Source organism: Thamnophis elegans, chromosome 7, assembly GCF_009769535.1.
Source record: "Thamnophis elegans isolate rThaEle1 chromosome 7, rThaEle1.pri, whole genome shotgun sequence".
Classification (NCBI taxonomy): Eukaryota; Metazoa; Chordata; class Lepidosauria; order Squamata; family Colubridae; genus Thamnophis; species Thamnophis elegans.
Window position 1 is genome coordinate 78008573 of NC_045547.1, and position 60390 is coordinate 78068962.

At 44.1% G+C, this 60390-nt stretch overlaps 3 protein-coding genes across 3 annotated transcripts; 1 reads left to right on the top strand and 2 right to left on the bottom strand.

The window, feature by feature from the left end:
* Positions 1–1267: 1267 nt before the first annotated feature.
* Positions 1268–12826, top strand: ARMC10 (armadillo repeat containing 10). Its single transcript, XM_032222193.1, has 6 exons — positions 1268–1571; positions 4202–4353; positions 6763–6897; positions 7863–8039; positions 10144–10215; positions 12523–12826. Exons 1-6 carry the CDS (start codon positions 1346–1348, stop codon positions 12778–12780), a joined length of 1020 nt encoding a protein of 339 aa, XP_032078084.1. The 5' UTR covers positions 1268–1345; the 3' UTR covers positions 12781–12826.
* Positions 12827–17593: 4767 nt separating this feature from the next.
* On the bottom strand, positions 17594–24656 carry NAPEPLD (N-acyl phosphatidylethanolamine phospholipase D). The gene is made up of 4 exons (XM_032220751.1): positions 23991–24656; positions 22069–22715; positions 19578–19692; positions 17594–18421 (listed from the first exon to the last, which is right to left on the bottom strand). Exons 1-4 carry the CDS (start codon positions 24423–24425, stop codon positions 18293–18295), a joined length of 1326 nt encoding a protein of 441 aa, XP_032076642.1. The 5' UTR covers positions 24426–24656; the 3' UTR covers positions 17594–18292.
* A 6016-nt stretch (positions 24657–30672) lies between these two features.
* On the bottom strand, positions 30673–54690 carry LOC116511380 (N-acyl-phosphatidylethanolamine-hydrolyzing phospholipase D-like). Its single transcript, XM_032221354.1, has 5 exons — positions 53983–54690; positions 45612–45903; positions 42622–43268; positions 37655–37769; positions 30673–32249 (listed from the first exon to the last, which is right to left on the bottom strand). Exons 1-5 carry the CDS (start codon positions 54330–54332, stop codon positions 32121–32123), a joined length of 1533 nt encoding a protein of 510 aa, XP_032077245.1. The 5' UTR covers positions 54333–54690; the 3' UTR covers positions 30673–32120.
* Between the last annotated feature and the right edge of the window lie 5700 nt (positions 54691–60390).

Sequence of the window (60390 nt, forward strand, 5' to 3'; positions counted from 1 at the left end):
CAACCTAACCCTAAACCTAACCCTAACCCTTAACCTAACGCTAAACCTAATGCTAAACCTAACGCTAAACGTAACCCTAACGCTCTAAACCTAACCCTAACCCTTAACCTAACCCTAACCCTAACCCTTATCTTTATGTGAATTGGCTTGCTTTAATTTTATTTTTATGTCAATTTTTAATTTTTTTCGTCGCGCTGTGATGACGTCAAATGCGCGCTTTCGTCGAGCGTGCTTTTGTGGACCGCGGTTTTGACGGGTCACGGATTGCCAGGGAGGGCAGACCATTTTTATCTAGGCTTTCTCCTCCAGGACACTAACCCGGTTACCACCTACGCAGTGGCAAAGTTCTGTGCTGCCGCAATGTCCATAAGAAAAAAAATTGGCTACAGAAGTATAGTTGTCATCTTGTACCAATTATCTGGACATACCTCTAACAATCTTTGGACCATTATGTTATTATCCACTTTTAATGTCAATACTTTTTAATTATATTTTAATGTTAGTTTTTTTTTAACATAGGGTAGAAACTAATGTGTATTGCTGGTCTTTGACCCTAATAAAGATTTTACTTACTCACTTACTTACTTACTCCTTCCTTCCAACACTGATGCTGTTACCTAGTTTGGTAAGGAAAGGTCAGCAAGGCAACAAGCCAGCTGAGAGAGAGAGAGAGCACCAAGGACCTTCTCTCAAATTCAGGGTTCAAGGTCTTACAGGACAAAGTGGGGGGTCCTAAGACCGCACTGAACACCCCCCCCCAACCGCCTTCTTTACCTCGTAGATATCCGGGATGTAATACTTCTGGAAGTAGACCCTCAACGCGGGGTCCCCATTCTGAAGAACGGGCATGGTCAGTCCAAGGGCTCCCTGTAACACTGCCCACCCACTGGCCGGAATAGCTGGGAAGGCAGGCGACCACCGCCCCCGCTCCCAACGGCCGCTCCGACTCTCCGCTGCGCCTACGCCCCCGGAACACGCGTCTCTCTCCTGCGCACGTGTGAATGCGTGCAAACTATTCCACGCCTCCGGATTGGAACCAGAGAGGTTCTTTAATTTAGGCAAAGTGGGGTGAACCCCTGATCTTTAGCCGGGGGTGGGTGGGTTTTGTTTCATCCATGGGGAAGGGTCTCAAAAAAAAAATTCCCCTTCCTCCGCGGTGGGCAAAACACTCGGGCAGCCCCAGCGCGGATCGTCACTCGGGATCCACCCAGGGGGATCCCCGGGATCCACCTCCCGGGAGGCGGAGACCGCCTGACCCGCGTTCAGCGGAAGGAGTCGCTTCCCCACGTGCTCTAAGCCTTCCCGTCCTTTTTCTTTCCGGAAAAGACGCGCGTCCTGCTTTGCCATGAAGGAAGCGGGCGGTTGGACGTTGCGGGGAGGGTTGGTGGGCTTGGCGGCGGCGGCGGGGGTCGCCTACGGCCTTTACCGGGCGGCTTCCCGGAGGAGCGGAGGAGCCTCCCCGGGGCCGAGGGATTTGGAAGGAGAGCCGGGTCTCCACGGTGGGGGAGAAGCCTCGGGGTCTGCCGGGTTGCCTAGCCCCCTCCCGGCACCTTTGGGGGGCTTCCCGCAAGGTCAGATTTCCCCTTCCTTATTTTCTTCCACGTGTTTCTTCTCCCCCCCCTTCAAAGAACACGTGTTTTACCTTTGTATTCTTCGGGGGGGGGGGGGCGCTCAGCTGCACAGAGAGTCCTCGACTTATGACCATAATGGAGCCCAACTTTTCTGGGGCTCAGTTGGTTAACAGTCCTGTTGTTTGTTTGTTTACTTACTTGTTTGTTTTATTTGTTTTCCCGTGTACAAGATGAACAGGGATAAGAATACACGTGAATAAGAACAGAGGGAATGGGGACAGTAGGACAGGGAGGGTAGGCAGGCTGGTGTGATTTTTTTTTTATTAAAGTTTTTTCTATTTTTCCATTTTCATAACATAATCACATGTATACCATTACATAGCCAACATCATATTGTATTATTAAATGTTTGCATCAATTCATCTTACCATCAGCTCCCCAAAACCAATTATTGGCTCTTCTGCTCTCCATCCACCCTATTTGTATTCTGTCCATCCCTTTCTTCTCCCTCTCTCCTCTCCCTCCCTACCTCCTTTCTTCCCTCTGTCGTCCTTCTCTTCTCTACTTCCCCTTCCTCTCTCCTTCTCCCTCTCTCCTCCCCCTCCCTACCTCCTTTTTTCCCTCTGTCATCCTTCTCTTCTCTACTTCCCCTTCCTCTCTCATTCTTCCTCTCTCCTCCCTCTCCCTACCTCCTTTCTTCCCTCTGTCATCCTTCTCTTCTCTACTTCCCCTTCCTCTCTCCTTCTCCCTCTCTCCTCCCCCCTTCTCCCTCCTTTCTTACCTCTGTCGTCCTTCTTTTCTCTACTTCCCCTTCCTCTCTCCTTCTCTGTCTCTCCTTTCCCTCCCTACCTCCTTTCTTCCCTCTGTCATCCTTCTCTTCTCTACTTCCCCTTCCTCTCTCCTTCTTCCTCTCTCCTCCCCCTCCCCACCTCGTTTCTTCCTTCTGTCGTCCTTCTCCTTCCTCTCTCCTTCTCCCTCTCTCCTCCCCTACCTCCTTTCTTCCCTCTCTCATCCTTCTCTTCTCTACTTCCCCTTCCTCTCTCCTTCTCCGTCTCTCCTCCCCCTCCCTACCTCCTTTCTTCCCTCTGTCATCCTTCTCTTCTCTACTTCCCCTTCCTCTCTCCTTCTCCCTCTCTCCCCTCCTTCCCTACCTCCTTTCTTCCCTCTCTCATCCTTCTCTACTTCCCTTTCCTCTCTCCTTCTTCCTCTCTCCCTCCCCCCCTACCTCCTTTCTTCCCTCTGTCCTCCTTCTCTTCTCTACTTCCCCTTCCTCTCTCCTTCTCCTCTCTCTCCTTTCCACTCCTCCTTTCTCTCCTCCTCTTCCCCCCTCCGTCCCTCTCTCCTATCCCTCTCTTCTTCCCTTACCTCTCCCCTCTACTTCCCACTCTTCATCTCATTTACTTGGTGTATTTCAGCTTCTGAGCAAGCTCCTTTTTATGTTGATGGTATTTATAATTCCTCTTCAATATACATATTTAATTTTTCTCCTCCTTTTTAGTAGAAAAAAAGTGGCATAACAGAAAAGTATACATATATAGTCATTGTGCTTTTAATTCCCCCCCCCAACCTAATTTTGGTCGAGCTGTAGACCTGGTTATAATTATACAATTGTATATAATTGTATATAATTATACAGTTACAGCTATTCTCATCATTATCTTTATAGAGTTGCACATCCTTTCGTGCCCCCAATTTGTGATTCTGTCTTTTTATCACAATAGTTTTCCATTGCACGCTGGTGTGCTCATGCACACTTTACATTAACAATTGCAGTGATTCGCTTAACAACTGCAGTAAACAACTGGACACAAGGACAGTTTTTGCCGAATGCCATCGCTCTGCTAAACAACTAATTCTCACAACACTGTCAAACTATTTACTAAGACTGTATTGCTATTATTATTCTCATCCTTCCTATTACTGATCTCCCATTTCTGACTATAACCATGTTGCTATATCTTTACAACTTACATTATTTTTATTGTTTCCTGGTATGATTTGATTGCTTATTAGTATCCTATGGCTATCACTAAGTGTTGTATACTATGATACTTGATGAATGCATTTTATTTTTCTTTATGTACACTGAGAGCTTATGCACCAGAGACAAATTCCTTGTGTGTCCAATCACACTTGGCCAAGAAATATTTTTTTTCATTCTCTAAGATAATTATCTAAGATAATCAATTATCTAATTATCTAATCCAATTCAAGCATGAATTAGATAACCGATATAAGTATAAACATGATTATGAATACATGAAATGAATAAGAATACAAGGGAATATTAGGACAGGGATGGTAGACATGTTGGTGCGCTTATGCACGCCCCTTAAAGACCTCTTAGGAATGGGGTGAGGTCATACATGTGGTTATTTGTATGAAAAATAAAAAAAACTTTTTTAAAAAAGCAATTGGGTGAGGTCACAGTAGACAGTCTTAAGGTTAAAGTTTTGGGGGTTTAAGGAATTCTATTCTATTCTATGTCATAAAATGGGGCACAACTCACTTAATCCAGGTCTCACAGCCACAGCAATTGGGGGCTCAATGGTCGTAAATGGAGGATTATTTGCATTTCTGGGGAAAAAACAAAACAATCATTCGGTGTAATGTTTATTTTCTAACATTAGGGGGCAGTGATGGTTCAAAATCCTCCCATGGCGTTCTTGAAGCCCATCACATTAAGAGTCTTCTTCATCTGCTGGAGTCTACAGAGGATTCTTTGGTTCAAGAACAGATCTTGGTTACCTTGAGCAACAGCGCGGCTTTCTCCGTAAATCAAGTAAGGGCTGTTCTTTGTTTCCATGCCACCATAGAAAAAGAAGCCAATGTTGTAATACAGGGGTCTCCAAACAGGGCCACTTTAAGACTTTGTGGACTTCAACTCCCAGAATTCCTCAAGTCAGCCTTTGTGGACTTCAACTCCCAGAATTCCTCAAGTCAGCCTTTGTGGACTTCAACTCCCAGAATTCCTCAAGACAGCCTTTGTGGACTTCAACTCCCAGAATTCCTCAAGTCAGCCTTTGTGGACTTCAACTCCCAGAATTCCTCAAGTCAGCCTTTGTGGACTTCAACTCCCAGAATTCCTCAAGTCAGCTTTTGTGGACTTCAACTCCCAGAATTCCTCAAGTCAGCCTTTGTGGACTTCAACTTCCAGAATTCCTCAAGTCAGCCTTTGTGGACTTCAACTCCCAGAATTCATCAAGTCAGACTTTGTGGACTTCATCTCCCAGAATTCCTCAAGTCAGCCTTTGTGGAATTCAACTCCCAGAATTCCTCAAGTCAGCCTTTGTGGACTTCAACTCCCAGAATTCCTCAAGACAGCCTTTGTGGACTTCAACTCCCAGAATTCCTCAAGTCAGCCTTTGTGGAATTCAACTCTCAGAATTCCTCAAGACAGCCTTTGTGGACTTCAACTCCCAGAATTCCTCAAGTCAGCCTTTGTGGACTTCAACTCCCAGAATTCATCAAGTCAGACTTTGTGGACTTCATCTCCCAGAATTCCTCAAGTCAGCCTTTGTGGACTTCAACTCCCAGAATTCCTCAAGTCAGCTTTTGTGGATTTCAACTCCCAGAATTCATCAAGTCAGCCTTTGTGGACTTCAACTCCCAGAATTCCTCAAGTCAGCCTTTGTGGACTTCAACTCCCAGAATTCCTCAAGTCAGCCTTTGTGGACTTCAACTCCCAGAATTCCTCAAGTCAGCTTTTGTGGATTTCAACTCCCAGAATTCATCAAGTCAGCCTTTGTGGACTTCAACTCCCAGAATTCCTCAAGTCAGCCTTTGTGGACTTCAACTCCCAGAATTCCTCAAGTCAGCCTTTGTGGACTTCAACTCCCAGAATTCCTCAAGTCAGCCTTTGTGGACTTCAACTCCCAGAATTCCTCAGCCAGGCTGGCTGGGGAATTCTGGGGCTTGAAGTCCACAAAGTCTTAAAAGTTGCAAAGTTTCGGAGACCCCTGTTATAACAGAACAAAAAATAATAGATATAATTTTTTTTTAAAAAAATGTTCCTCTTTAATCAATTCCTAAAAATGAATGGGATTTAAGACCATATCCAATCATTTTAATAAATTTTTTTTTTAAAAAAAGGAGAAGCAATGCAAACGTCACAGTAGGCTGAAAATACTCAGTTAAAAACTGGAGTCGTGGTTTTTGAAAAGAATAGTAGTTTTTTGATACGGTGGTACCTTAAGTGCTCAACTGCTTTGAAACTCATTGAATTTGGTACTCAGCGCATTTTGATCTGAAAATGTCCCGATACTCAGCGTTTGTTTGGTACTTAACTCACAAGCTAGAATTTGTCAATGTCCCCTGCCTTGTGACTCACTATGTTATACTTATGGGAAAAATTTGTTTGGTACTCATTGTGCCTCCCCCAACAAATTACCGTAATGAGAAGTATCAAGGTACAAATTCATGACGTACAGCAAATTGTTTCTGTACAATATTTCTTCTGTTTCACCTGCTAAGGAGATGCTAGCCACATGTTCCACCTCAATGCAGGTGTATAAATGGGTTAATTATTCTGATTCTTTTTCATTTTGACTCTCATGTGTTTGTGCATGTTCAAGTGGGAAATGGGTGTTATTGGCTTAAGGCTCTCTTGGTTTTCTAAGCCTTCCCCAGTTGCAAAAGATGTCAACAAAATTATTTGGTGACATCCTACTATCAGCAGCCATGATTCTTCAGTCCCAAAGTCAAAACACATTGATTTTTCTGTTGTAGAAGGAATGAATTTATATGTGACAGCATTACTAGGAATCAAGAAATAAGAGCCTATCGCAGCAGCGGGGAAAATACTGTAAATAATTTTCAGCATTAACAGAAAGCAATTTCACAATCGATAGTACAACTCACAGTCCGGTAGCTCGAATCCTCCCTTGTTTTTACTGTCTTGCAACATTTTTAATTAATTATCGGAATTACTTGAAAATAGGGTATCCATTTTAGTTTGTGAATATCTTTTTCCAGGTGACCGTATGATCATGGCTGTGTGATTTACCTCCTTTGCATTATTAATTTTTAAACTTTATTTTCCAATAAATCGGCTATTAAGAACAATTGGGTTTTTTTTTTTATAGATGATAGATAATTTGGGCGAATTCCCCTCCATGAAATGAGTTTTTTTGGACTTAAGATGGAATTAAGATGGTTATATGTGATATTTTCCTATTTGTTTAATTTGTAGAATATCATTCGAAATTTAGGTGGCCTCTCTCTGATTGGACAAATGCTTTCCGTTCCCGTCACCGATGTTAAACAGAAAGCACTTAATGCCCTCAATAACTTGAGTATGAATACTAAAAATCAGGAGGAACTGAAGGTGAGTTTAAAATAACACTGTATAATGAAAACGGATATGAACAAAGTTTCTGAAGAACTTAATGCAGCGGGAGTGCTGGTTTTATTCATAGGTATGATATAGATCAGTTGAATATTATATAGCATAGTCATTTTTTAAAAATAAATTATTTAAATTACTTAATTATTTAAAAGTAAAGTGCCTTTCAGGTTACAACACTTAGGAGCAGGAGTGGTTTTCACTTACTTTCCCTACCGGTTCTCAAATGTGTGTGCGCGCATGTGCTCTATTCGCTCGTACACGCCCCATCCGTGCATGCACCTGGCCTTCCGTCCCTAAACGGGACAAAATAGAACAAGGTCGGGTGGGTTAGCCCACCTGCGATTTCCGCTATCGGTTCACTACTCCCGTGATGGCGAACCATCATGCGGGCATGCGAGCCGTTGCCCAGCTCAGCTGCACCGCGCATGTGCACGCACCTCCCACCGGCTAGCTGATTTTCAGGTCTCTGTAGCGCTTGGGGGAGAAGTGCGTCCATGTGCTAAGCCCAAAATGGGCTGGGAGGAGTGGCTTCTCCCCCGTGCCCCATTTTTGGGCCCAGGAGGCTTCAGGGAGGCCCTCTAGGCCCAAAACGGGACACAAAAGGGGGGGTCGTGTGCACATGCGCGGGGGGCGTGTCACACGCGCATTGCATTATGAGTGCAGATGCACGCAAGCTTTCGGCACGTGAGGACAAAAAGGTTAGCCATCACTGGACTACTCCTTTGAGTTGTTCTGTGCTCTGGCTGGCGTCGGCTTTGAGGTTGTCCGTCCGCCATGTTCTTTGGCGGCCTGGTTTCCACTTACCACGAACTCTTCCCAACACAATTGCTCTTTCCCGTGAACTGCTCCCACATTGACAGTACCCAAAGTAAATGAGATCTCTGTGGCTTTGTAGTAACGTATTGGCAAAAGTGTTTTTTGTGTTTATGTTTTATCCCTCTTAGAACTACATTACCAAAGTGTGCGAGGAAGTTGACGCCTCTCCTGTAAACTCCGAATTGCAGTTAGCCGGCCTTCGGTTTTTAACCAACATATCCGTGACAAATGACTATCATTCCATGATGACTAGCTTCGTACCCAATTTTCTGCACTTGCTGTTTGACGGAAATGAAAGGACTCAGGTACAATAGTCCCCTGTTTTATCATTAAATAGAAGAAGGAAACATTCAGTATTTAGCCTTTTAGGTTAATACTTTAATCTAATAACTACCGTATTTTTCGGAGTATAAGACGCACCTTTTTCCCTCAAAAAAGAGGGTGAAAATCTGGGTGCGTCTTATACACTGAATACAGCATTTTTTTGCCTCCCGGATCCCTGCCCCTTCACCAAAATGGCCATGCAGAGCCTTTAGGAGGCTTTCAGAGGGCTCCTGGGGGCTGGGGAGGGCAGCATTGAGTGAAAAACAGGCGGTTTTTTTGCTCGTTTTTGCGCCCTACCACCACAGGAACACTCTATAAGCCTCCTAAAGGCTATCCATGCCCTTTTTTGACAAAATGAAGAGCCCGTTTTCACAAAATGGGCCATTTTTTGCTCATTTTTGACACCCCCCCCCCCGGAGTACTCTACAAGCCTTCTAAAGGCTATTCATTCCCTTTTTTTAAAAACGGGCCCGTTTTCGCAAAAAATGGGTCATTTTTGGGAGGTTTGCAGAGTGCAAAAACTTTTTTTTTTAATTTGCCTCTTCGAAACCTTGCTGCGTCTTATACTCCAGTGCGTCTTATACTCTGAAAAATACGGTAACTAAATTATCTTAACCTAATTAATTGCTCTGAAACTAAATATAGGTAGTTGCTTTACTTACAGTCCCAACTGAGCCCCAAATTTCTGTTGCTAAGCGAGATGTTTTAGTAAGTATGCAATTCTTAAAATTAGTAACCTTGTTGTTAAGTGAATCTGGTTTCCCCATTGACTTTGCTTGTCAGAAGGTCGCAAAAGGGGACCACCAGGACACTGCGACAGTGCAATCAACATTTGGTCACATGACTATGGGGATGCTGTGGTCATAAATGTGAAAAATGGCCATAAGTCACTTTTTTCAGTAACTTTGAACGGACACTAAGTGAATTATTTGTAAGACAAGGTTTTTTTTCCAAAATAAGTGTCAAAAATGAGAGTGGAGTTTTAACTATTTGACTTTTCCAAACGTAAATAAAATCTTCGTCAAATATAAACTGGCAAATATAAATGTAAAGATGAATATAGGTCGTCCTTGACTTACGACCTACAATTGTACGGCCTAATTTTTTTTTTCTGGCTGAGCAGGACAGTTGTTAAGCGAGTTTTGCTCCATTTTACGACCTTTCTTGCTGCAGTTGTTAAGTGAATCGCTGCAGTTGTTAAGTTGCACTGCAGACGTCATAAATACGAATCAGATGCACGAAAGTCATCTGATGACTTTCAGTCATCGCATCACTGCGAGGTGGCACAGTGGTTAGGGTGCAGTACTGCAGGCCACTTCAGCTGACTGTTATCTGCAGTTTCAGCGGTTCAAATCTCACCGGCTCAAGGTTGACTCAGCCTTCCATCCTTCCGAGGTGGGTGAAATGAGGACCCAGACTGTGGGGGCGATATGCTGACTCTGTAAACCGCTTAGGGAGGGCTGAAAGCCCTATGAAGCGGTATATAAGTCTAACCGCTATTGCTATTGCTAAGTCTTTTTGTAACCAACTAATACACACTTTCTGCAGCATGTAAAGAAGGATTGTGATTGTTTTAAATAAAATAAAATAAATAAATAAATAAATACGAATCAGTGGCCAAGCATCTGAATTTTGATCCCATGAGCATCAGGATACTGCAAATGGTTGTAAGTGTGAAAAAGCGATATGGTAACTTTGACCGGTCATTAAGTGGACTGTTGTAAGTCAAGGCCCAGGCAAGCCATGTTCTAAACTATCTATTACCTTTAAATCCTACCTGGCCAGGTAAATGTACTTCTATCTCATATTAATTTGTTAGACGAAGCAATAGCAATAGCAGTTAGACCTATATACCGCTTCATAAGGCTTTCAGCTCTCTCTAAGCGGTTTACAGAGTCAGCATATCGCCCCCACAGTCTGGGTCCTCATTTTACCCACCTTGGAAGGATGGAAGGCTGAGTCAACCTTGAGCTGGTGAGATTTGAGCAGCCGAACTGCAGAACTGCAGTCAGCTGAAGTAGCCTGCAGTGCTGCATTTAACCACTGTGCCACCTCGGCTCAGAAGAACCCTTTTCAATGTTACAGGTTCAAGTCCTGAAAGTACTTGTGAACTTATCGGCAAACCCAGCAATGGCGGATCAGCTACTTAATTCACAGGTAAAGCAGCTTTTATCCTTTGCTCCTCCTTGTTTGGCTGTTTCCTTCACTCGTTCATTTATTTCATTTCTTATATTGTGAATTCCTTCTAATTTTGAGGGGAAACGTTTGTCCCTTCATTGCATAGCCACTGAAACCTGTGTGCACCTATATCGTTGAAAGCTTTATTGATGGTGCTTGTCGATTTTAAAGGCATAAACTTTTTAAAAAAGCAATAATATTTGTTTACAAATAATTGCTGAAGTTATTTAAGCGACATTAGCATTTTGGGTTTGAAATGGAACAGAGGTTATCCAGGAAACTGCATTCTATCTATAGAATCTATCTTATCTATCTATCTATCTATCTATCTATCTATCTATCTATCTATCTATCTATCTATCTATCTGTCATCTATCTATCTCTATCTATCTATCATCTATCTATCATCTATCTATCTATGTATATCTATCTATCATCTATCTATCATCTGTCTATCATCCATCCATCTATCTATCTATCTATCTATCTATCTATCTATCTATCTATCTATCTATCTATCTATCTATCTATCTATATCATCTATCTATCTATCATCTATCTCTATCTATCATCTATCTATCTATCTATCTATCTATCTATCTATCTATCTATCTATCTATATCATCTATCTATCTATCATCTATCTCTATCTATCATCTATCTATCTATCTATCTATCTATCTATCTATCTATCTATCTATCTATCTATCTATCTATCTATCTGTCATCTATCTATCTCTATCTATCTATCATCTATCTATCATCTATCTATCTATGTATATCTATCTATCATCTATCTATCATCTGTCTATCATCTATCTATCTATCTATCTATCTATCTATCTATCTATCTATCTATCTATCTATCTATATCATCTATCTATCTATCATCTATCTCTATCTATCATCTATCTATCTATCTATCTATCTATCTATCTATCTATCTATCTATCTATCTATCTATATCATCTATCTATCTATCATCTATCTCTATCTATCATCTATCTATCTATCTATCTATCTATCTATCTATCTATCTATCTATCTATCTATCTATCTATCTATCTATCTATCTATCTATCTATCTATCTATTGTATAAACCAATGGATTTTTCAGAAATTATGTTCCCTGATATGATTCAACATATACATTAGTGGCCAAAATTGTGGAAACCTTTTGGGAACAGTGTATTTTTGAGGTTTGATGGCTAATAACCACTTTTTTTTGGGGGGGGGGGGGAGTTTCATGATAATTATATTCCACTGCTGGAATAGTCTGGGAATAGCCCAGACCTTAAGCCAACTGAAAATCTATAGAGCCAACTAAAGAAACCTGTTAGTCAGAAGCGACCCAGCAATAAAACCCAGTTAACAGAAGCAATAATTCAATCTTGGTTCACATTAGAACAGCTGCAGAACTAAAACACTTGGTTCACTCCATGGGAAGATGTTGTAAGGCCGTAATTCATGCTAAAGGTTACCCAACTAAGTATTAACTGACACGGTGATACCGTATTTTTCGGAGTATAAGATGCACCAGAGTATAAGACTCACCAATATTTTGAAGAGGCAAATAAAAAAAATATTTTTGCACTCTGCAGACCTCCCAAAAACAGCCGGTTTTTGGTGAAAACGGGCCCGTTTTTTGTCAAAAAAAAGGCATAGATAGCCTTTAGGAGGCTTATAGAGTGCTCCTAGGGGGCAAAATTGAGCAAAAAATGGCCCACTCATTTCTGCCCTCCACAGCCCCCAGGAGCACTCTGCAAGGCTCCTAAAGGTTATGCACGGCCATTTTGGTGAAGGGGGCGGGGTTTCGGGAGGCCAAAAATGCTGTACTCAGTGTATAAAATGCACCAAGATTTTCAGCCTCTTTTTTGAGGGAAAAAGGTGCGTCTTATACTCCGAAAAATACGATAACATAGTTAATGTTATAAATAACAAACTTATTTGTATATCTCATTTCACTTTTCTTCTTTATAACTGCTATTCTAATAAAAAATCTTTCATAAAAGTTATTGCATTACATTCTTGATTAAATTATCTTTCCATTAATATATAATTGTATGGTACTACTCCCAAAAAAGTGGTGTTATATACACTTTTCCCAAAAGGTTTCCATAATTTTGGCCACTGCTGTAACCTGCTATTAAGTCATTGGGATCGTTCAAAGCAATGCATTACTCTTTGTTAAATAAGTAAATTCACGTGAATCAATAAATTCACGCTGTTTCTTTAAACTTAAACTAAAAATGAACACGGTTTACATTTTTTTCCATGTCTTTCCAGGCGCCTCTTCTCCTATCTCTGTTTGACAGCTGCATAAACAAAGATATTTTGCTCAGAGTTCTTGTGTTCGCCACGAACTTGACAAAGTCCATGAGACACATCAAGGATTCTGCTAGCCAGAATCGGTACAATGAAGAGTCAATATTTTCTACTCTTTCCGACAATTCTCTCTATACTCAAAAACTGGCATCTCTGTTGCATCATTACGATGCAGAGGTTAAAGAGCAAGTTGCAAAACTAATAATGCAGCAGTGCTGAGCTCAAGACATCCGTCTCAAATCATTCCATCTTCAAAATCCTGAATGGCATAAAAGATATATCAGTGACGACCTCCGGTCGCTATTTTATTGGCCTGCGTAAAATTTCCTGGAGGGACACGGTGGCTCAGTGGTTAAGATGCTGAGCTTGTCGATCAGAAAGGCCAGCAGTTCTGCCGTTCAAATCCCTAGCGCCGCGTAACGGAGGGAGCTCCCGTTACTTTTCCCAGCTTCTGCCAACCTCTAGCAGTTCGAAAGCACGTAAAAAATGCAAGTAGAAAAATAGGAACCACCTTTGGTGGGAAGGTAACAGCGTTCTGTGCACCTTCTGCATTTAGTCATGCCAGCCACATGACCACGAAGACGTTTTTGGACAGCACTGGCTCTTCGGCTTTGAAACGGAGATGAGCACCGCCCCCTAGAGTTGGGAACGACTAGCACGTACACTATGTGTGAGGGGAACCTTTACTTTTACCTAAAGTTTCCTCATTTTTAACTAGAGAACTATTAGCAATCCTGGACATTCCCTTCTGCCTCTATGATATTGCCCCCATCTCTGGAAATAAAGAGAAGGTCCATGGACTCTGAAATAATTTGAAACTTCAGGACAATGTCTGGAGGTTTGTTCTCCAAGCTTGTGGTTTGGTTTCCGAATGTTTCATTACCAGATTAGGTAACATTTTTAGCAAAATTTGGGGAATTATTTCTATATCTTCCTCTAGCCACTGCTGTGGCCCGCCAGCAGAGGTAGTGGCAAACTCAGACAGAGAGGAGGTTGGGGAGGAACCTGGGCCAGTCCTGGAATCTGGGGAAGGCTCTGATGAGGGAGGCAGAGATGGGGCCAGAGCCGTATGCCAGTTATCAGCTGCCTTTAGAGTCGGAGATTAGTGGGGCAGAAGAACAGCTGGAGCCTGTTCCCGATGTGCGCATGCACAGAGCTGCAAGTAGAAGGGAACAGTTAAGGAACAAGGGCCGATTCGGGAGTAAAGCACAGGTGAATGGTGAATGGCCCCTCCCAGAGGGAATAAAGAGGAGCGAAGGGAGTGGAGTTTGCAGGAGACAATTAGTCCGCTTAATTAACGTGAAGATTTGTTCGTGACTCTCAGAGACTCCTTGCTAAGTATTTTCTTGTATAGCGCTGCGTTTGGAAGATATCGGCCTGGCAGCTCTCCAAGGTCTGTGGTTGTAAATTCACCCTTGAAAGACTTTGCTGGATTTGAATAAGAGGGATTCGTATTAGCTTAATAAAAAAAGGGGTTTGGTCGGGACAAGGAGTCTGCCTCAGGATTTTATGAAGCCTAAATCAGGACAGTCACATCTACCCAACCCATGAGAGCGGAGAGGCAGGGAATGTGAGGGGTCGCTTCTCCAAGGAGGACCATTCTGTGGATCTTCTCCGTGGTGACTTTCTCTCTCCTCTGTCGAACGTCGTCCCTGCAAAAATAAGATTGGCCCTCACTTTTGACACCAAGACCTGGGTTTTGCCAATAGGCCTGAGTGGGATGGAGCCCATCAAATAGTTCATTTGATTGTTGTCACCAGGCTGAGGGGTGAGATTATTACTTTATCGTTTTTGCAATGGGTTTTTAGCCTTGAAAGTTGCAAATAGCCTTGGTAAAAGCACACTTGGAAAACTGCATCCTGTTTTGGTCGCAGCGATGTAAAAAAAAGATGTTGAGACTCTGGAAAGAGTGCAGAGAAGAGCAACCAAGATGATTAGGGGACTGGAGGCTAAAACATGAACTGGGTATGTCTAGTTTAATGAAAAGAAGGACTAGGGGAGACATGATAGCAGTGGTCCAATATCTCAGGGGTTGCCACAAAGAAGAGGGAGTCAAGCTATTCTCCAAAGCACCTGAAGGCAGGACAAGAAGCAACAGATGGAAACTATAATTTTTTGGTGCCGAAAAGATTCGCCATCACTGGTATAGGGTTTCCTGCCTAAGCAGGGGGGTTGACTAGAAGACCTCCAAGGTCCCTTTCAGCTCTCTCATTCTGTCCGTTCAAGTCATCCGGAATCACTTAAAAGTAAGTTGAGTAAGTACATTTGTTTATTTTGAAATAAATATGTAGCCTGAACTTCTAAAGCGTATGGCAAGTTGGAAAGATGGAGGGAATAAAACCCCAGTTGTTATTCCACGATATCAACAGGAATGGCGTTATAAGAACTCCAAGAAGAGACTACAGTATGTTCTTGATTCGAATCACATATCCCTCTTGGCTGTCCTCCCAAATTTCATGCTTCAAGAGAAGAATGAATGGATCATTCAGTTATTTAGGCTTGCAGGGAGGGGGATGGTAATTTCCATGAGATGTGAAATGCTTGCCCTATGCCAAAATACTTTCATTTTTTTACTTGCAAATGTACCGTATTTTTCAGAGTATAAGACGCACCAAGATTTTGAAGAGGCAAATTTTTTTAAAGAAAAAAGTTTTTGCACTCTGCAGACCTTCCAAAAATGGCCCGTTTTTCACAAAAAATGCCCCCCCCTTTTTTAAAGGGGCATGATAGCATTTAGGCTTCTAGAGTGCTCCTGGGGGGTGCCCCCCCAAATGAGCAAAAAACTGCCAATTTTTTGTGAAAATGGGTCCGTTTTTTGTCAAAAAGGCATGCATAGCCTTTAGGAGGCTTATGGAGTGCTCCTGGAAGTTGGGGAGGGGAAATTCACCACAAAACGGCCCATTTTTCGTTCATTTCTGCCCTCCCCAGCACCCAGGAGCACTCTGAAAGCCTCCTAAAGGCTATGCACAGCCATTTTGGTGAAGGGGGCGGAGTTTCGGGAGGCAAAAAATGCTGTATTCCGTGTATAAGACGCACCCAGATTTTCAGCCTCTTTTTTGATGGAAAACGGTGCGTCTTATACTCCGAAAAATACAATATGTCCTTTTTGTTCAGGGGCTCCTAATGATATGCCATATAAGATGCTCCGAAGTATAAGACGCACCTAGCTTTTGGGAAGGAAAACAAGGGGGGGGGAAATCTGCCTCTCCCTCCCAGTAATTCGCCTCCTTGCAGCAAACAGCAAACAGCACAGACGATATACACTGTGGTGTATTTCTGTTCATGTCTGCTTGACTCATAGAAATAGCAAAGAATTGGAGAAATGTACATTATGGCAGTATATTAATGCCAGAAAGCTTTCTTAAATGTAGTCACACTAACTCCTCCCAATTATTTAAATAGGTCTACTCCAAACACGACTAAGTCAGGATCTAACTCAGCTGCCTTATCTTAATACTGCAAGACTAAGCTTCTACAGATGCTGTTAAAATTGATGTGGCTTTCTGGAAGTATACATTATTCTCTGCTGTTTAAAAGAAGATATAGTAGCACTGGGCCTCTTCAGATCAAGCATTGAAAAAGCTTCATTTTGTTGAGTTGTCTAGAACAATAATAAAGCAGTCTTTAAAAAATAATAATTTGAACATTCTATAGGCATTTATAGTTATTGACTTACCTCCTTGCAGCAAACAGCAAACAGCCTGTTTCAGTTCAGCCTGATTAGCGCAAGGAAAAAAATGCCTACTTGCAGCAAACAGTAAACAGCCCGTTTCAATTTCAGCACGGGCCTCTTGATGATCAGCTGGTTCAGGCTGCAGGGATTGCAGCCTGAAACAGCTGATGTTCGGGAGGCTGATCCAACCGACAATCAGCTGCTTGTGCTAATCAGGCCGTGTTGAAGCTGAAACTGGCTGTTTGCTGCCAGGAGGGAAATTGCTGGGAGGCAGAGGCCAAAGGGTGGGGGTGGGCAGGTCTACATTTGGTGTATAAGACGCACCCAAATTCTCACCCTCTTTTAGGGGGGAAAGGTGGGTCTTATACTCTGAAAAATATGGTACCCACTCCTGTTTTCCACTCCATAACAACCCTTCTTCGGAGTAGTTTGTGACGGTCTCAAACTCACTCAATAAACTTCATAAAGCATTAAATTATACGGTTGGAAGGGACTTTGGAGGTCTTCTAGTCCAGCCCCTGCTAAAGCAGGAAATTGTGCATCATTTCAGACAAATGGGTCAATAGGTTCTTGAAAATCTCCAGTTATGGAGCACCCACAACTTCTGAAAGGCAAACCTTTCCGTGGATTAATTGTTCTCACCGTTAGGAAATTTCTCCTTGGTTCTAGGTTGGATCTCACTTGAATGATCTTCCACCCATTACAGGTTGTCTTTGAGTTACGACCACAATTTACTCATAAGAGTAAATGGTCAAAAGCCACTTTTTTCAGAGCTGTCATAACTTCGGCCACTAGCCAAATTTTTGTGCTACCTGTAGTGGCTTCAAACTTGTATTTTCCCTATAGTAACCTGTTCTGACCCCCCTCGTCCCACACCAACGCACACTCCGAGCCAAAGATAAGTTACGGCATTTAATTAACAGACAGACAGGTCCTTGGCAGCAAACTGGCACAGACAAGCTTGGGTAGCAATCCAGCACAGATGAGCCATGGCAGCAATCCAGCCTGCCAAGTTCACAATAATGATCTCCAACATTCGTTCCTGCATTGACTTCTGCAAGAGGGGCGTGTGCACTAGCTGTCTTTTTATAGTCTGGAGAGGAGCCTAATGACCACCAGCTGAGTGCAATTACCTCCTGTAACTGCGCAACTGTTCCTGATGCCTATTAGCTCTTCGGTGCCGAGCATCCAGGAACAACTCACTGCTGGTATCCGGCTCACTCTCCCTTGTCTCCTCCCCACTGGTCCAAGGCTCAGGTGCCTCCTGATGGCCAACCAGCCTCTCTGCGCCCTGCTCGGAGTCGGAACCCTGTCCAGGGTCCTCCACATCCTCCAGAGCTGACTCAGAGGGCCCCTCGCTGTCGGAGGCAGCTCCAATGGCTCCTGCTGGGCCACAACAGTAACCACTCTCTCAGGTGACAGCCTGAAAAAAACAAAGATTATGATAAATTGGCCCCACCATTTTTCATCCCCAACAGAGAATTAAAAACTCAGAGCTCGGTTTCTAGTCCAACACCTTAAGTACTTTCCCAAAACAATCTAGTTATGAACAACGACAACATGATAATACTTTGGGGCAAGAATTTATTGGCAAAGGAGCAGGTTCACACAAGGATATTTGGTCACGTTTTTAATGCAGAGCAAATGCATCAATCATCAGTAATTTCAGCTTTGTAAGGAATCTGTGCGTCATATTCTTAAAAATTACTGGTTTTGGACATCACAAGCACCATAAGGAAAGAAGCACCAACAAAATGGAGCAGAGTAAAGATTTTTGGAAGCAACGGGTGCTTTCTTAACATTTCTTACGTGCCAGTCATATCCTCAAAACAATAGAAGGCTATTGTTCCAGAGCAAACTTAAACAATTGTACAAAGGTTTATTTCATAGAAGAATCCTTGTTTACTTAAAGTTATTTGTAGCTTGATTAATGCTCTCCATGGTTAATTCATTCATCAAAAATCATGTTGCAAAGTCGATAGGCAAGGGTTTTTTTTTTTTAAGAGGTAGTTACAATTAAACGCGTTAGGTATGGTTAATAAGACGTTTTTTCTGCTTCTATTCAATTCCGTCATCGTTAATCTTTAAATCTCGTGATTCTCCCTGGTTCAAAACAAAGAAATCTTCCGTTTGCAAGCCGTATCTCTCAAGCGCTTCCTTCAGTTTGACAGGTGGGTCTAAGTAGTACTGGGAAGAAAAACAGGAAATGCCAGATTAGACATAAATTAAGTTCTGTGTCGGGTACAGTAGCTATGAACTTGAAATTAAATGTCTCTGGAGATTTTCAGTCATCCAGGTCATGATTGCCCCAAAGGTGCTTTTTCAAGACACAACTGCATTTTCTGGATTTTCTTTGAAGATGCTTCGCTTCCCATCCAAGCAGCTTCTTCAGCTCTGACTGGATGGTGGGGAAGGTTCAACGACAAATGTGCGCACGACAAAAGCGCGGCGAAAAAAGCACGGCGAGAAAACCGCCATGTTGAAATCGCGCCCACAACAGCGCACCAACAGCGCGCCGACAAAAGCGCACCATCAACCATCTGGAGAACCAGTGGCGGAAATTTTGAGTACTTTTGAGAAATACCACCTCTGATTGGTCCCTCCCCCATCTATTCTCTGCCTCTTGAGTCCCAACTGATCGGGAGGGAATGGAGATTTTACAGTATCCTTCCCCTGGAATGGGGTGAGAATCAATGGTGGGATTCAAATTTTTTTACTGCCGGTTCTATGGGCATGGCTTGGTGGGCGTGGAATGGCTTGGTGGGTGTGGCTTGGCAGACATGGCAGAGGAAGGATACTGTAATAACCCTAAACATAACCCTAAACCTAACCCCTGAACCTAACCCTAACTCTAACCCTTACCTTAACCCTAATCGCGCTTTTGTCGGTGTGCTGTTGTCGGCACGCTGTTGTGGGCGCGATTTTGACGTCACGGTTTTCTCACTACAATTTTGTCGGTGCGCTTTTGTCGTGCGCGCATTTGTCGGGTCACGGGTGGGGAAAGGAATACTTTGCAGGCAGCTGGTCATTTGCATCCTTTGAGAGAGTCGTCGAGGCCACTTGGAGGTTTATCTGTCTCCTCAGGGTCTCCTGAGTTGTGCAAATGGATGTGGAGCCTTCTTGGAACTGCTGAAAGGATTGTGCTGTGAAGCCTCGGGAGGGCGAAAAACCGCCCAGCGCACAAACCGGAAGTTCGGGGAACTTCCTGAAGCCTGGGTAGGGCGAAAAACAGCCCAACGGAACCCACCGGGAGTTTGGGAATGACAAAAGGATTAGCCATCACTGTTCTATATCCTTCCACTTTAAAGTTCTGCAAGCAGCACAACTTGTGAGTTATACATACCTCGTTGGCTAAAGCAAAAGTTCCCCAATGAATCCCGATGGACTTCTTGGCTCGTACATCAATGTGGATTCTCACTGCTTCTTCAGGGTTCACATGCTGGCATTTGATAAACCACCTACTCTCCACCCAAAACAAAATAAAAAAAAAATACATAATTTCCTTGACAATTTTGTTTTTCTAAACTGTATTTTTTTCCACAATCGGTGCTTGAATTACAACGTTTATTTTCTGGCCAACATAAATCTCCCAGGTATCCCTTTTCATTTTGCATTTTCCTGGCTACTTCCACACGGCTAAGAATAGTTGCCTATTCATGTGTTAAGACGCCTCTCAGCTACCTGTAAATTTTTGCAAAACACCCCATAGATTACACCTAGTTCCTTTCTCTTGTCTTGCTCTCACCACTCCCTTGTTCGTTGTTAAGTAGCCGTACCCTCTTGCCTCTCTTTGTAATTCAGCCTTGCCGCTACTCAGCACCCCCAAAATGGGTCTGGGACTGTTTGAGCTCAGATTCAGCATTTTCAATGTGTCTGCAGAAGGAAGCAGCTTTTGATTGTGGGTTTTCATTGTAAGCACTTGGACGCTTTCCTATACACTAGATAGTAACTGGCTGTAAAAAGCAGGCTAAGCTGGAAAGTGGAGTTAAACAAGTCATCAGTTTGGAGTCTTTGCGTTGCCACAAAAGACTCAAGTCTAGCTCTTCCCCCCCCCCCTGTGAATTCCATTGGCCCTTATTTAGAACCAATTTAGTTTTGACTGTTAGTGGATCAGATTCCTTTGTACAAGGAATCCTCGAGTTATGATCACAATTGAGCCCAACATTTCTGTTGCTAAGTGAATCATTTGTACATTTGGACCAGTGGTGGGTTTCAAAAATTGTTCGAACCTAGTCTGTGGGTGTGGCCTCCTTTGTGGGAGTGGCTTGCCACCCATGTGACCGGATGGGAGTGGCTTGCCACTCATGTGACCGGATATGAAGATGCCGACGACACATGTCAGAACCACCTTAAATTACCTCACACACAGCCCTGGCATGCATAAGAATACGATGTAAACTTGTTTTTTAAAAGGCATCTTTGGTTTGCGTTAAAGCAACTTCAACACACGCAATGTTCTGATTGCACCACAAATGCAGTAGTCATCCTTACCTTTCACAGAGGCACTGAGTTTTATAAATATGAGCATGATAGTGTAGAATAATCATATCCAAGGACCAGTGGTGGGTTTCAAAAAATTTTGGAACCTCTTCTGTAGGTGTGGCCTGCTTTTGTGGGTCCACTGGTGGAACCTCCTCTAACCAGTTCGGTAGATTTGATGAACCAGTTCTACCGAATAGGTGCGAACTGGTTGGAACCCACCTCTGATTTGGACTATATGCATCTAAAAACGTATCAGTAGGCCGATAGTGCCAAAGGTGCTTTTTCAGGAGGAAACTGGACTTTCTTGTTTTTTCTTTGGAGACATTTCACTTCTCATTCAAGGAGCTTCTTCAGCTCTGGCAGGATGGTGGGGACTGGAAGGATTTATATTCCTTGCAGAATATAATTCCCCTTCCAAATATTTTCATTTCCCACTACTCAGGTGACTTTGAGGACACAGATAAACCTCCAAGTGGCCTCAACAACTCTCCAAAAGGATGCAAATGACCAGCTGCCTGCAAGGAATATAAATTCCTTCCATTCCCCACCATCCAGTCAGAGCTGAAAAAGGAAAACAATAGATACAAACTGAAGGTAAATCGCTCCAAACTTGATTGCAGAAAATACGACTTCAGCAACAGAGAGTGGTCAACGTCTGGAATTTTCTACCTGACTCGTTAGCGTGACCCAACAAATGCACGCACGACAAAAGCGTGCCGACAAAACCGTGGCGCTAAAATTGCGATGTCATCAACGCGCCGACAACAGAGCGCCGACAGAAGCGCGATTTAAGTTCAGGTAAGGGTTAGGGTTAGGGTTAGGTTTACAGTGCGCTTCTGTCGGTGTGCTGTTGTCGCGCTTCAGCGCTCATTTGTCGGCGCGGTTTAGAACTCGCGGTTTTGTCACCACGGTTTAGTTGGGCGCGCTTTTGTCGTTCGCCCTTTTGTCGGTGATTACATCCTCAAACCCCCACCGCTTCAATCTTAACTGTCTAGCATGGACCTCACCACGTTCCTAAGAGGTCCATAATGCGGGCGTGCATAAGCGCAGCAACTTGCCTTCCGTCCCTGTATTACCGTCCCCATTTATTTGTACTCATTTCCTTTGCTCCTGTCCACATTCATTCTTACACCTGTTATCTTGTACATGTGATGAACTAAATACATAAACAAACAAATAAAACTAAAGAGTTTTGAAGGAGAAGCAAAACATCTTCAAAGAGAAAAAAAGAGAGAGAAGTCCAGTTGCCTCCTGAAAAAGCACCTTTGGGACAACTGTGACCTAGAGGACTGAGAATCTCTACCGACTTTCAGTAGGCTGATATGTCGGCCTCCACACTTCAGCTATCGCACCTTGGTTCGTAGGCTCCGATGGGAATGGCTGCAAGATCAAATGGTCCAAACCGTTTCCCTATTTCCTCAAAGGCAACGCAATAGCCGGTATCTCCAGCGAAAAAGAACCGGTTCCGGGGACCCACAACCGACCAGCTTCCCCAAAGAACTTTGTTGTCGTCCAGGGCGGTCCGTTTGCACCAATGCTGAGCAGGAGTGAAAATGAAGGTGACGGCGTCGCGACCAGGAATGCAGTTTTCTCCCCACCAGTCCAACTCGATGACGTTCTCGCAGCCGTATTTCCGCATCCAGTCTAAAAGGCCCAGCGGCACGAACCACCTCAACTCGCTGCCAAAACGGGCGTTTAAACTCACGACGGTGGGATAATCCAGGTGGTCGTAATGGTTGTGGCTGATCAACACGGCGTCTATTTTGGGCAGTTCGCTGACGGTGCACGGGGGACCTCGGAAACGCTTAGGGCCCAGAAACTGCACCGGGGAAGCCCGCTGGCTGAAAATGGGGTCGGTAATAAACGTGACGTCATCCATTTCTACCAACACCGAGGCATGTCCAAGCCAAGTTACGCGCATACCATCTCCGGTCTTTCCAAACAATTCAGAGTTTTGGACAAAATAAGGTGTCAACACTGGGAGATTTGTGTCAAGGATCTAGCAACAGAAAAACCGAAAAGACAAAGTCAGAAAACATGTCCTATTTCCAAAGGACAAATATTATACGTCTTCAATCAATCAGAATAGAGCTGGAAGGACCTTGGAGGTCTTCTAGTCCAACCCCTTGCTCAAGCAAGAGACATTATTCCAGGGCTGTCAAACTCCCGGCCCGCATGCGTCACGCGCTGGGCATTCCCATGCTTCAATACACAGATAAAGCAGCAGAACCATCTTCTAGAAGAAGGGAAATTCTGGTTACAAACCTCCACTGCCTTCTGGCTCTATCCACTACTGGAAAAGGCTTCGGGAGTCAACCTCCAGGTAAAATCCGGAGCCGGAGTCCCGGAAGCAATTTGTGACTGTGTACAACCACGTTCTAGTAACTCCTGCGACGCAGCTGGAACCAATCGTATCGGCTCTGCCGTTCCATTGGACTATTTTAGCGACATGGAGAGGGGGGTTCTACTGCTTGGGTAACAGTCTATCCTCCCTATTAATCTACCCAGGCCCCGTGCTAGAGAGGACGCTCCAGCTTTGACTTCTTCCCAGAGCACGATACCATCGTCTTTTGAGACTGATGGATGCCAACGCAATGCAATGTATAGGTCAGCCTCTCCTACATCCTGATGTCTTTTGAGCTCTGAGCAGACTTCCCAGGAGCGTACACGTTGCAGTATGGATAGGTCAGGCCATGAACGAAGATTCTTATGGCTGGTGTTGCTTTTGGTGAGTGAACTTATTGTATATATGAATTTTCCGTTTGCTGGGCTCTTTTTTGCAAACGACTCTGCAGAAGCGTGACGCCACCGCCGCTGTTCTTGAAAATAGGGTCATCGCGGGAATTGTCGATGATTTCATCGGGGAAGATGGCTGATGCCTGAAAGTATGAGCATGATAGTGTAGAATAATCATATCCAAGGACCAGTGGTGGGTTTCAAAAATTTTTGGAACCTCTTCTGTAGGTGTGGCCTGCTTTCCGGGTCCACTGGTGAAACTTCTTCTAACCGGTTCGGTAGATTTGACGAACCGGTTCTACCAAATAGGTGCGAACTGGTAGGAACCCACCTCTGATATTTGCTAAGTACATCAACATGGGATGCTGTATTAGGATTGTTTGTCACATCCCCACTTAAATAGCTATGTCTGCTTCACCCATGAGATTATTTTTAGGTGTGCTGTTATGGTTGATAATTAAAGTCTACGTCCTCATCCATTTACCTGCACACGGTGTTCTTTGGAAATTGAGGCACAATCAACCGTGAATGCTCTTACCTGTTTGGAACAAGGGACTTGGCTGTTGTCTTTTTCTATGAAGATCCACTTCAAGAAATTTGTGAAGGTGGCGGGTTCCCAGGTTGGCCAAGGATTCATGAATCTGCCATCTTTATCTTTCTTGGACTTCGTTACATCTTCCTCCAGTCGGCCATCCAAGTGGAAGCTTTTGCTCCCCCGGGAACCTTGATGAGGAGTCTGACGTTTCCTTCCTTCTTCTTTCGAGTTGGAATTGCAAGGCTGCTCTTCGTCCATAGCATTTGGTGACGAACTAGGGAGGGAAACAAGAAATAAGTTATTTCTCTTTCTCATTCGCGACGCTGAAAGGAAGGAGGAAGGAGAACCCAGGCATATCCTAAAGACCTTCTCCCTGCTATCTGCGAAACCTTCCTCCAGGTTTCCACGCCAAGAATGTTTGAGAGCAGGTCTTAGCATGAAGAAGACATTATAATTCTTTTAACGAATTCATGACGAGAAGCGTGTTTTGGATTTTAAACAAGATCAATGTGTCCTGTTGCTGCGTTCCAGGAGGATAAGCTAAAGCTTTGGCTGAATCATAAGCTGTTTGTGAAGTTCACAATTTTATAACCAGCCGATCGAAATACAGAAGCTCCGTAGAGACACGCAGGAACCCATCTGGCGATCCAATGGATTTTTATTGGCAATAATAAGTAGAGAGTTAGGGGGGGGGGGTTGGGGGAAAAGTCCTAGAGGGAGGGAAAGGGAAATTAAGTTTCGGAAGAAATTGTCCTGTAAAATCAATTTCCTTCCACTCAGCGTTCCTTAAAAAAATGACAAAATATTCTCTTTCACATTTTAGGGAAGAGAAACTAAGTCATGATAAAACTATAACGTAGAGCTATTTTTGTATGTTAAAAGTACTACAGCATGGTGGGTTCCGGATCCCGTTCCAACTGGTACGGTTGGAACGGGCCCGGTGGCGTCCACATGGATGTGCGCAGTGCGCGTATGCGTCTTAGCACCTCCACGAGCCCCTGTGATGCTCCAGCTGCTCAGCGGAGCGTCGCACAGGCACTGTACACGCCGTGCACGGAAGCTCTGAAGACTTAAAAGACCGGTAAGGAGCTTGGGCGGGCGAGTGGGCCCTCTGGAGCACCGTACCGGAACGGTATCCGGTGCTCTGGGCAGGCTCCGGTACGCCTGTACTGGGGTGTACCGCCTGCAACCCACCACTGTACTACAGGTAACTCACGATGTACAACTGTTCCTTTCGTGACGGCTCAAAGTTACAACGCCACTGAAAAAAATGAGCTATGAACATTTTTCACACTTATGACCGTTTCGGCACCTCCTGCTTAAAATTCAAACATAATGGCGGCCGACTCATATTTATGACGGTTTCAGTGTCCGGTGTGTGTGTCACGTGATCCCCTTTTGTGACCTCCCGACAAGCAAAGTCAAATGGGGGTAGCTAGATTCACCTAGCAATCGTGTCAGTAGCTTAACAACTGCAGTGATTCACTTAACAACTGTGGCAAGAAAGGTTGTAAAATGGTAAGCCAAATTCATTTAACAAATGTCTCACTGAACAATAGAAAGTTCAGGCTCCATTGTGAGTCATACGCCGAGGACTACCTATATGTATCCAAAGGATAATAATTTATTTGTCTGAAGTGGTATAGGGTATCCTGCCTAAGCAGGGGGTTGGACTAGAAGACCTCCAAGGTCCCTTCCAAATCTGTTCTTCTATTCTATTTGCAGACCGCATTATCTATAAATTTACGCACGATAGCCACGAATGATTGCTGTCGCCAGGGAGATGGGGGCGTAATTGTTTTTATTGTTGTACATTGTTTTATTATTGTATATTGTTTTATTATTATAATTTTTTTCTAAGCTGCCCAGAGTCACTGAGAATGAGGGGGGCAGCCATTTAAATATTCTAAATAATTTAAAAAAATATAATGAGGAATATTTCTGGCTCGGCAAGGATCTTGTACCCATCCCTGCTGCCTTTACCTTTTCGAACTCAGAGATGCCATTGGATTCCAGAGTTTAAAAAAAAAATCAGGCTCAGCCAATTTTGCACATCTTGGAACGAGTAAATATTTTCCAGGTGCTGGACTCTGTGCAGCTGGGAGAAACCTTTGATTAAAATGAACTCTTCTTCTTCTGTCGACATCACAACAAACGCAGCTCTGGTTTGAAGGTCGCTGAATGAACCGTTGTAAGTCAAGGAATAGCTATAGCTGTAGCACAGGGTTGAAAAGAAGGACTCTCCCGTGATCTCTGAGCTTGGTGGTTTCCTTGCAGATGTTTCATTACCCAAACTAGGTAAATAAAGTAGAGAGAAAATCCCACTTCTTTCTAGCACTGATGATGTTATCTAGTTGAGTAATGAAACGTCACCAAGACAACACGGAAGCTTAGAGAGCACCAAGGACCCCACAGTTCTCTGGCTCACCCTGGCTGAGGAATTCTGGGAGTTGAAGTCCACAAAGTCTTAAAGTTGCCTTATTTGGAGACCCCCAACTTGGTACTCAACGCATTTCGATGTGAAAATGACGTCCCGATACTCATTGTTTGCTTGGTACTCTACGCACAAGCTGGAATTGACCAATGTCACCTGCCTTGAGATTCATACATTATTCTTATTATATAATGTAATAATTATTACATTATAATAATAGATGGAATTTTTTTTAAAAAATGGTCCTCTTTAATCAATTCCTAGAAATGAATGGGATTTAAGGCCAAATCCAATCATTGTAATAACTTCATAAAAAAGGGAGAAGTAATGCAATCTTTATTTTTATTTTAAATTTAGTTTGTCAAACGTGTACAAGATGGTTCACTGACAAAAGGGCGAACAACAAAACCGCGCCCGAATAAACTGCGGTGACAAAACCGCGTGTTCTAAAACTCTCTGACGAATGAGCGCTGAATTGCGCCGACAACAGCACGGCAACAGAAGTGCGCTGTAAAACTAAACCTAACCCTAACCCTAAACCTAACCCTAAACGTAACGCTAAACGTAACGCTAAACCTAACCCTAACCCTAAATGTAACGCTAAACCTAACCCTAACCCTAACACTAAACCTAACCCTAAACCTAACTCTAAACTTAACGCTAAACCTAACGCTAACCCTAAACCTAACCCTAAACCTAATCCTAAACCTAACCCTTACCTTAAGTTAAAGCGCCCTTCTGTCTCTGCGCTGTTGTCTCTGCGCTGTTGTCGCCGTGCTGATGACGTCGCGGTTTTAGCAACGTGGTTTAGTCGGGCGCGGTTTTGTCGTTCGCCCTTGTCGGGTCACGGTACAAGATAACAAGTATAAGTATAAACGTGGACATGAACAATGGAAATGAGTACAAATAAATGGGGACGGCAGGATAAGGATGGAAGGCACGTTGGTGAGCTTATGCACGCGCCCCATGCCCCCCGTTTACGGATCTCTTAGGAATTGGGTGAGGTCCACAGTAGACAGTTTAAGGTTGAAGCTGTGAGGGTTTGAGGATGTAACAACGTAGTCACAACATGGTGGACTGAGAATATTCATTGAAAAATGAAGTTGTGGTTTTTGGAAAGGATAGATTTATGATACCGTGGTACCTTAAGTGCCCAAGCGCTTTGAAATTCATCAAATTTGGTGCTCAACGCAGTTTGAGGTGAAAATGTTGTCCCGATACTCATTGTTTGTTTGATACTCAACGCACGAGGTAGAATTTATCAATGTCACCTGCCTTGTGATTCACTGCATTATTCTTATGGGAAAAATTAGTTTGGTACTCCTTGTACCTTCCGCAACAATTTACCGTAATGAAAAATATCAAGGTGCAAATTAATGAGGTACAGCAAATTGTTTGTGCACAATATTTCTGCTGTATCGCCTGCTAAGGAGATGCTAGCCACATGTTCCACCGCAATGCAGGTGTATAAATGGGTTAATTATTCTGATTCTTTTTCATTATGGCTCTCACATGTTTGTGGATGTTCAGGTGGGAAAAGGATATTGTTGGCTTAAGACTCTCTTGGTTTTTTAAGCCTTCCCCAGTTGCAAAAGATGCTAAAAAAATTATTTGGTGACATCCTACTATCAGCAGCCATGACTCTTTAGTCCCAAAGTCAAAACACATTGATCTTTCTGTTGTAGAAGGAATGAAATTATATGTGACAGCATTACTAGAAATCAAGAAAAAAGAGCCTATCACAGCAGTGGGGGGAAAATATACTGTAAATAATTTTTGGCATTAACAGAAAGGAACAGCAAGCAATTTCACGATTATAGGATGGCTTGAGATATTAAATACTTGTGGGCATTTTGTAAACATCTCTTTCAAAGTGACCATATGATTTTGACTCTGCGTTTTGGTTCCTTTGCATTATTAATCTTTAAACTTTATCTTCCAATAACCCAGCTATTAAGAACAGCTATTTTTTTTATATATAAATGACAGAAGTGTAGTTGATTTGGACACATTCCCCTCCATGAAATTAGGTGGTTTTTTTGGACTTTAGGAATGAAGATGATTAGATATGATATTTTCCTATTTGTTTAATTTGTAGGATATCATTTGAAACTTAGGTGGCTTCTTAGGTGGAAAAATGCTTTCTGTTCCCATTACCGATGTTAAACAGAAAGCACTTAATGCACTCAATAACCTGAGTATGAATACTATAGGGTGTCAGGGTTACAAATAGCATCCAAAATTAAATCAGGCAAAAGTATTGCTCTAAGTTCCATTTTATTAAGAGAGTCGTGTTGGCACATCTGTGAAAACCCGAATATGAGCTTCCTGATTTTCCCCAACCAGTTAAGAGTTCAAGATCTTGCCCCCACACCCACAAGCCCATCACATGGTCCAATCTTCCACTGCCATGCTGGCAGTTCCACCCATCCAGTTCCGGTCAGGTGCAGAGACAAAGGATGTCCTTGGATTCTAGAAAGGAATTTTATTTTGACATCACTTTCTACTCCTTACTATTCCCCCTCCCAATTCCCCACTAATGAAACAGCATAGTAGAATAGAACAGTGTTTCTCAACCTTGGCAACTTGAAGATGACTGGACTTCAACTCCCAGAATTCCCCAGCCAGCGAATGCTGGGGAATTCTGGGAGTTGAAGTCCAGACATCTTCAAGTTGCCAAGGTTGAGAAACACTGGAATAGAATATTAGTGTGGCAGGCTAAAGACCCCTGCAGGCTTGACACAGGGATTAGAACACTTATTACTCAGGCCATGGTGACAACAAAATGATGTGTGTGAATGAAGGCAAGAGAGGAAACAACAGATGAATGAAGGAGAGAAGCAGTGGTAGGATTGAAATAATTTAACAACCGGTTCTCTGCCCTAATGCTTTCTTCCAATAACCAGTTCACCAAGCTGCTCAGAATGTTAACAACCGGTTCTCCCGACGTGGTGCGAACTGGCTGAATCCCACCACTGGAGAGAAGTAACCTAGAACTAAAGAGAAATTTCCTGACAAGTCAGAACAATTCACCAGAGGAACGACTTGCCTCCAGAAGTTGTGGGTGCGCCATCACTGGAGACTTTGAAGAAGAGACTGCGCCGCCATTTGTGTGAAATGATATAGGGTCCTCTTCTTGAGCAGGGGGTTGGACTAGATATCCCTGCAATTGTTTTTCATGTGTTTTTAGCCTCCAATATTTTCCGTTGCTCTTCCTTGCATCATTTGCAAAGAGTGAACCAGAACGTGGTACCCTAATCTTACTTCCATTCCATTTATTGAATTTATAGGCCGCCCAATCCCGGAGGACTCTGGGCGGTTTACAGAAATAAGGAATATTAAGAAGGGATTAAAACAATAAGACACATCAAAATTAAAAGAACACAACATGCACGCAGTCTAAGCGGGGCTGGACCTCAATCCAGAGGTCAACAGCCACAGGCCTGCTGGAAGAGCCAGGTTTTAATAGCTTTACGGAAGGCCATGAGAGTGGGTAGGGTCCGGATCTCTGGGGGTAGCTCATTCCATAGGGCCGGAGCGGCAACAGAGAAGGCCCTACTCTGAGGCGTCACCAGCTGGCATTGTCCAGCTGATGGCACCTGGAGAAGGCCCATCCTATGCGATCTTATTGGTCTTAGGGAGGTATGCGGTATACTTCAACACCTTCACCTCTCTTATCACCCAGCCATTAGAAGAAAAAAAAAACTTAATTCTTAGATTGGACTTTTACAGCTGAAGGAGGAAAGGCAAGCTCGAGAAATATTGTGGTACTTCACATCCAAACGAAACCAGGCCGATCGCTTGTATTTCAAACAGAGACATTGCCCTGTATTTCTGGCTTCCCCGTTGACGTTACTTGTCGGGAGGTTGCAAAAGAGGATCACATGACCCCGGGAGACCGCAACCGTCGTAAATATGAACCAGTTGCCAAGGGACTGAATTTTGATTGCGTGACCATGGGGGACACTGGAAGTGTCATAAGAGTAAAGGGTCAAAAGTCCCATTTTTCAGAGCTCTCGTAACTTCGGTCACGAAACAAATTGTTCTACTCCCTGTAGTGGCTTCAAACTTGTATTTTCTCTATAGCAAACACTCTCTGAGGTGACTTGGCCTGAAAAAAAAAAACCAAGATCGGGATAAATTGGCCCCGCCATTTTTTTCTTCCCCAACGGAGGATTAAAAACTCTGAACTGTGTTTCTAGTCCTTAAGTACCATCCCAAACTATTTATGAACAACGACAACATGTTAAGAACATTTTGGGGCAAGAATTTATTGGCAAAGTAGCAGGCTCACACAAGGATATTTGGTCATGTTTTTAATGCAGAGCAAATGCATCGTCAGTGGTTTCAGCTTCGTAAGGAATCTGTACATTATGTTCTTAAAAATTACTGGTTTTAGAAGTCACAATCGCCGTAAGGAAAGAAGCACAAAGAAAATGGGGTGGAGTAAAGGTTTTTGGGAGCAACCGATGCTTTCATACGTTTGCCAATCGCATTCTCAAACAACAGAAGGCTTTGGAGGACGATAACAAACAGTTCACAAATGCACACACACACGTTTTGGCCAGCAGCACAATCAACGTTAGGGGTTTTTCATATTCGAAACTCTCGAAAAGGCACGTTTCAAGGGATCATTTCAAATCGAAGCTTCGGTAAAATCTGGGTTTTCCTTAAAATGTGCTTTTGGCAGCAACTCGTGTCGGAAGACTCATTTCAAATCCTACAATTCGGCAGCTTCGAAGGCACCAGGCACCACCCTCTGGTGAGAACTTTGCTCCAAGTCCTTTGCCCATTAAGGCTGCAGGGTTCAAAACAGAGATTCCACCCCAGTTATTACCGTACACGGGTGGTACGCGGAACTTTTAAAAATACTGTCACGTGGGTATTCATATTTTAAAAACCAGCCATGCCGTAGAAATGCGTGTCCAAAGAAAAGATTGCGGCAAATTCTAAATGCCCTTTTAATCTAGGCTTCGTGTCATGTTAAACACGCATATAAAAATGCTGGCTCCTGAGTGTTTTCATCTTCACAGCTAACCCAAAACTCAGATTTCAGCAAGGATTTTGGCATGCCAGCAAACGTTTTCAATTCGTGTATAAATCCAGCACCCGGTTATGAATACAGAAGGGTCGTTTTTGGGTAGCCTTGTGTTTTTTATCCCAGCATCTTCACACATCTATCTTATTTAATGAGTGGGAGAGGATGGAAGGACTCTGTAATTCTTATTATCACCACACGTACCTGTATCAGGTAGTCTCATCAGCACTGATCTGCATATAATCAGTTTGCATATTAGTGGTTGGACTAAAATTTACATTCATTTTTACATGCAACCAGGCTCTGTCAAGCACTGAACACATGCTGTTAAAGTGTGTCTGGATGGGAATAAATTCTTAGCAGTTATTTTATACCGCTCCAGAGCAAATGAACAATTGTAGAAAGGTTCATTTCATAGAAGAATCCCTGTTTAAAGTTATTTGTGGCTCTGTTAATGCTCTCTACGTTTAATTCGTTCATCAAAAAACCATGTTACGAAGTCGGTATGCAAGTTTTTTTTAAAGAATTTGTTATAATTAAACACGCCTGAAGTCTTCAAAAGCCTATTTAATTTTCGTCTTACAAATAAAAATATTCACTCTTAGTTTCCAAACCCCCCCCCCCCAACTCAGTTATGGTTAATAAGAAGTTTTGTCTGCTTCTATTCAATTCCGTCATCGTTAATCTGTAAATCTCGTGATTCTCCGTGGTTCAAAACAAAGAAATCTTCCGTTTGCACGCCGTTTCTCTCAAGAGCTTCCTTCAGTTTGACAGGTGGGTCTAAGTAGTACTGGGAAGAAAAACAGGAAATGCCAGATTAGACATAAATTAAGTTCTGCGTTGGGTACAGGAGCTATGAACTTGAAATCAAATTAAATGCCTGCGGAGATTCTCAGTCATCAGAATCGTGGTGCTTTTTCAAGAGGCAACTGGGCGTTCTGGTTTTTCTTTGAAGATGTTTCGTTTCTTATCCCAGAAGCTTCTTCAGTTCCGATTTTGGACAGAACGTCTCACAGAACTGAAAAAGCTTTTTAGATGAGAAGCAAAATGCCTTCAACGAAAAATAAAGAAAACGCAGTTGCCTTTCTTTGACAAAAGCAACTTTGGGATTGAAATCAAGTTGGGAAATAAAGTCTGTGGCCGCCTTTTAATGTACAGTTTATGGTTTATGGTTTATTAGGATTTGTATGCCGCCCACTCCCTAGAGACTCTGGGCGGCTTACAGATAAAAACGGCGGGGGGACGGGACAACATATAAAAATTAAAAAGAACAGACATTAAAATTGCACAACATTCATACAGCTTAGAATGGGGCTGGATAAATCAACAGGCCCAGGCCTGCCGGAACAGCCAGGTCTTAATCGCTTTGCGGAAGGCCGGAAGAGTAGTAAGGGTCCGGATCTCCACGGGGAGATCGTTCCATAGGGCCGGAGCAGCTACAGAGAAGGCCCTCCCCCGGGGAGTCACCAGCTGACATTGACCGGCAGATGGAATCCGGAGGAGGCCTAATCTGTGTGATCTTATTGGTCTCTGGGAGGTAAATGGCAGGAGGCGGTCTCTCAGGTAGCCAGGTCCTAAACCATGTAGGGCTTTAAAAATAACGACTAGCACCTTGAAACGTGTCCGGAGACCAATGGGAAGCTAGTGCAGCTCGCGGAAGATAGGTGTAATGTGGGTGTACCTAGGCACCCCCACTATCACTTGCGCGGTACTGCCCTACAACGTAACGGATTCCTTGTATTTCTGTGGTCATTGGTACAGTATTGTAAACTACAAATCGGATGACCACAGTAGCAGCAGCTTGCTGTCCTTGGCAGATCTTAAAAACCCTAAGCGGGATAAGATCTATTTAATCCATGAAGGGAAACCTACCAAGAATTCTCAAACTTTGGGTTAGATTGGAACATGAAAAAATAGCCCCAAGAGAAAAGCCAAGGATATCACTTCAAAACCTTTCACTTAGGTCACACTTGGAATCCTGCATTCAGTTTTGGTCACTACAATGTAGGAAAGATGTGGAGACTCTAGAAAGAGTGCAGAGAAGAGCAACAAAGTTGATTAGGGGGCTGGAGGCTAAAACATATGAAGAATGGTTGAATATCTGTATCTCTCTTTCTCTTTCTCTCTCCGTGAGTGTGTTCCAGCATAACTCTGGAATGCCTCAAGTAATTTCAACCAAAGTTGGTATCAGAGATGGGAACCTACGTGGTTGGACCAGGTCGGATGAGCAGGTGGTAACTCGGCTGGCCATGCCCCTGAACCAGTTCTATCGGTGGCACCATAGGTGCCGCCATCTTGTTTTTTGATTCTGCGCATGTGCAGAAGCATTTTTTATAGTATTGTGCATGCACATGAAGCGCATGTGTGTCCGCAGCCCATCCCTGAGTGAACCGGCAGTAGCGGCAGCTGGAACCCACCCCTGGTTGATACACAGATGACTTACTCTCTGGAGAAAAATATTGTGTGGGTAAGACACCCCTAACACCCTTTGGGGGCGGGTGTTCTGTTAAGATACAGCCTGTTGTGCTTTCAAATGGCTTCTACTGTACTGCTGTAAAATGGATTCTATTGTACAGTGCAGTGGGGTTGCCATGGTAACGGCTTCACAGTACTCCACAAGGGGGTTCCGTCTGGTAAGGGGGATAATCCAACATTAGAAATTACCTTTGGTCTGGACATTTCCCCCCTATAAATAAATAAATACCCAGGCAACGCCGGATTATCGTCTAGTAATCTAGAAAGTTGGAACTGTACGTTGTAATTATTGCTGAGTTCCTCGTGAGCATGGTTGTCTAGAGGCTTAGTTTTTGTACATACTCATTTACATAAAATGAATGAGCAACAAATAGAAATTGTCAGGATTAAAAACGGGGAAGGCCGTTTGTCGGGAACAAACGCTGAATTCATGGGAACTGTGTGTGCCATTGTAGACATCTGGCGTTTGCTGGACTTCTTGCTTTATTCCTTTTTCCCTGGACTAATTACGGCATTCCTTTGCTTCCTGGACTCATTGATTTATTCCCTTTTTCCGCTGGATTTTTTGCCTTGAAGCCGTTGTGCTGGACTACTTGCAGCCAGAGGCTGCTGAAGGTGTGTATGTGGGTGAACACTTTGCTCCGGGACTTGCCATAAACGTGGGAGCATTTGGGGGAAAGTTGGAGTAATAAAGGGGTGTTTTGAACTGAGCAGAGTGTCTTCTGGCAGCTGGGGCAGAACCGTAGAGCGGGAAGCGCACTCGCAGAGAGGCCGCTGCTGGAAGACTCTCTGCCCCAGCTCCTGGAAGACTAGGCAGCAGATGGCTGGCCCGACCAGCCTCTTCTTGCTTCCAGCAGCTTCCAGCCGCGATTTGGAAGCCATCCTCAGTACATCCTCAGTAATGGGATTGCGGCGGTGGCGGCCCTGGTCCTGCAGGGAGAGTGGCCCAGGCTGTGGCTTATGCACAGGTGATTGGCGCCGGTGGCACTGGCTGTGAGCTCCTCAAGGACCTGGTGCTCACCAGCTTTGTCCCTACATCGACGTAAGAACTGGGACGCGTGCAAGCGGGGGGGGGGGGACTTGTGCAGTTTGGCGCCTTCAGGATACCACTTGGTCACTGATGGCGCTCTGTCCGGCTGGAGGGGGGGGGTGTTATCCACTGAGCTTATTTTCAGGGGGGGGAGGCGTATATTTAGGCTCCCCAAAAATTCAGGCATAGCCTTATTTTCGAGACATGTTATATTTTCGGGGAAACACGGTAGTAGGATATGCAACCCAAAAACCTAGATTCTTAATTTGGTCCCACTCCATAAATCCTGGCATGCAAATCTTAACATTCCTAAGTACATTGATGTTATTATCTTATCCCACTCCACCAAAGGGAGCCAACACTTTCCCCTTCCCTTCTCCCTCCCCTGTTTTCCTACCATTTTCTTTTGTATTTGATGATATCATCTTTGTTTAACCGTGACCCGACAAATGCGCGCCCGACAACAGCGCGCAGACAAAACCGCGGCGATAAAACCGCGACGTTGACAGCACGCCCACAAAGGTGCGCCGACAGAAGCGCGATTACGGTTAAGGTAAGGGTTAGGTTTACGTTTAGGGTTAGGTTTAGAGTGCGCTTCTGTCGGCGTGCTGTTGTCGGCACGCTTCTGAGCTCATTCGTCGCCGCAATTTCGAACTTGCAGTTTTCTCCCCGCGGTTTCATCACCGCGCTGTTGTCGAGCACGCATTTGTCGGTGAACCCGTTTAACAACCCCATAATCTTTTGTGGGGTGGAGTCTGGGCAACTGAATGGAGATTTACTGTCCGGATGCCTTTCCTGACACCAATGCGGAGATTTGTTCCGTAAATATATTCACATAGTGCCCAGAGAGAGAAATATCTGCCTCTACCTGGGATCGAATTCACATCCTTTTTTTATTTTATGATATAAACCAATTTTTTAAAAAGACCCTGAGGAATTCATCCTTCGATAGCCTTCCATTTGAAGCCAAAGTTCTGCAGGATGCACCACTTATGAGTTATACCAGTGGTAGTCAACCTTTTTCTACCTACCGCCCACTAATGGATCTTTCTTGATGGAAAAATTTTCTTACCGCCCACCAGTTTTTGCGGAAGTGTGGAATATTTTTTAGAAAGGAGGGTGTTTTTTTTAAAGAAAGAAATGTACATACATTTATCTTTTTGTTTTATTTGTGCTGATAAATAAATAAAGGGAGACTAGTATAGATCTATTTCAAGCTATTTAGCTCTCATCAGCTAGCCATACCCTTACTGGGATTCAAACCAGTATGGCTAGCTGATGAGAGCTAAATAGCTTGAAATAGATCTATACTAGTCTCCCTTTATTTATTTGTCAGCACAAATAAAACACAAATATAACAAAGGCAACAGTAAAAATATTGGGTTTCTGTCATGATGGACTCTTGTGACGAGCCGATTGACAGAGAATGGAAGCAGTTAGCTTCCTCCCATAATTGGGGCATACCAGGGGTTGTGACTTTAAATATATATTTATCTTTTTATTTCTACTTAATGCATGTTTATAATGTTTGTAACTTTATAAAGTTTAATTAGAAAACAATAAAGTAAATTGAAATTAGCTTTACTAGTGATTAATGAGATCTTTGAGGCTGAGGCTGCGAAACTAAATATTTGATATCTGGTTCGATTTTCGTAAGGAACACTGTATTAGATGCCAATTTTTATTAAGTGTCACCATCAAAAAAATTCCTTTCCCTGCCTTCTTCTTCACATTTCTTATAGTATTTCACTATATCAAGGATCTCTTTTTCCCTTTTTTATTTTCTCCTTCCTTTACTTATTTCTTTCTTTTATTTTATAAGATAACAAAACTTAATTTATGAGCCAGACTAAACACTGCTTACTCTCCTCCTTTATTTTATCCCCCTTTCTCTATTTTTCTTCCCTTTTTTGTTAATTTTTTTTTATCTTTTCCTTTTTAATCTCCTTTTTTTTACCTTCCTTGGGGCAATGTATAAAAGTAAGGCTCAGCTAGTTAGCCCACTTATTATTATTAGCCAACAACAATTCTCTTCTGCCTATTAACTTTTCTTTCTCCTATTTTGCAACTGCTCTACTCCGTTTCTGCCTGTCCGTGCTATCAGTTTCCACTCCTCCCCTTCCTCTTCCCAAGTGTTTGCTTGTTTCGTTTCGTTTTCGTTTTATTGAGCTTGTATGCCGCCCACTCCCAAAGGACTCCGGGCAGCTTACAATAAAACAAGGGAAGGGGATAATACACAAGACAACATATTAAAATATACAACAGTCACAATTTCTGAGGGGCTGGATATTTCGAAAGCCCCCTGGCCTGCTGGAGCAGCCAGGACTTAACGGCTTTGCGGAAGGCCGGGAGGGTAGTGAGGGTCCGGATCTCCACGGGGAGATCGTTCCAGAGGGCTGGAGCTGCAACAGAGAAGGCTCTCCCCCAGAGAGTTGCCAGCCGACACTGGCTGGCAGATGGGATCCGGAGAAGGCCTAACCTGTGTGATCTAATCGGTCTATGGGAGGTAATCGGCAGGAGGCGGTCTCTCAGGTACCTCTCTTGTTTGCGTGCACACGCACGTTGGTTTATTGATGTGTGCGCTCGCGCCTGCCCACTCGCTCAAAAGAAGGTTTTAACCTCCGATGTCCCTACCACCCACCTGGAATCCCGAAACGCCCACTAGTGGGCGACCCATGTGTTATACGTACCTCATTGGCTAAAGCAAAAGTTCCCCAATGAATCCCGATGGACTTCTTGGCTCGTACATCAATGTGGATTCTCACTGCTTCTTCAGGGTCCACATGCTGGTATTTCATAAACCACCTACATCCCCCCCCAAAATAAAAGAAAAATACATAATTACCTTGAAGGTTACCATGACAATTTTGTTTTCCTAATTGTATTTTTTTTACAAAATCGGTGCTTTAATTGCAACTTTTATTTTCTGGCCAATTTAAATCTCCTAGGTCTCCCTTTTCATGTTATATTTCTATAGGTTTTCCTGGCTACACCCACGCAGTTAAGTATAGTTGCCTATTTTCTCATGAGAAGGAAGGGAGGGAGTGTACTGGGAGAGAGGAGTGATAGAGGGGGAGGGGAAGTAGGGTAGAGGGGAATGATGGAGGGAAGATGGAAAGTTGGAGGGGGGCGAAAGAAAGGGTGTATGGAGGGTCGAAGAGGTACATTGGGTTTCTATTTTGGGGGGTATTGTTGACAAGAGGAAGGGCTGTGTTTATTGTTTAATGTTATATGGCCCCGGTTATGCACAGTATATATGTGACTGTACGAAATGAAAATGGAAAAAATAAAAACACATTTACTCTAATAAAAAAAATATAAAATAAGAATAGTTGCCTATTCATGTGTTAAGATGCCTCTCAGCTAAAGGTGAATTTTTGCAAAACACCCCATAAATTACACCCACTTCCTTTCTCTTGTCTTAAAGAAAGAGGTAAGGAGAGGTGGGTGGAAGGGAGAGAAAGAGAAGGAGAGGAGGGTGGGAGAGAAAGAGAAGGAGAGAGGGTAGGAAGAGGAAGAGAGAGGGTAAGAGTAGGGGAGAGGTAAGGGAAGAAAGAAGGGGAAGGAGAGGAGGAAGGAAGTAGAGAAGGAAGGGAGAGAGAAAAGAAAAGAAAGAGAAAATAAGGTGGTGTCATAACAGATGCTAGGGATGGTAAACAATCCAATCCAAACTGTACTCTATAATCTCTTAAATGGAATAACAATAGTATAAGATTGGCAAAGAAAAAGAATAACCATGTGAATGTATACCTAGAATTATATGTAAGAGAATAAATGATAGCAATAGGAATAGCAAAGTTAGACTTATATACCGCTTCATAGGGCTTTCAGCCCTCTCTAAGCGGTTTACAGAGTCAGCATATCGCCCCCACAGTCTGGGTCCTCATTTCACCCACCTCGGAAGGATGCAAGGCTGAGTCAACCTTGAGCTGGTGAGATTTGAACCGCCGAACTGCAGATAGCAGTCAGCTGAAGTGGCCTGCAGTACTGCACTCTAACCACTGCGCCACCTCGGCTCGCTCGATAGTAAGAATATATAGCACATCATAGATAAACAATATTTGGTTACAAATAGCTAAGTATAAATAAATATAGAATTGTACATAAAAATGGATAACGAATAAAGGAGACCATGAATGTAAGATAGAAAGGTATAGAAAGGGAAAACACTAACTGCAAAGAAACTGATACGGAACTGCTGTATGGAACTTCTTGTTCCTATGTTGTCTTAAATCATGTGTTTGTTTTTGTTGGTGTGTTTATGTGTATAAAATAAAAACTTAAAAAAAATAAGAATAGTTGCCTATTCATGTGTTAAGATGCCTCTCAGCTAAATGTAAATTTTTGCAAAACACCCCATAAATTACACCCACTTCCTTTCTCTTGTCTTGCCGTTACCACTCCCTTGTTCGTCGTTAAGTAGCCTTACCCTCCTGCCTCTCTTTCTAATTCAGCCTTTCTCAACTCGGCATCCGAGGTGGCGCAGTGGTTAAATGCAGCACTGCAGGCTACTTCAGCTGACTGCAGTTCTGCAGTTCGGCTGTTCAAATCTCACCGGCTCAAGGTTGACTCAGCCTTCCATCCTTCCGAGGTGGGTAAAATGAGGACCCGGATTGTTGTTGGGGGCAATATGCTGACTCTGTAAAACCGCTTAGAGAGGGCTGAAAGCCCTATGAAGCGGTATATAAGTCTAACTGCTATTGCTATTGCTATCCTCAAAATGGGTTTGGGACTGTTTGAGCCTAGAATTCGGCAATTTCAATCAAGTCTACAGGAGAAAGCTGCTTTTAATTGTGGGTGTTCATTGTAAGCCCTTGGAGGCTTCCTATAGACTAGATAATTGGCTGTAGAAAGCTGAAGGCGGAGCTAAACAAGTCATCAGTTTGGAGCAGCAATGAAATTGTCTGAAGTCTGCTACCAGTTTGTTTCGTGCGCATGCGCACCGCAGGCGCTAAAAAGCTATTTCTCAGGCTGCAAAGGTAAGTAGAAACAGTAGTAAAAAAATGCGAAAAAAAAGTTTTAAAAAGTTCCAATGATCTGCTGTAGAACAATCAGCTATGCCGCGCGATCGTTGGAATGTTCTTTTTACTTTTTTTAGCATTTTTAAACTACTGGTTTGGGAGAACCGGTAGCAAAAAGTGCTTTAAAAAGTAAACATAAAGTTCCAACGATCAGCTGTGCAATGATCAGCTTTGCTCCATGATTTTTAACTAATAGAAATCACGCAGCACAGCTGATTGTCACACAGCTGACTCCCTGTTCGCCTGAACCGATAGCAATTTTTTTTACTACCGGTCCGGGCAAACCGGTAGTAAAAATGCTTTAAAAAGTAAACATAAAGTTCCAACGATCAGCTGTGCAACTAGCACCTTTGCCGCACGATTTTTAACTAATATAAATCACGACTCCTGTAGCCTCTCCACGATCATCATCTGGGTGCTTTGTGATTGCACCATCCTGGGCTCATGTGATCATCATTTGTAACTTTCCCAGACAGCTTCCGACGAGCAAAGTTGATGGGGGAAGCCAGATTCGCTTAACAACCACATCACTCCTTTAAGACCGCTGAGATTCAGACTTCCGGTTGATGTTGTGGCGATCTCAGACACAGGGAACAGCTCTCCGTGTTCTTCCTGTTTGTGGGCTCCGTGCGGAGCCAAAGCCACCCTATAGGGGTGGTGAAGCAAAGAGGGGCACCCTGTGAGGTCGAGAAGAATTGTAGCTCTCTTGTCTGACCCTGGTTTTTTTTTCTTCCCCTCTCAGCCATGGTATGAAACAAGAGGCAGCCTAAAGATGGCTGCCACACAGCTGGGACAACTGAAGAACAACTAAGACTGGTGCTGAAGTAGGTGAACTGTGTTGGAATTGGGGGAAAGGATTTTCTGTTTTCTTTAATTTTAACCCCAAGGGACAATTTAGAATTATCTGCTCAGAACTATGTATTAAAGCGGTGTCTAGGCATTCTGAGAAAACACCAGACCAGAAATGGAAAGAGAAAAATAATACAATTTGAAATATACAGGAAATTGGACTCTTAAATTAGGAAGAAGCGGTAATGGGAAGCCATTTTAAAATGTTGGAATCTCTTACCTACGAAACATATTCTGCTTTTGTAATTGTTTTACAACTGAAAATAATGATTGATTAGCAATATTGAAATTTAAATGGAGAATGCCACCTGCTAACGAAAGGAAAAACAACAGGTTTGGCTTATATGAAAGACAGTGAATATCCATGGGATTATTTTCAGCTACTCCATGACTATTGGGAGACCCAAATAGGAAAATGAGGAAACTATTTCATTAAAGGGACACTTGAATGTTATGATGGAAGATCAAACCTGCAAAGGGAAAGAGGCTTTTGATAACCTTTGGGCCTATTCAAATGGAACTGAGTATTTACAGATGGACTATAAAGAACTGGGACTTGTGCATTCCTTGAAGGAAAAATTTAAGACGGAATAAATAGTTCTTAGATTGTTGGACAAAAATTGAATACTTAAAAACAAAATAAGATATTTTATAAGGAAGAAATAAGTGGAATTTCAAAGGAGATAGAGTTATTTCTTCAAAATACAAAAAAAGAGAAAGGTTTTAAGAAGATTATGGAAAAAATGGAAAATACCATATGGGGGATAATGAGTAAAGACCAAGATGCCCAGAAAAGGGAGGAGTCAATAGAAGAAATGAAGAAAGAAGAAGACAAAGAGGAGATAACAATGGAAATAACAGTGATTGATGAGTCGAGGACTTCATGCGTCTAAAAACATTAGTAGGCTGAGAGTCCAAAAAGTGCTTTTTCAGGAGGCAACTGGACTTTGTTTTTTCTTTGAAGACGTTACGCTTCTCCTCCAAGAAGCTTCTTCAGCTCTGACTGGATGATGAAAAATGGAAGGATTTATACTCTGCCGAATATAATTCCACTTCCAAATCCTTCCATTCTCTGCTATTCAGGTGGGTTCCACCACAAAACCGCGCCCGACTAAACCGCGTCGCTGACGTCATCAACAGGGTGACAACAGCGCGGAGACAGAAGCACGCTGTAAACCCTAAATCTAAAATTAACACCTAAACCTAACCCCCCTAAACCTAATCCTAAACCTAATCCTAAACCTAATCCTAAACCTAATCCTAAACCTAACCCTTAACCTAACCCTTAACCTAACCCTAAACCTAACCCTTAACCTAACCCTAAACCTAACCCTTAACCTAACCCTTACCTTAAGTTGAATCGGCTTGCTTTCAAAGCGCTATTTAAAGCGCCCTTCTTTCTCCGTGCTGGCTGTTGTCACCCTGTTGATGACGTCAGCGACGCGGTTTAATCGGGCGCGATTTAGTCGAGCGCGGTTTTGACGGGTCACGACTCAGGTGACTGAGGAGACACATAAATCTCCAAGTGGCCTCAACAACTCCCTAAAAAGTTGCAAATGACCAACTGTCTGCAAGGAATATAAATTCCTTCCATTCCCCACCATCCAGTCAGAGCTAAAGAAGCTTTTTGGATGAGAAGTGAAATGTCCCCAAAGAAAAAGAAAACGAGAGAAGTCTAGTTGCCTCCTGAAAAAGCACCTTTGGGACAACTGTGACCTGGAGGACTGAGAATCTCTACCGACTTTCAGTAGGCTGATATGTCGACCTCCACACTTCAGCTATCGCACCTTGGTTCGTAGGCTCCGATGGGAATGGCTGCAAGATCAAACGGCCCAAACCGTTTCCCTATTTCCTCAAAGGCAACGCAATAGCCGGTATCTCCAGCGAAAAAGAACCGGTTCCCGGGACCCAGAACCGACCAGCTTCCCCAGAGAACTTTGTTTTCGTCCAGGGCGGTCCGTTTGCACCAATGTTGAGCAGGAGTGAAAACAAAGGTGACGGCGTCGCGATCAGGAATGCAGTTTTCTCCCCACCAGTCCAGCTCGATGACGTTCTCGCAGCCGTATTTCTGCATCCAGTCTAAAAGGCCCAGCGGCACGAACCACCTCAACTCGCTGCCAAAACGGGCGTTTAAACTCATGACGGTGGGATAATCCAGGTGGTCATAATGGTTGTGGCTGATCAATACCGCGTCTATTTTGGGCAGTTCGCTGACGGTGCACGGGGGACCTCGGAAACGCTTAGGGCCCAGACACTGCACTGGGGAAGCCCGCTGGCTGAAGATGGGGTCAGTAATAAACGTGACGTCATCCATTTCTACCAACACCGAGGCATGTCCAAGCCAAGTTACGCGTATACCATCTCCGGTCTTTCCAAACAATTCAGGGTTTTGGACAAAATAAGGTGTCAACACTGGGAGGTTTGTGTCAAGGATCTAGCAACAGAAAAACAGAAAAGGCAAAGTCAGAAAACATGTCCTATTTCCAAAGGACAAATATTATACATCTTCAATCAATCAGAATAAAGCTGGAAGGACCTTGGAGGTCTTCTACTCCAACCCCTTGCTCAAGCAGGAGACATTATACCAGGGCTTTCAAACTTCTGGTCCTCATGCATCACATGCTGGCTATGCCCCCACCTGACTTAGCGACCGTGGCAGGGGTGTCCAGATACGTCACGTGATGCTACTGTGATGACGTGAGTTTGACACCCGTGCCCTATACCATTTCAGATAGGTGGTTGTCCAGTCTTTTCTTAAAAGCCTCCAGTGATGGAGTACCTACAACTTCTGAAGGCAAGCTTTCCCACTGGTTAATTGTTCTCCCTGCTAGGAAGTCTCTCCTTAATTTCAGGTTGCTTCTCTTCTTGATTGGTTTCTGTTCTGACCCCCTCCTCCGTCCAGTAACGAATGCCGAGACAAGCTTAACTGGAATGTACTTTAATTAGCAAGACCAGAATCTCGGTGGCTGAAAGCCAAGCAAACAAACAGACAAGGACCTTGGCAGCAACTCAGACAAACCTTGGCAGCAATCCAGCCTGCCAAGTTCGTTACAACAGTTCTCTTTAGTCAATGCGTTGACTTCTGCAAGAGGCCTGTGTGCACCAGCAGTCTTTTTTATAGCCTGGAGAGGAGCCTAATGACCACCAGCTGAGCGCAATTACCTCCTGTAATTGCGTAATTGTTCCTGACACCTAGTAGCTCTTCGATGGCGTGCATCCAACTCACTGCTGGCTTCTGGATCTCTCTCCCTTGTCTCCTCCCCACCGGTCCAAGGCTCAGGCACCACCTGGTGGCCAATCAGTCTCTCTGCGCCCTGCTCGAAGTCGGAACCCTGTCCAGGGTCCTCCACATCCTCCAGAGCTGACTCATAAGGCCCCGCGCTGTCAGAGTCTGGTGGCAGCTCCAACGGCTCCTGCTGGGCCACAACAGGTTTCCATCCATGGTTTCTTGCCTTGCCTTCTGGTGCTTTGGAAAATAGGTTGACCCCCCCGCCTCTTCTTTGTGGCAGCCCCTCAAATAATGGAATACTGCTATCATGTCCCCCCCTAGTCTTTTTCTCCAGACTAGTCAAATCCAAATCCTGCGCCTCTTCTTCATATGTTTTAGTCTCCAGGCCTTTAATCATCTTAGTGGCTCTTCTCTGCACTTTTTCCAAAGCCTCAACATTTTTTTTTCGTACAGTGGTAACCAAAACTGGATGCAGTATTCCAGGTGTGGTCTTAGTAAGGATTTATAGAAACGGTACTAAACAGAAATGTTGTGTTTGTAAGTCAAGGGCTACCTGTAGTCCCCTGAAGTATTTTAGCAAGCAAAACAACGTAACATAAATTAAATCAAAAGTTCTCAGTTGGGTTAGACTTTACTGGAAACCCTTTGAGGAGATTCAGAAGCAAACAACAAACAAGTTAATCCTTTAATAATTTTACTCTGACTAAGGGAAACGGTGGCTTAGTGACTAAGAAGCTGAGCTTATCAATCAGAAAGGTCAGCAGTTCGAATCCCTAGCGCAGCATAACGGAGTGAGCTCCCGTGACTTGTCCCAGCTTCGAAAGCACATAAAAAATGCAAGTAGAAAAATAGGGACCACCTTTGGTGGGAGAGGAACAGCATTTCGTGCGCCTTCGGCGTTTAGTCATGCCGGCCACATGATCACGGAGACGTCTTCGGACAGCGCTGGCTCTTTGGCTTTGAAACAGAGATGAGCACCGCCCCCTAGAGTCGCGATGACTAGCACCTATGTGCAAGGGGATCCTTACCTGACTTGGTAGTAACTCAGGTGCAAAGTGTGAATCAGTGTACTTATAGCTTGAATGTAAGACCAGCAACAGATGTTCCAAAGCTGGAAACATTCACAAATGGACCACAACAACAACAACAATTTGTGAAGAAATGTGGACATTGCTACATTTATGTGCACCAACAAAACACTGTGGAAAAACATCTGAATGAATTTAGGAGGGAACGAAGGAAACAGACAGCAGGGAAAAATACAAATAAGATTAGGTTAAAGTAAGGTAAAATACCAGAATATCAAAGAGGAGAAATATAAACCAAATATTTATAGGGACGACATTATAAATTATTTAGGAAAAAGGATATTTGCTAAGTACATCGACATGTGAGGCTGCATTAGGCTTGCCACATTCACACTTAAATAGCTTTGTCTGCGTCACACGTGAAATTATTTTTAGGTGGGCTGTTATGTTTGATAATTAAAGTATAAGCCATCATCCGTTTTCTGAAAATTGAAGCACAATCAACCGTGAATGCGCTGACCTGTTTGGAACATGGGACTTGGCTGTTGTCTTTTTCCGTGAAAATCCACTTCAAGACATTTCGGAAGGTTACTGATTTCCAAGTTGGCCAAGGATTCATGAATCTGCCATCTTTATCTTTCTCGGACTTCGTTACATCTTCCTGCAGTCGGTAATCCAACCGGAAGCTTTTTCTAGACGCCCTGGAAGAATTGCTCCCACGGGAACCTTGATTGGAATTCTGACGTTTCCTGACTTCTTCTTTCAAGTGGGAAGTGCAAGGCTGCTCTTCATCCATTTCATTTGGTGACGAACTAGGGAGGGAAGCAAGAAAAAAAAAATTACCGTATTTTTGGGAGTATAAGATGCATTCCCCCCCACCCCTAAAAGCCCTACATGGCTTAGGACCCGGATATCTGCGAGACCGTCTTCTGCCGCATACTTCCCAACAACCGATAAGATCGCACAGGGAGGGCCTTCTCCGGGTGCCGTCAGCCAGACAATATCGACTGGCAACTACCCGGGGCAGGGCCTTCTCTGTAGCCGCTCCGACCCTCTGGAATAAACTGCCCCCAGAGATCCGGACCCTACCCACGCTCATGGCCTTCCCGTAAGGCTCTTAAGACCTGGCTATTCCAGCAGGCCACGGGCTGTTGAACTCACGATTGAGTTCCAGCCCCGATCAGACTGGGTGTATGTTGTGGTCTTTTTAATCTATGTTTTTTGTGTTTTTAAATTCTATTTTTAAATGTATTGTTGTAAGCTGCCCGGAGTCCTTCGGGATTGGGCGGCCTATAAATTTATTAAACATCAACATCAAACATCAAAAGAGGGTGAAAATTTGGGTTCGTCTTATACACCGAATGTAGTCCTGGCCACCCTCCGGCCCCCACCCTTTGGCCCCTGCCTCCCAGCAATTTGCCTCCTTGCAGCAAACAGCCTGTTTCGGTTTCAGCTTTAGCACAGCTTGATTAGCACAAGCAGCTGATTGTTGGTTGGATCGCCCTCCCAACCATCAGCTGTTTCAGGCTGCAGGGATTGCCATTGCCTATTGCCACTTCTGCACCCCACATTTTTGGCCTCTGCATGCCCCATTTTCCGCCTATTTCGATCCTTGTCACCTGGAACGGGCAGAAAATGCGGTGTGCGGAGGCTGAAAACGGGATGCGGAGGTCGAAAATGGGACGCGTTGAGGTGGCAGTAGCCTATGGCAATCCGTGCAGCCTGAAACAGCTGATCGTCGGGAGGCCAATCCAACTGATAATTAGCTGCTTGTGCTAATCAGGCTGTGCTGAAATTAAAACAAGCTGTTTTTGGCGTGTGAATTATTTATTTTTATTATTATTATTATTATTATTATTATCATTATTATTATTATTATTATACAATTGTATCACAGCGGCCAGTTGTTCCGCCGGATTTGGCATTGGTTACCCAGGGGCCTAGGACGTCGTAACATATTTTCGTAATATGCATGCAGATCCAAGCAGTGCGGCTTTTTGCATTTGACTGATGATGATTTTGTCAATTTTTAACTGTTTTAAATGTAATTCCAGTGCTTTTGGAATAGCACCCAGTGTGCCAATTACCACTGGAATTACCACTGCTGGTTTGTGCCATAGTCGTTGAATTTCGATTTTTAAGTCCTGGTATTTTGCAATTTTTTCATGTTCCTTCTCGGCGACCCTGCTATCACCTGGTATTGCGATGTCTATGATTGTGACGCGATCGTCACGCGATCACAATCCAGACTCATATTTATGACGGCTGCAAGTCACGCGGTGCCCTTCTGAGACCTCCTGACAAGCATAGTCAGTGGGGGAAGCCAGATTCCAACCATGTTATTAACTCAACCAGTCCAGCGATTCACTTAACAACGGTGGCAAGAAAGGTTGTAAAATGGGGCAAAACTCACTTAACAAATGTTTCACTTGGCAACATAAATTTGGGGCTCAATTGTGGTCGTTAAGTCGAGGACTTCCAGTATCTAGATATACAGTAAATACCCAAAAGATAGGTACATTGTAAGCACACACTTTAAGAGACATGTTAGTGTAGGAAGTTAACACCCATCCTTCTCCTAGGAAAATGAGATATTTTAGGAAATATTAAAAGGGCAGAATATTTCCCCTAAAAGGGGAGGCAAAAACTCAACCCCCCTCACCTTTGTCAAGACCTGGGCCAGTCTATTCTACATAACAAAGATCTGCCTCCTTCAGACAGAGCCATAGTAGGAATTACCCAAAGCCTTTTCATTCCATCATCACCCAGCAAGAGTCAACCAAGCCTGGGACTCAAAGGACGGTTCCACCACAAAACCGCGTTCGACTAAAGCGCGCTCGACGAAACCGCGTAGCTGTCATCACAGCGCGACCCTTAACCTAACCCTAAACCTAACCCTTAACCTAACGCTAAACCTAATCCTAACCCTTAACCTAACCTTTAACCTAACCCTAACCCTTAACCTAACCCTTAACCTAACCCTAACCCTTAACCTAACCCTAACCCTTAACCTAACCCTTAACCTAACCCTAACCCTTAACCTAACCCTAACCCTTAACCTAACCCTAAACCTAACCCTTACCTTAATTTGAATTGGCTTGCTTTCAAAGCGCTATTTAAAGCGCCCTTTTTTCTCCGCGGTCGCTGTTGTTGCCCTGCTGATGACGTCAGCGATGCGGTTTAATCGGGCATGCTTTAGTGGACCGCGGTTTTGTCATACCACGCAAAGGACAACCTACAAAGTTACCTCTGCATCAGAGGTGGGTTCCTACCGGTTCGGCTGAGTAGATAGCAATTCAGCTGGCCACGCCCTCGAACTGGTTCTATCGGTGGCGCCGTAGGCGGCGCCATCTTATTCTTTTTTACTACTGCGCATGTATCGCAAAGCGCGTCCCTGAGCGAACTGGCAGGAACAGAAGCTGGAACCCACCCCCTGCCCTGCCTGGCCCCATGGGACTTGTCAGACTCCCAATTCAGAACACAAGATCAAATTCAAAGCCCAACGGAGGGCATAAAACCCAGGAACTCTCAGATTCTCTTCCTGTCCACCATTAAACCATCTTTCCAAGCAACTTCCATGAATCCAGTGTCTTTTCCCGCCCCCACTTGAAACTGAACCCAGATGGGCATTTCTTCCAACATTAGAACCGAGTATTGGATTTGCAGACTAGAAACCCCAAATCTCCCCCAAAACTGACCACAGGATCCCAAGCCTAAATTTTCGGACGCGAGAAAAAAAATATAACACTTTCGAAAGCAATCAAGAGTGCGATCTGGGTGCGACTGATAAATAAGCCCACGCTGCCTTTCCACATTTCCTGGTTCAAAGTTATTTACCCTTAGAAGGGAGTAGTTCATCATCGTAACTTTAAAAACTTTAAAAGTTACTAAAGTTAAAAGAGTTTGCAAAAAGTTACTTGGGTGTTCAAATCGGTGTCCCCTTTACGCACCCAGCCGCCGCTAATCTAAAACAATTTTTTAAAAAATTAACCGAAAGTGTTCGTTCATAGAAATTTGGACCCGTCTTCCTTGGCAGAAAATATTAGAAAAATTGACCTACCCCAAGGGTGTCTGAAGAAGCGAGTTATAGTTCACGCCAGTTTTCAAAAACGCCTTATCAGTCTGAGAAGCTGGCAGACTGGTTATTAACCCACAATATCTTGGACTTAAATAGTTAAATCTCACTGAACTGGAAGCTGAGGAATGTTGTTACTACTGGTAGTTAATTAAGATCTTAGCAAAGTATCCATTTCCTTTTATTACAGAGCAATTTGCAGCTAGTCTTTCCACCCAAAAGGGTTGAACCAAAGGAAGGGAAGATCGGGATGTTTCCATTGCAGTTTGCTCATTTTCCTTCTCTTGGCTTCTTCCCCAATTGTGTGTGTATGCGCGTGCGTGAGTGTGTGTGCAATCATGTGGTCATTTTTTTATCCCGCACTTTAAACCCTGCAGGCAGGAATCTCCTAAGTGTTGGCAGCCTCTCTGAGGTCATGGCGTAAGACCAAATGCATTCAGGGCGAACTTTTTAACAGCCTGAGAAATTTCACAACCCTGGAGAATCACGATTTTTAATCACTAGGAAAAAGGCTTGATTTAAATCAACCCGATTTAAATCGTAATTTTAAAAGAGCAGCTGTCATCTCTGTCCCGTCTTCCTGAGCCGCTACAGACCCACCGACACTCCCAATATTGCAGAATATACAGCCTCACATGCTACAGAACTGAGCTCCATTTCACGCGGAATAAACTAAACTATTAATTGTATCTTAAAGAGAAAATTGTCCTTAGATAGATTTTTACTCCAATAGTGTTTTATCAAAATAAATGTAATTTTTTTTTAAAAAAAAAATCCGATTTAATTGGGGGAAAAAAACAATTTCAATTTTTAAAAATCTCATTTAAAAAAAAAATACATCGATTTTTATCCACCGTGCTTCACACTTATGACCATTGAATCATCCCCATGGCCACGTGATTGACATTCGGATGTTTGGACAACCGATTCACATTTATGACGGCTGCAGTATCCCCGGGCTCATGCCATACCCTTTGGACACCTTCTGACAAAGGCAAGGCGACGGAGAAATCAAGATTCACTTAACGACCGTGTGACCAATTTAAGAACTGCATTCACTGAACCACTATTAGGGAGGTCGTACTACGAGGCAAAACTCCTTGAACAAACCGCCTCACTTAGCCACAGAGGTTTTGGCCTCAACTCTGGTTGTAAACTGAGGATTACTGTACACCTATCCTACTGGATAGATTAAATATCAGGAGCAATTGTCATTCTCATATATATATATATATATATATATATATATATATATATATGTATGTATGTATGTATGTATGTATGTATGTATGTATGTATGTATATGTATATGTATATATATATGTATGTATATACATATTTAAAGTTACAACCCCCCGTATGCCCAAATATGGGAGGAAGTTCACTATGTCCATTCTCTGTCTATCGGCTCCCTTTATTTATTTATCAGCACAAATACAACACACACACACACACACACAGAGAGAGAGAGAGAGAGAGAGAGAGAGAGAGAGTGTCACAACCCCTGGTATGCCCAAATATGGGAGGAAGTTTACTGCTTCCATTCTCTGTCTATCGGCTCGTCACAAGAGACCATCCAGACAGAAACCCAATATTTTTACTGTTGCCTTTGTTACATTTGTGTTGTATTTGTGCTGATAAATAAATAAAGGGAGACTAGTATAGATCTATTTCAAGCTATTTAGCTCTCATCAGCTAGCCATACCCTTACTGGGATTGGAACCTGCGCTGTATTGCATCTTAGGCAGATGTGTTAACCACTAAGCCACAAGGTCCTTCTCCTTATCAGCTGAGCCAGGGAAATAGGTATGTATTTAGAGTCACAGGATGCTATATATATTTCTGTTGAGTTGGGTCTTATTTTCATGATTTCTCCCGACGGCTAAGTTTACTTTAGGAAAAAAACTGCAGAAAATACCTGGCTGTTAGCAATTCTCTTAAGTTACATTGGCTTTCTAATGCAAAATGTAGAATAAGGCAGCAGCTTCTGTACAGAATACAAATTTGGCAGCCGAGAGGATTATGTAACACTCTTCAGGAAAGCTTAACACAGCACATTTCCATGTGAATGATGGAGAATGCCGGAACGATAGCAACTGAATTGAATTGCCAGCCTTTTCATTCCTGGATTCGATCCTATTCACCGGCTAAAAACAAGACAGTCCTTGGGAAAAAGAATGAAAAAAAACCAACAACAGAAAGGCCTGCTAATATCTCAATTAAGCACCATTTTCCGTGCAGTATCTAACATCTCCAAATGGCTGTCATTCTAAAACGATTATTTAACAATCTGGACTCCTAATTCCCCCCCCCCCCCCCGAAAGCGATTGCAAACTGTACTGTTATCTTCTAAAATTGCTGCAGTTCAAAGAAGTGAACTCAAATTTCATTTCTAGCTTTGCGGAAGGCACAAATTACGCACTCCCTCTGGGACAAAGAAACGGAACACAACAATTCCACAATCTTCATAATCCATCCAATTTCTGCTTCTTTTCTCCAAAATTTAATTCTGTATGAGCTAAATACAGGAAACTACCAACCTCCCGTTGATAAAGAATCCATAATAATTAATATTTCCCCCCACCCACACAGATATAATAGAAAGATTCCCTATTTCCTAAGAAGCGTAAGAGCCATCTGTAGCAAACTTTTTAAAAAAATTGTCTTAACTTTCAGGAGAGGGACGTGGCGGCTCAGTGGGTAAGACGCTGAGCTTGTTGATCAGAAAGGTCGGCAGTTCGAATCCCTAATGGAGGGAGCTCCCGTTCCTTGTCCCGGCTTCTGCCAACCTAGCAGTTCGAAAGCATGTAAAAAAATGCAAGTAGAAAAATAGGGACCACCTTTGGTGGGAAGGTAACAGCGTTCCATGCGCCTTCGGCGTTGAGTCATGCCGGCCGCATGATCACGGAGACGGAGACGTCTTCGGACAGTGCTGGCTCTTCGGCTTTGAAACGGAGATGAGCACCGCCCCCTAGAGTCGGGAACGACTAGCACATATGTGCGAGGAGAACCTTTACCTTACTGTGTTTTATTGTGCCTTATTTCCTGGACCTTCAACACAGGTTTTATTACCAAACTAGGTAACATCATCAGTGTTAGAAGGGAAGGGGGTTTGTGGAAAGGAGGAGGACTGTGGTGCTCTCTGAGTTTGCTTATTTTCTTGCAGATGTTTCATTACCAAACTAGGTAACACCATCAGTGCTACAGTATTTCCATTTCCAATTCACTCGCTCCCTCTCCAGCACCCAAGCCCACGTGAGGCCGGTTCCCGAGTGGCTCTCTCTAAAGGCGGCTGCGGGGGGGCGGGGGGGGGAAGCAGGATTGCATCTGGCGCACATCTGGGGAAACCACTCGCATTCAGGAGCCGAGTTCGAAACTGGCTTCTGAGCCCCGTTAGGCCAATCCCTCCCAACCCCACGGCTTCCCATGCCCGAAGGGGCTCCTTGGAGGCTGGGGTGCCCAGCAAGTCCCCGGGGACCGACCAGCCCTGCTGAATGACGGATTGAATGGGGGGGGGAAGATGCGGGGTGCAGGAAAAGCCCCATTTTATGAGTGGTTAGGAACAAGAGGTAGAAAGTAGATGGCGGAAGGTCACTGCTATGTACGAATTAAATACAAAGATAATTCATCATTATATATATAATCAATATATATATAATATAATCAATCTACCAATATAATCCACAGAGGTATAAATAATCCAATGTAAAGAGAAATTTAGCTATGTTATTACTTATATTATCAGTTATGTTTAGTTATATTATTACTGTCCTTACCAGTATACCAGTATATCTATCTATCTTGCTTCTGTAAATCATTTATGTAATTTTTATGAAAATAATGATAATAATAATAATGGTGATCATCACAATAATCACAAAAATCATAATACTAATAATACTAATAAGATTAATAATACTAATAATACTAATACTAATTTCCGGCAGAGGAAATCGAAAGCTGCAGCTCTGCAGAGATCTCCTTGCAAGGCTTCCCTTGATAGGATCCGAATGAATCTCCCCGGATCTCCCCTTCCCAAGCGATCTATTCCTAGTGCCCGGCGATCTTTCACCTCTCCCGGCTGGGCTGCAGAGATCGCTTGACCAGGATTCCCCTTGATGGGATCCAATGGAATCCCTCCGGATCCGGTGGATCTCCCCCTCCCCAAGCGATTCACTCCACCTGCCTGGCGATCTGCCGCCTGGGCTGCAGAGATCGCTTGGCATGGATTCCCTTCATGGGATCGGGAGGGATCTATCCGGATCTCCCCCCCCCCAAAAGCCATCCACTCTTAATGCTCGGAGATCTCCCACCTCTCCCGGCGTGGCTGCAGAAACCGCTGGGCAAGGCTTCCCTAGATGGGATCGGGAGGAATCCCTACGGATCTCTCCACCCCCCCCCCCGAGCGATCCTCTCCCAGTGCCCGCCGATCTCTCATGCCACCCACGGCAGAGGAGATCGAAAGCTGCAGCTCTGCAGAGATCGCCTCGCAAGGCTTCCCTTGATAGGATCCGAAGGAATCTCCCCGGATCTCCCCTTCCCAAGCGATCTATTCCTAGTGCCCGGCGATCTTTCCATCTCTCCCGGCTGGGCTGCAGAAGAGATCGCTTGGGCATGGCTTCCCCTGGATGGGATCCGGTGGATCGCTCCGAATCGCCCCCCCCCCTCCCCGAGCGATCCACTCCGAGTGCCGGCCGATCCTTTCCCGTCTGGGCTGCAGAGACCGCTGGGCAAGGCTTCCCTTCATGGGATCCGGTGGGATCTCCCCGGATCTCCTCCCCCAGATCCGCCCTCCCCCTTCCCGGAGGCCGCTCACTTTTGCCGGCTGGGCTCCCGCAGGGCTGCCGTCTCTTCCTCCTCTTCCTCCGCCTCCATGAGCGGCCTCCGGAGCTTCTCCCTGCCCGGACAAGCGCCGCCGCTGCGCCGCCTCCGCCCCGCGGTCCCCTCGCCCGCCGCCGCCCCGGGCAGCGAGGAGGGAGCCTGCCGAGGCCGCTTCCCCATGCAGCGTCCGAGAGCGGCCCGGAACAGCTTGGCTCCTTCGTTCCTTGGCCGGTTCTCCCTCCGCTCCTTCCAGCCCTCGGCTGCCCTCTCTCGGGAAGGGGACGCCGGCTTAGGCCCAGCCTCCTGCCCGGGAAACCTTCCCCCTTCCCCGGGAAATCCCCGCATCAGCTCTTGGGATGTCTGCACGTCTGAAGGGGTTACACGTGTCGCAGGCGTGACAAGAGGGGGCTTCGTGGGAACCAGCAAATACAGCAAATACCCCGACTTACGACTACGATTCACCCAATTTGGTTAAGGCAGGCGTTGGTTAAGTGAGCTTGGCCCCATTTTGCGACCTCTCTTGCCTCCGTCGTTAAACGCATCGCTGCCGTCGATAAGTTAGCCAGCGGTAGTTCAGCAAATCTGGCTTCCCGCCACGGAGTTCACTCGTCAGAAAGTCGCCCAAAGGAGACCTTGGGATGCCGTCATCAATACGAGCGTCGTGAGTTTGACCACGGGGAGGCCACAAAGGTCATTAAGTGTGAAAAACGGTGGTGGGTCGCTTTTCTTCCAGTGCCGCGATAACTTCGAACGGTCGCTGAGCGAACCGTGGTTAAGTCAAGGACGACCTGACATAAGCGATCTACTCCGACGGACCGTTCCTCCCCTGGCATCGTACAAGAGGTTGATTGGCAGAAGCCATTGGGGGGTTTCAGCCGTTGGGTGGAATGGAGGTTTGAAGGAAGTTCTCTGGCATTTCTGCGGCAACGGATTCAGCCGTCAATTTTCCTCTTGGTTCTTTGGAGCTCAACCAGAAACAACACAACATGGCATCACAATACAGGCTGTCCTTGACTTACGACCACAAAGGAGGCCGGCATTTCTGTTGCTAAGTTGCTAAGTGAGTCTTGCCTCATTTTACGACCTTGCTTTGCCACCATTGTTGAGGGAATCACTGTAGCTGTTAACTAAGTCCAAGTAGCCCCCCCCCCAGCTGACAAAGTTCATTTAGTGTCTGCTCAAAGTTACAACGGCAACTGAAAACGGTGACTGATGACCGTTATTCAAACTTTAATAGGATTCCCTATGATCAAAATTTGGCAATGGATTCATACTTATGACTGTTGCTGTGCACCAAGATCATGGTGATCCCCTTTTACGACCTTTTGACGGGCAAAAGCAATGGGGGAGACACTTAACAACCATGTTACTAACTTATCAGCTGCAAAGATTCACTGAAGGTCATAAAATGGGGCAAAACTCACTTAACAGATATTTTGGGCTCAGTTGTGGTCGTAAATCGAGGACTACCTGTAACGGGTTGATAAGTGGATCTGGCTTCCCTTGCTTGTCCGAAGGTTGCAAAAGGGGATCCCATGACCCCTGGACATTGAAACCGTCATAAATATGAATCAGTTGCCAAGCGTCTGAATTTTGATCACATGATTGTGGGAAGGCCATAACAGTCGTAAGTGTGAATAACATCCATAACTCAATTTTTTTTCAGGATCATTGTAACTTCAAACAGTCACTAAATGAACTGTTGTAAGTCAAGGATCATCTGTACCAAAGTAAGTCAGAAATTATTTTTTTAATTTTTCTTTCTTTTTCTATTTTTTTCTTTTTCTATTCTTTTTTCTTTCTCTTCTTTCATTTTTGCACTTTCATTCTTTTTCTTTCCTGAACTTTTTCTGTTTTCATTTTTCTTTCTGTTTATCTTTTTCTATTCTTTTTAAAGATCAATAAAGGCGTTAGTGTGTGTTTGTGTGTTTGTGTATATGTGTGTATGCGTGCGTGTATTCTACAATAGAAACCTAATATTTGAAGTCAAAAGTCACTGGTAAACTTGATACCGAGTAAGCATGCCAAACTGACTGTATTTTTTAAAAAGATATTTCTGGGATTATAAAAGAAAAGTGGTGGGAATGATAAATAACTCTCTTGCCATATGCTGAAAATGGAAATGCGACTTTCCCAAACTACCAATAAATTATTTTTGTTTATTAAGTAGGCTCAATGCCTTTTGTTTAATGGTTTTGTAAAATGTTAACTTCAACTCTGTTGGATGTTTATATCGGAGAGGTTACATTTGGCACCTAATCTCTGATTTTCACCTAATCTCTAATCTTCAAAGCTGTTTATTGAGAGAGAGAGAATATATAATCTTTTTTAGTTTTTGCTGTTCTGAAACTACCAGGTCAGTTTACATTCCAATTTCAAAGAAAGGCAATGCCAAAGAATGTTCAAACTATCGTACCATTGTACTCATTTCACATGCTAGTAAAGTGTTGTGGCCCAGCAGGAACCGTTGGAGCTGCCGATGGACTCCGATAGCGAGGAACCCCCATGAGTCTGCTATGGAAGATGGAGGACCCTGGGCAGGATTCAGACTCGGAGCAGGGACCAGAGAGGCTGGTTGGCCATCAGGAGGCGCCTGAGGCATGGAGCAGTGAGGAAGATCAAAGGGAATTTGTCCCTGGCGCCAGGCAACGTAGGGCGGAGAAACGGAGGCAGCAGTTACGGAGACAGACTCATAAGAGTTAACCAAGCCCAGGTGGTTGTGGCTTGGCCCCTCCCAAGAGAGTATATAAGAAGAGACTTTGGGAGGAATCCTTTTGCAGGACACAACCGTTCGTACTAATCTGGAGAACTCCTTGTCTGGTCTGCCTTGTGTTCCCGTGTCTGTTGGAGTGTGAGTTGCTGCCAACATCTTGCCAGTGAGTCGTGCCTGGGCTTTTCAGCCAACAGGATTATAATTGCTGCGAATAAAGAGTGGCAAACAGCTAAGCCTGTGTCTGTGTTCATTACCGGACGGATGAGGGCCAGAAGATAAAGTTATGCTCAAAATCCTACAAGCTAGGCTCCAGCAGTAGGTGGATCGAGAACTACCAGAAGTACAGGCAGGATTTCGAGGGGGCAGAGGAACTAGAGATCAAATTGCTAACATACACTGGATCATGGAGAAAGCTAGGGAGTTCCAGAAAAAACATACTTCTGCTTCATTGACTATGATAAATCTTTGATTGTGTGGATCCCAACAAACTCCAAACTCTGATTGGTTCAAAATTGGGAAAGGAGTTTGGCAAGGCTGTGTATTATCTCCCTACCTATTTAACTTCTATGCAGAGCACATCGTGAGAAAGGCGGGGCTAGATGAATTACAAATTGGAATTAAGATCGCCGGGAGAAATAACAACCTCAGATGTTCAGATGATGTCATTCCAATGGCAGAAAGAGAAGAGGAACTAAAGAGCCTCTTGATGTGGGTGAACAGGGAGAGTGCAAAAGTTGGCTTGAAACTCAACAGTAAGATAACTAAGATCATGGCATCTGGCCCTCTCAATTCCTGGCAAATAGATGGGGGAAGAAATGGAGGTAGTGACAGATTTTATTTTCCCGGGCTCCAAGTTCACCGCAGATGAGGACTGCAGTCAAATTAAAAGACGCTTGCTCCTGGGGATGAAAGCTATGGCAAATTTAGACAGCATCCTAAAAAGCAGAGACATCACCCTGCCAACAAAAGTGTGTATAGTCAAGGCTGTGGTTTCCCCAGTTGCAATGGATGGCTGTGAAAATTGGACCATAAGAAAGGCTGAGCGCCAAAGAATGGAGGCCTTTGAACTCTGGTGCTGGAGAAGACTCCTGCGAGTCCCTTGGACTGCAAGGCCATCCAACCGGTCAGTCCTAGAGGAGATCCACCCTGGCTGCTCTTTAGAAGGCCAGATCCTGAAGAGGAAACTCAAAGACTTTGGCCACCTCATGAGAAGGAAGGACTCGCTGGAGAAGAGCCTCATGCTGGGAACGATGGAGGGCAAAAGAAGAAGGGGACGACAGAGAAGGAGGTGGCTGGATGGAGTCAATGAAGCAGTCAGCATGAGCATAAATGGACTCCAGAGGATGGTAGAGGACAGGAAGGCCTGGAGGAACATCCATGGGGTCGCAATGGGTCAGACATAACCTCACAATCAACAACAACAACAAACCACCAGGTATGATATGACATCCTTTAATTAATATATAATTATAGCAATATAATCATAGTACACCACGCCAGCTGCCTAGAATTTGGGAATGAATTGGAATAGCTTTAATTTGAGAGAATAGCTTTAACTTGAGAGACCGCCTGCTGCCAATTACCTCCCAAAGACCCATTAGATCACACAGGGTTGGCCTCCTCCGGGTTCCGTCTACCAGCCAATGCCACCTGGCTACTATCCGGGGGAGGGCCTTCTCTGTGGCAGCTCCGGCCCTCTGGAACGAACTCCCCGCAGGGATTCGGACCCTCACCTCTCTCCAGGCCTTCCGAAACGCCGTCAAAAACTGGCTGTGCCGGCAGGCCTGGGGTTGTTGAGTTCCCTCCCCTCTCGACTTGTGTGGTTGCGTGATTCTTGCTGATTTTAATTATCTGTATTCTGTTTTTACGTTCCCCCTTTTCCCTTTTTGAATTGTTCGCCGCCCTGAGTCCTTCCCGGAGAAGGGTGGCATACAAATAATAAAATTCAATTCAATTCAATTCAATTAAGCCTCTGCCTTGATGAATATCTACCCTTGAATATTTGTAGGCTAGGAATAATTACTAAAACCATTACCACTGTAAGAGGCTGGTTTTGTAACTGGCCAAAGGACATTTTTAATAATGGGGCATGCAGAGAGTTTGAGAGGCTTGCAAAGTGCTCCTGGGGGCTCGGGGGGGGGGGAATGAGCAACAAATGCCCAGTTTTTAACCAAAATGGGCCCTCTTTTTGCAAAAAACAGGGCATGCATAGGCTTTCAGAGGATTGTAGAGGCTTGAAGAAGGCAAAAATGGGCAAAAACGGCCTGTTTTTCGCTCGTTTTTGCCCTCCCCAGCTCCCAGGAGCACTTCCAAACTCTCTGTATGTCCATTTTTCCAAAAAATGGGATGCGTGGGGGTGGGGTTTTGGGGGGCCCAAAAATGTTGTATTCAGTGTATAAGACGCATCCAGATTTCCACCCTCTTTTGTTTGGGGGTGGGCGAGGTGCTTCTTATACGCTGAAAAATACGGTAATCTAAAATTTATTTGAAATTCAAAGTTTATGTACCTTCTACCCTTCTTGTTTCTATAATAAAAATATCTCCACTTCTTTAGAGAGATATACAGAGAACACAAATAAAAAATACAGGTTTACCTGGACTTTACGACCACAGCTTTACAACTAAAATTTATATTGCTAAGCGAGGCAGTTTTGAAGTGAGTTGTGCCGCATTTCGCTACATTTTTGCCACAGTACTCAAGGAAATCGCTGCGGTCGTTAAGTAAATCAAATGGTTGTTAAGCGAATGTGGTTTTCCCTCCATTTACCTTGCTTGTTAGAAACCAGCTGGGAAAGTCATAAAGGATAAATCACAGAACTCAGGGACCTTGCCGCTGTCATAATAAAATTCATGCCAGTTGCAACAATAAACATACTTCGCTTTGTAGGAAGTTATCACCCAGCCCTCTCCCAGAAAAATGAAATATCCTAGGAAACATTGAAAAGGCAGAATATTTCTCTGGATGTGAAAAGAAAGAAACCTGTTTTAAAAGACAGAATAGCTGCCTGTAGCTTCCTGCCCATCCCCACTTTGTCAATGGGCCATTAAGAAGGCCAAGCTAGTCCACTTTACATAATAAAGAGTTCTCCCCTTCAGCTACAGGGGGGGTGGGATTAAGGCATGATAATATTGGCCCCAACTGACCACATGGCATCTGAGAACTCAACCAAACCTGAATTCAAAATGCAGCCTAGAGAGTTGCCCCTGCATGGCCCTATAGGAGTCTGACAACCAATCAGAATACAAGATCAAGGTCAAAGGCCAGAGACAGGGACTCTGCATCTCAGTCCTTCCCTTCTCTTCCTCTCCACCAACATTGAAGCACGTGATCACCTTTTCTGTTCAGGACTCAAGCCATGAGGTCCTGCCCACCATTAAAACCATCTTTCCAAGCAGCCTCCATATCTCCAGTGTCTTTTTCCCCACTTGGAGCCGAACCCAGAAGGACATTTCTTTCATCAGAATGAAAACCTAAAGAAACAGAATTGCTATGAGTTGCCCCCTCCCCTCTTTGGAAGAGCTTTATAGCTCCCGCTGCCTTAAGAAAGTTCAAAACATTCTTAAAGATCCATCTCATCCTGGCCACCCCCTTCTTTTTCAACTACTACCATCTGGCAGACGGTGAAGGTTCCCCTCTCACATAGGTGCTAGTCCTTCTCGTCTCTAGGGGGCGGTGCTCATCTCCGTTTC

Excerpts from the sequence above, each read along its gene's own strand:
- NAPEPLD (XM_032220751.1), bottom strand. The coding sequence starts at position 24,425 with ATGCTAAGACCTGCTCTCAAACATTCTTGGCGTGGAAACCTGGAGGAA. Across the intron at positions 22,716-23,990 it reads AAGTCCCTTGTTCCAAACAG|ATCCTTGACACAAATCTCCC; the intron begins GTAAGAGCATTC and ends TTCTGTTGCTAG. Across the intron at positions 19,693-22,068 it reads ATCGGAGCCTACGAACCAAG|GTGGTTTATCAAATGCCAGC; the intron begins GTGCGATAGCTG and ends GGTGGAGAGTAG.
- LOC116511380 (XM_032221354.1), bottom strand. The coding sequence starts at position 54,332 with ATGCGGGGATTTCCCGGGGAAGGGGGAAGGTTTCCCGGGCAGGAGGCT. Across the intron at positions 43,269-45,611 it reads AAGTCCCATGTTCCAAACAG|ATCCTTGACACAAACCTCCC; the intron begins GTCAGCGCATTC and ends TTCTGTTGCTAG. Across the intron at positions 32,250-37,654 it reads CTTTTGCTTTAGCCAATGAG|TACTACTTAGACCCACCTGT; the intron begins GTACGTATAACA and ends TTTTCTTCCCAG.
- ARMC10 (XM_032222193.1), top strand. The coding sequence starts at position 1,346 with ATGAAGGAAGCGGGCGGTTGGACGTTGCGGGGAGGGTTGGTGGGCTTG. Across the intron at positions 4,354-6,762 it reads CGGCTTTCTCCGTAAATCAA|AATATCATTCGAAATTTAGG; the intron begins GTAAGGGCTGTT and ends TTTAATTTGTAG. Across the intron at positions 6,898-7,862 it reads AAAATCAGGAGGAACTGAAG|AACTACATTACCAAAGTGTG; the intron begins GTGAGTTTAAAA and ends TATCCCTCTTAG.